This window comes from Manduca sexta, chromosome 20 (assembly GCF_014839805.1).
Source record: "Manduca sexta isolate Smith_Timp_Sample1 chromosome 20, JHU_Msex_v1.0, whole genome shotgun sequence".
Lineage (NCBI taxonomy): Eukaryota > Metazoa > Arthropoda > Insecta > Lepidoptera > Sphingidae > Manduca > Manduca sexta.
Window position 1 is genome coordinate 7,505,012 of NC_051134.1, and position 72,089 is coordinate 7,577,100.

General features: G+C 39.1%; 5 protein-coding genes across 7 annotated transcripts; 2 read left to right on the top strand and 3 right to left on the bottom strand.

Moving 5' to 3' along the window:
• The first annotated feature begins 20,244 nt into the window (after positions 1 to 20,244).
• LOC119189971 lies at positions 20,245 to 27,955 on the top strand. Its single transcript, XM_037440843.1, has 2 exons — positions 20,245 to 21,820; positions 27,622 to 27,955. Exons 1-2 carry the CDS (start codon positions 20,998 to 21,000, stop codon positions 27,654 to 27,656), a joined length of 858 nt encoding a protein of 285 aa, XP_037296740.1. The 5' UTR covers positions 20,245 to 20,997; the 3' UTR covers positions 27,657 to 27,955.
• A 2,276-nt stretch (positions 27,956 to 30,231) lies between these two features.
• On the bottom strand, positions 30,232 to 35,607 carry LOC115455422 (protein ST7 homolog). Its single transcript, XM_037440729.1, has 3 exons — positions 34,990 to 35,607; positions 31,103 to 31,669; positions 30,232 to 30,746 (listed from the first exon to the last, which is right to left on the bottom strand). Exons 1-3 carry the CDS (start codon positions 35,344 to 35,346, stop codon positions 30,291 to 30,293), a joined length of 1,380 nt encoding a protein of 459 aa, XP_037296626.1. The 5' UTR covers positions 35,347 to 35,607; the 3' UTR covers positions 30,232 to 30,290.
• Positions 35,608 to 36,671: 1,064 nt separating this feature from the next.
• Positions 36,672 to 37,035, top strand: LOC115451518 (cytochrome b-c1 complex subunit 10). The gene has a single exon (XM_030179864.2). The coding sequence runs from the start codon at positions 36,769 to 36,771 to the stop codon at positions 36,943 to 36,945; it is 177 nt and encodes a 58-aa protein (XP_030035724.2). The 5' UTR covers positions 36,672 to 36,768; the 3' UTR covers positions 36,946 to 37,035.
• A 3,887-nt stretch (positions 37,036 to 40,922) lies between these two features.
• On the bottom strand, positions 40,923 to 51,776 carry LOC115451517 (proteoglycan Cow). Of its 2 annotated transcripts, XM_030179861.2 has the most exons (10): positions 51,512 to 51,776; positions 48,734 to 48,803; positions 47,169 to 47,271; positions 45,663 to 46,062; positions 45,506 to 45,584; positions 45,307 to 45,405; positions 45,104 to 45,202; positions 43,540 to 43,689; positions 43,214 to 43,354; positions 40,923 to 42,909 (listed from the first exon to the last, which is right to left on the bottom strand). In XM_030179861.2, the coding sequence occupies exons 1-10, from the start codon at positions 51,611 to 51,613 to the stop codon at positions 42,665 to 42,667; spliced, it is 1,488 nt and encodes a 495-aa protein (XP_030035721.2). In that variant the 5' UTR covers positions 51,614 to 51,776; the 3' UTR covers positions 40,923 to 42,664. The 2 variants fall into 2 exon arrangements, with proteins under 2 accessions (XP_030035721.2, XP_030035723.2); XM_030179863.2 differs by lacking the exon at positions 43,214 to 43,354.
• Positions 51,777 to 60,532: 8,756 nt separating this feature from the next.
• Positions 60,533 to 67,114, bottom strand: LOC115451516 (inorganic pyrophosphatase). Of its 2 annotated transcripts, XM_037440680.1 has the most exons (6): positions 67,096 to 67,114; positions 66,809 to 66,994; positions 62,859 to 63,463; positions 62,663 to 62,724; positions 61,630 to 61,739; positions 60,533 to 61,371 (listed from the first exon to the last, which is right to left on the bottom strand). In XM_037440680.1, exons 1-6 carry the CDS (start codon positions 67,112 to 67,114, stop codon positions 61,340 to 61,342), a joined length of 1,014 nt encoding a protein of 337 aa, XP_037296577.1. In that variant the 3' UTR covers positions 60,533 to 61,339. The 2 variants fall into 2 exon arrangements, with proteins under 2 accessions (XP_037296577.1, XP_030035720.2); XM_030179860.2 differs by lacking the exon at positions 67,096 to 67,114 and having other exon boundaries at positions 66,809 to 67,039.
• Positions 67,115 to 72,089: the final 4,975 nt, after the last annotated feature.

The window sequence follows — 72,089 nt, forward strand, 5'->3', positions numbered from 1 at the left end:
ATATATACATATAATACACGTAATAATATTCTGGCAACCACAAGATGAAGTTGTATCGCCGCGTGATTAGTTGCGATTGTCGTGCGCACAGCGGTGACGTTAATCAGAAGCCTTGTATTACATCCTGGAAGTGGCCGCGGGGACTGACACGTTGTATTGATCACACTACCATTGAATACATAATAATTTCAGTCCTTATTTACAAAAGGGAGCGACAGTAGTCCAAAAATTCGCCTTCTACCAGTCTGCGATAGGGGAGTGAAACTGTTGTCACATAGGCCAAATATTCCTTTCCCAGTCATTCTAATATTTCATCAATTTCTCTGATTTATAAAAAGTAAGTAATAAATCTGTATCCATTAAAGTTAGTAAATATCCAACCAACAATAACAAAAGACACTAGATTATATGAGAAACAAAGCGTCACATTTTTTTTTCTAGTCTAGGGTCCGCTGCGTTACACCACACTGCGAATTAATGACGTATAGAAACGCATATTACGATTCATTATTAACAATATTTAATTTTGTTTTCAGTTTTGTAAGTTCATAAATAGGAATTAAACTTATAATATCTACAAGCCACGATTTATATAGGTATCTATAATCTACTAGATTGCATCGCTTATATAAATGTTTATGTAGAAAATCCAAGAGCCCATCCCTCTTTTAAAATAATTACAATAGCAAATTTACTGTAAGGAATTCGTGAGTATAACATAAACCATTATCATCATGTCTGTGTTCCTCGAAGCGTGAAATTTACAGTCGTCAAGGCTCATAAAGGCGACGTTTAGCGCGCGGCGTGAGGTGTCCTCTCGCAGCCCTCCGTCACTCTCGCGAGCCGGCCTCATCCCTGCCGCGGGATGTTAACATCCCCGGGGCGCACTCACGGGACACTTGCGATGAGAAATTTAAAAACGAAGACAACTGGTCGTTTCAACGGAGTGATTACAGCATTACTATAATTCATCATTTAAAAACGAAGGCGTCTTTCGTTAATTATCGATCATTCGTACAACAACGTATTTGGTATCATCTAAACGCTATAAAAATTATACACAAATAATAAAAGGCCCGAATAGTTACTGAGAAATTATAGTCGAATACAATAAGAGAGGAGTCGAATACAATATTTTCATTACCTTCAGAACGTCATAAAAATTAAAATTATTCTTAGTTGTAGTAAACTTAAAATTCTCATTATCATAATGTACACATTAAAAAACTCAAGAACAAAATAGCAACAGTTTGAATACAAAAGAAATATATGTAATGTGTACAACTGGTAGTAATTTTTTGAGTCATAAGGAAATTCTCGGCGCCAATAGTCACGCTTAATGTGTCCCAAATTCCAATTCGAGCGAAATGCGAGCTAATATAGTGTAGATCAGGCGAAGGCCGTGTCGCCTCAATATGGAAATACTTGACGAGGCAGAGCGCGGGCCCGAGCGGCGGAGAGGGCTTGAACAGCGCAGCTACTCAATTTCTCACAATACCTATGGCGGTCAAATCGAAGCTATTGTTGCATTCTTTACTTGAGATGTAAAAAAATAACTGCAGGTATATTAAATGATAACCATGCAACCGTATTGATTTCGAGGCAAGAGAATGCTAATTGATTTAAGTAAATAAAGGCCTTGGTCAAATCACTGAAACAGGACGATCACAATGACTAATGGGCCGCCCCGTCCAGCGACCCTGTCCTGCGCTGCGACGGCCGCCCGCCGCGAGCTTGTTTGTTATTGATAGTCCAGTGATCACACTGCCGTATTACCATAGTTCAGTGACTGATTAGGATTATTATACATTAATAACGACATTGATATCGTAAATACAAACATTAATTAACATAACAAAGCAATGTTAATTTTGACAATGTAAACAAACGACAATCAGACATTAGTGTTTGGCAACAGTTCAACACGTAACCCCTGATTTAGATACTTGCCGAGTACAGATGAATGGCCACGAATACGACTGCGTAAACGGCTTATTCGGATGTATTGGTTACTGATAATTCATAATCATATTCGTGCGCGAATTATTTGCCAATAGTCTAAATGAGGCATAATATTATTACACGACTAATCAGGCACCACGGGCATGCGCCGCGACAGCAGAGGCAGGCCGCTAGCTGCCGACTGTACTTCTCTGATGTCCATACACATATTAAGCACCCAGAGTTGCTCGGACTGAACAACGATTTGACTGTCAGAGTGACTCACAGCGAGTCGACTATTTAATGAGCGGTACCAAAACGATGCGACCGTCGCGCCAGTCTGGTTTGAACTAAGAGTTCGCTTACTTTACAATCTATCACGAAAATAAATTACTTAAAAGTAGCAAAAATGTACTTCCAATTAATATATTTCGAATTCGTTGCGGTGTTCATCGGCGCTGTACGACGACGGAACTATACATTTGTAGATGTGACATTAATCTATATCGTTCATATTTGATGATCGGCCATACGTTATTGGATGTTGATGGTTCACTAATACGAGTTATGTATTTAGGTCGCGCGGATCCTGGTAGCGAGCGGGGCTCATCGGCACGGTTATAAAATTTCAATTAATACTGTAATTCAATAATGAGAAATATGGCAGCTTCGACGGGAAACACCACTAATCACTTGCACCTATTTTTAAAATAAACACATACTTTATTTGTATATGAACCTAACCTGAAATTCAATATGTTTTCAGGGTGTGCGATCTTATTGGAAATTATTACATATAGTTAATGACGTTGTATAAGAACTAATAAGCTACATTAATTACTATGTATTTTAAATGAATGCTTTAGTTGTAGTTACTCGCGCGAGTGTCATTTTTTAAAAAACAAAACGAAACAACTATATCCAGCCAGATGAAAATATCGCTTTTACAAAGTGTAACGTTTTAAAAGTATGTCGAAAATTAATAAACTTTGTTATAGTGAGATAATTAAGAGCAATCTAACCCAAAATAAAACTAGAATAGTCGCTTCTCAAACTCAGTTCGCGTGCACACACGATGTGAATTATCACTTCTTTCTAAAAATAGATTACAAACCAATACTTAGATTAATCGTAGAAATGTTAATCTGAATTGTGAATATTACTTTACTGTGGTTAGAATTTGCGATCGCCTCACCCCGATAAAGTAATCAGAGTACACAGATGGCGTCTATTTAATGCCACGCACATACGTTACGAGCACCGAGCAGCGACCTCCGCACCGAAACACCGTGAAATAATACATGTGCACATACTTAAATTATATTCTCGGAATACAAGTTCAATTTATGGCCCCGCGCCGCTCGCCCCCTGAGGCTCGGTGAGTGCGCTGCCGAGCCTCTAAAATTAGGAACAAACGAGACACGCTACAAACATAAATAAGGCAATCACTTACCCATTTACCATACTTCCATTAAAGGGCGAATAAATACCGACCACTATCAACACCTGGTGACCAGAGCCCAGACCTATCCCAACTGTGAATAATTAAAGCGTAGTTCACACTAGAAACTATTGAATCAAATGTTAAACAGCAGCCGAGTCCGTCAGCACTTGCAGCAAGCTCGCGCCTTCACGTGGCGTACGCAACTCTTATTATGGACATCTACATAATATGTGCGTGTGTGCGTGATACACTGGCACGCCGCTCGGGGCGCAGTGATGAGCTCTCGGTGAGCTCGGCTATGTACATATGTCCCAGGTGCAGTACGGGTACGTAAAACGGGACACGTGCCTCTGCCAGTGGCGATGGGTCCGAATAACCCGATTCCTGCGGGCTTCTCTTTATGTAGAATTTTTGTAGAATGTATTTATTATCAGAACAAGTTGCAAACTGCATTTTTGCATATTTCAGTTTTATCTCTCTATTGGGCGCATAATTATAATAAGTCAATTGTTTTTCTACTTATTATCACTTGTAGTAAAATTGCTACGTGCTACGCAAAGTGCTACGGGTGACGACGTACTACGCGCTACGTGCAAATAATATTATTAGGCCCCGCAGCCACTTAATTCATATTAATATCATTCATATTATACTTTAAAAAAGCGGCGATAGCCTAGTTGGGTGTGGAACGGACTGCCAGACGAATGTCCGCAGGTTCAAATCCCAAGGGCACACACCTCTGACTTTTCTAAAAATCATGTGTGTTTTCTTTGTGAATTTATCGTTCGCTTTAACGGTGAAGGAAAACATCGTGAGGAAACCTGCACATCTGAGACGTTCTCTATAGGAATTTCGAAGGTGTGTGAATTCTACCAATCCGCACTAGGCCCGCGTGGTGGACTAAGGCCTAATCCCTCTCAGTAGTAGAGGAGGCCCGTGCTCAGTAGTGGGCAAGTATATAATACAGGGCTGATATTATTATTATTATTATATTATACTTGGCAACGTCATTATTGTACTATTATGTAAATTTACTGAACACTACAAACATTTTAATTGAATTAATTATTCAACAAATGTAAAGATTTCGAAAAAATATATTATGTTGAATTAGATTATCACGTAAAGAGGCAAAATGTTAAATTTGTGATAAAATCGGAATTTAACAAAGTGTTCGCAGTGAATAAAACTCAGAAAAGAGTAAATATACGCTCGAGATATTATGTCGTAGTAAAGAACTGATCCTGGAACAGAACGCTCAAAGCATGACGTCATTAATCAATAGAAGTGAAGTTTGCTACAGAGTGGAGGTGCGAAGCTCTGCGCTACAATGCCACTCTGTTCGCGCGCGCTCTAATGTAAAAGTTATCGCGCATTCGTAAGTACAAAAAGAACAGCGCTTCGCTATAAACAAGAGCAGTATAATAGTAATTAAAAAACAAAGTTAGTTGTTGCACCTCTTGACTTAACACCACGCGTTTACTGAGTTTACGGGCAGCAAACGCAAGGCGATAAGAGAGATGCAACACGGCGCGATGCGAGTGTACAGCATCGCAAGACACAGCTACAAGGCTGTAGTTCACGGACTTTAATGGAGATTAGAGCGCGACATCAAGGACGTATCGACATAAGTAATAATTTAGTAATCACTATATAGGTTTAAGATGATTTGACAAACTGTATGCCTAGCGAGCGATGACCCGGGTTTGATACAAAAGACTGAAGATTCAAATCCCGATTAAATACAAATGTTGATTTCATAATAGATAATGTCAAAATCAAAGCCTCTCTAGTATCCCAATAACCAGGACATAAACCTTGTACCTATCCTAACATTATGATCAGAGGTTTGCCTATGGCCTCTATGATTCCACCGAGGTATGTTCCTACATACATAATATGTATCTTCAATTAGGAAATGAAGTAATGTTTTATTTAGTTTGCATTCGAAAATATTCAGAGTATAATTTTCTAAGTTGGTAACGCGAGACATAGCCCATTATAACATAATATTTTAGGTCATAAAACTAAGGTCTCCACCGGCAGCGTCTTCCTCGCAATACAGCCTTAACATTAGTGTCTCCGTGAAATATGTTATAAGTGAACATATAAACAAGCACACGGCGACGCGGCGAGCTGCGAGCGCCGTAACGCGACACAATGTATAGCTATTAGCTAGCTGTGTCAGTGGATATTAGTGGCGATAAATCAAGCGCGGCGGACGCTCCAGCAGGGCGGGACTAGTCCTCGGCGCAGCTGAGCGTTAGTGCACACCTGTGACCTCACCCGCGTAAAACATAAGTCGCTGCACTACCTGTCTGATTCTTTTTAGCATCTCAACAATATGCGGTTGGAATACATGTGTGTTTAGATCTCGTCTCGCGACAAACTAAATTGGGCTACAATGATTTCACACAATGTTCTCTCAAAAAAGCGTGCAAAGTCAATTAAGTACGTGTGCACGATGGAAGTAGATAGGTACATAATGTACTAGAGTATTTTAAAATTAATAATAGTAATAAGCGATGCTTCTTCCCGTCAGACCGATTTGACTATAAATTGTAGTTAAGTACTTCAACTTCTTCGGTTTGTTTCTGCTATCGTCGGAAATACAATATGAGCTTATATACTGTAATATCATTTAACCTACGATACTAGATGTTTACTGGTTAATTATTACATCATGATTTAGTTCGGAAAATATATTCTTGAACTATTAACTCGCGTAAATGAAAGTATCACATATATAGGGAGAACTTCAATTACATTATTTCGGTCGTGTAAAAATAGAGCTACCCATATCGCCGTATTGGAACCATCCCGCCCGGAGTAATCTTCTAATAAAATCACATAAATTTCATTGCCCGTCCTAGCGCTTGAACTCCACACCATATCGCTACAAAAGCCCAAGTAACAGCTATTAGACTGCAACAAGGAGAAGGCCCTATAGTATAAGGAGCTGCAACAGCAGTGAGATTACCGACTCGACGCCGCGCTGTTACTCGAGCCAACGGACAAGAAAATAAACACGCGTGAATATGAACTATGGACCCATTGTAATGGATATGAAGATACGAGTTTAGTGCTGCTTTAACTCATCGTGGCTTCTGGAATGGATGTAAAGTACCATGGACAATACAGTAACTTACTGGACGATATGAAACGCAGTACGCAACTACGGTTCGTATCTATGACCAGTGTGACACAATTATTGTCCATAAACTGGCCACTACGGAACAAGACTGTTCCGTGTAAACTAAGTGTGTGAGTGCTAGCGAGTATGCTGAGAGCAGCAGGTGCGCCTCCGCGACACAGGCACAGCGCCGGAGCGCGCCGCCACCACGCCGCGCCGCGACACATAGCTGCTGTGATTTACAACCTGCCTACCCACGCGTGAACCCCGTGCAGACGATAAAGTATGGCAATATTTAGGCCTCTATAGAGTGTAAAATAAAACGACTTGTGAACAATTAACAAAGCTGTAATCCCATGAACACATGGGATGCGATAACGTGAGCATTATTTGGTTTTGTACACAATGGACAAACGATCGATATATTCGATTATGTAAATGGCAATTGTTTTTGTATACCTTCGTTATATAATAATACAGTAATAGTAAGCTGTAATTAAATTACCAAAGTATTAACAAGAAACCAACACTTTGAAACAGACTGAACGGTGAGCTAAAATGGTGTAAAACACTAATTAGTCTTTGAAATGACACAAATATTTTTTATTATAGAATGCGCGCGGTGCGCACGGAAACGACTCGCGAAAACAAAAACTCCCACACACTTAGTTAATTTGTTTGTAAGCTCGATAGGACTCCGTGACTAACAAACCATTTGCAAAGAGGCGGTTATCATCACAGAATAAGAGGTAATTTAATCTTGTTTTTTTTACCTTAAGCCCGTTATGATGTAATGATAACTAACAAGGACGCACAAATCACAATATTGTTATTAGACAATAGTGGTGTATGTTTTGTTACGTTTATAGATTACTGAGTTGCACTTGCGTCTTCGGCCGCGCGATATTGTTTTTCTTACATACATTAATAAAACACGACTTTTGCATTCAATTGGAAACACTAATAATGCTATTGTATAACCAAATTATAAATGTATTATAATTTAACTCCCCAATTCTAACCATTATCAGCTATGAATACAAAGTACATCGGTCGTCACGTCGCGGTCCTCCAAGCCGAGTGCGACAACACACGATGCCATCTGTTTCACATGAAAAACCCGCCCGAAGTTACTTCAGCGGCCGTCTGGTGTAATAAGCAAGCCAATAAGGAGTTCAACGAGCCGCAGTATCTCCCCGACCCCCCGCACCGGCCCCCGTCACCTTGAGCCCTGCGTGTAATGATGTGTTCCGTCACGTTCCTTCGGCTTGTTTAGCTAACTATAGTTCGCTACGAGCGTCGCCGAGATAAGCTCCACGTAGCGGCCCGTAGCGGGGAGGCACCGTAGAGACATGAAACGTGCTACGCTGTAGCGTTAATCCATCGCCCAGGTTTAATGCTTATTGGTTTTCGTAGAGGTTTACATGTGATTAAAACTACGGAATATAGAACTCGACGCGTCTTCCGCGTGTGAACTTCTGCCACGACGACCACGTCATGCAAAACATTTTATCTAAAGGTCATTGTTTTATTGCGGATCTTCATACTATCGGTTTGTGGCAAAGTTAGCGTCCCGCCGCAACCGCACCGCGTCGGTGCAGTTTAATCATGTATAGCGACGATTTTATCATAATATTATAGTCGTTACACATTTAACTACCCATGTGAGTAGAGCAAAAGCATGCTACTTTCGAACAAAAGCTTCGCAGTACTAATCAACTCTGCCAATAAATCATATTATTTACTAAATCCAAATGCAAAGTTTGTTTATTATCAATAAACAAGCTACCCGTTAAATAGATGACGACTTATTTATTGCTGTCTGTAATCAGTTCTATGGACCTGGGCACATGGTGACCAGGCTGACAGCGATGCGGGGGGGTGCGAGGAGCGAGGGACGCCCTCACTTGAGCTATGGCCCCGTTATCTGAGCGTTCCGTCACCGGCGCTATCTTCGCTCGAGCATCAGCGAGTGAAAGACTCGCATTGTCCACTTAATTACTGTATTACGTCGCGTCGACGTTAAACTAGACTGATGTGCCGTTTGTATGGGAAGGTTGAACATTTTGTGATGCGCCTTCAAACAATAAAGCTTCGTTAAACAAGAACTAGTCTTTGCGTTCCGCTACCGAACGACCAATCCAGAGCGACTTGTCGTTCCCTATAAGATAATTACAGATATTCTTGCGTACCTGCATCTGAGAGATGAAACTCGTGTCGACTATCAACAACATAACAAGTTTGGTTTCGACACAACACTTATGGAGCATGTGGAGCTCCCCTCTACAACCTGTCTGGAGAAATCAGAAACGGATGAAAACTTAAAAAAATATCATCCCCGCCGGTATTCATCTAATACAACATCTTAATACAAATCAATTATCGCGAGAAACTAATCGCTTGCAGTTGTTGGAGCTCGACACTGTATCATCGGAGCTCGCGAGTGAATACATATGCCCCGATCCGACTTTACCTTGACAAACCATAGTTCAATAACGCGATTAATATTATAGTAGCGCATTTCACGTGTTATGATGTTGTGTGATATCTCATGTATACGGTGCGGGGCAGGGGCGGGGCGGTAGTCATGTCGCGACGCGCGAGTCTCGCCGGACCTTAGTTTGAAAACTTCTAACTTGCAGAAAAATTTACGAACAAACTGATAACTTGTTTCCCTGCGCGGGACAACAGACAAAAGATTTCTTCTCTCCGCCAACCCTTCATCATCAGAACTCCTTCTACTACAAGAGAGACAACAAAACTTTTTTTTTTAATCTCATTTCTCATTCTTCCAGGTAATGTCATAAGCAAATCCCACTATAATTTTATTTGATGGCACCCAAATTCCTGTCTTGTGAGATTTATTGAAGTCCCAGTACCTACACGATAAATCAGAATGAACAGCTTGTTTCTGCGACAACACGCAAATGTTTACTTCCAGCGTGATACAGCTCAGAGCAGGAAATTTGGTGCGAGGCGTTGATGGAGAAAAATATCATGTATAACGGCTGCTGCATTCCATTTCTTTTATAGATAGTGATTGCGGCCATTACACAAAAAACACGCGGGCATCAAATCGATTCTATTATCTGGTATCTTGTGAGCCCTGATCAAAGACAATGTTCATTAAACCGAATATACCATAAGAATCAGGCAATAAATCCACTGGGAGTGCGCCGCGGCGTGTCGACGAGCGGCGCATTTAATAGATTAATGTGTGATTACGGACGGAAGGCGGAAGGTTGGAGGGCGGAGAGCGGCGGAGTTCATTACCGCTCACTATCGGAGATATCGCACGCCTTATCCCATGAGCGGTGAATAACACCGGACTGCTAGCGAGTTACGAGACGCGCTCTCAACTACTTGCAGAAAAGCCTTATCTCGACACACTTTAGGCACAGCTACTAGTCAATAACAGTTAAATACGTTACCACATAAGCTCATACATATAATCCTCATGTAATACGCGCGTATACTCATAATATGAAATTGACAAACCCGTGTTGCTGTACCGTGACTAGAGGCGTGTGCTACAAGTGAGCCACGCCTGCCAGCCCACGCACGGCGACGAGACGCACTGCCGCCTGCGATACCAAGTAATGCGATTACAGCGACCGTTCGCCGCGAGCTTCTTAAACAAATTAATATTTGTAGCGCGTGCGGCGTGTCACTCCAAGATAACAACCTTACTTCTTCTCATAATAATATCATTTACGATCACAGAAGATCCTTTTTTACGTCATAAATTCTAAATTAGGCATTATAAATTGTGCTAAACTATAATTAACTGTCGTTCATCATAATTGTAAGAGCCAGCACGTACAAATTGGATTGGATTGGTACAATTGATCAGCATTTTACGTTTGAATTGTAAGTCATCATAATATCAAAGTATTTCAATATATAAATTTTCTATCAAAATAGGACTTTTCTTATTCTAATAAACAATATAATTTTATTATAAAGATACTGTACGCACTTGACAATAATATTATCCTATTTACAGTCACCTATAAATAATTCTTTGATTCGAAATTAACCTAAAATAGATTGGAGATTGGTTCTCCGGATGACTCGCAGCCATTGTGTGTACGCCCCCGACCTTCAACAACACTGCCAGCGCTGTATCTGTGGGTGACCCCGACGTGTCCGAAGCCGCGCCGCAGTCACTGATAACGCGCAAGCAGTGCGGCGGCACAGAGACCGCTCATTTCCTGAGACCCTCATCACCGTGTCCGGGCCCGCACGCCGACACATACTTCCTCGAAAATTATTAGTTTTATGAAAGGAATAGATCATGGTCCATTAACTCGAGAAAAACCACCGGTCACATTCATACTTACTTTATTACTGGTTAACGATCGGTTTGTCATTTCGAGGCCCAACTAAAGGGTAGATATCAAGTTTTTACAATTTTGCGCGTACACATCAGTTGATACCCCATGTGTTACGTCATATTTGTGTTAAATACACACAACACTTACGTGCGTGCGTGTTTGTGTATGTACTTGTTGAATCATTGAGACTACCTGTATGAAATTTCGGTTTGATTGATGAAACATTTCACAACATTGATGAAACAAGGCAACAAAAACTAGAATCATATAGTTTTAAGGCCTTCATGATTTTGTTACTTTCTCTCGACTATGTCGCCCGGTAAGGAACAAACCAAACACCGTCGCTGACTGTTCCGCTAGTTGTGAGGGCGCGCGCGTGTTCCATTGTGATGGCCTCACAACTTCCACACAAATCACTCACAACAGTGCGCACAATAGTGCCCTCCGGCGGCTGTCCTCGCTAAGTGTTTATTGGTCCTGATAGCAAAGAAATACGCTAGATTACATGACCTGAAACATGTACTGTTGGATCTGTTTAAAGAATTTTCTTCGCTTTAAGATTCTCTAGCAGCTAACCAAACTAAGATCAAACGCAACACACATATTGATTGCGACATATCGCATACTTTCCGGTTCGTTGTTATTGTCGTTATGTAATTATTTCCTAACCAGAACTCACTAATATTATAAATGGTAAAAATGTTTAAGCGTAAAGTGTAAGCGGCGATAGACTATTTGGGTGTGGAACGGACTGCCGAGACACACAACTCTGACTTTTCTAAAATGATGTGTGTATTCTTTGTACATTATCGGTAGCTTTAACGGTGAAGAAAAACATCGTGGAGAAACCTGCATACCTGAGAAATTCTCTACAGGAATTTGGAGGGAGTGTGAAGTCTACAAAGCCGCACTAAGCCAGCGTGATGAACTAAGGTCTAATCCCTGTCGGTAGTAGAGGAGAGGAGTTGGGCACGGGCCTAGCAGTGGGCCAGTGTGTAATACAGGGCTTTAATTATCACTATTATTCTTATAAAATATTTGGATGTTTATTAAAAGATAGCTAACTTAAATTTAGCACAGCAATAGACCATCTCCAGAATTCACATAATTTAGGCTACTTTTATATCACTTATTTGTTCCAGTAAGAAAATAATATTTTAAAAAATTTGATTTTTAATAGATTGGCATATATTTTTGTTGGTATTGCGGTACATGTGGCACTATGGATTACTATAGTGACTCAGTTCGCCTAGCATAATGAGGCTTGCGAAATATTTACCCTGGAAAATGCACAATAAGACTTTTATGCCGGGAAAGAACTTACGCGGACGAACACCTAGTATCCAATAACAGCGACGGCCAGCAGTAATCGTGCAGTAATCGTTTACTAAAACTATCATCGACAGTTAAATAAATCGGACGACTGACCTCACAATGGTCAACAACATTGCAATGCGCACCGTTGGAGCGTTCGAACTAGACACCGCGGCAGTGAAGGTAATGAGACACGCGGCGCCTTTGCGCGTCGACACTTCACGCCGGACAAATTAGCCGCCGCGCCGGAGAGCGCCACGAGACAAGTTAATCGCCGCACGACCTCCATAACACGCGGGCTTTATACAGGGAACACAATTACTGGAGATATGACGACGGCACTGCTCCTTCAGCGTCATACATTAATTGTTTGTATAATAAATTATGATAAAAACTTGGCGCACATTAAAATAAGGCAATAGAATATGCTTACAGTCTCCCTTTATCGTAAAGGATTGCAGTAATGGGATTATCTACAAGACGTTCCGCATTTTTAGTCGTTTTGAGACAATTTCGGAATAATAATTAGATTCATTAACATTATTCCGAACTAAAATCACGTCCCACCAGTCCAGTATTGTACGCTACACATCTGTGTGTCGTGAGTATTGAGTCGGAGGTTTTAAGTTAATAATTTGAATATTTCGATAATACCTTGATGCGTAAACCAGGTTACATGCCATTAATGTCCACAGCATATCGATTCTCAAAGACACAGTCATACGTGTATACCTAGTCTTGCCATAAATATTGTAATAAAGAAAAAAGAAAATTGTTAACTGCAAATAACATTTATTACTTTTACAGTGTGTCAGTTTAATACATAAATATAAAACAATTAAAAATATAAAAAGCTTATTCGAAGTGGTCTCCATTGGCTGCAATACAGTCCTTTAAACGATGAGGCCAGTTATCAATAGAAGCACGCACTCTTTCCATGGGAAAATTCTTCACTGCCAATCGTATAGATTGTTTTAGGGACTCCAAATTATCATGGCGTTTAGAGCAAGCTGTACTCTCTAAAACTGACCACAAATCATAATCCAGCGGATTAAGATCGGGACTAGACGACGGCCAGTCTTCAGCTCTGATGAAGTCCGAAACGTTCGATTCCAACCAAGACTGCGTGGACCGAGCTTTATGACCCGGCGCCGAGTCTTGCTGGAAGGACCATACTTGGTTATTGAACATGGTGATGTTAAGGGGCTTAACTACCTTCTCAAGAATGGTATCTTGATACACTTGTGCCGATGTTTTGATACCTTTTTCACAAAAATATGGCTCAGTCACTCCTTCATAGCTAACACCCCACCAAACCATCACTGAAGTCGGATAATGTCCACGTTGCACTCTGTCGACTAATTGGGAAGCTTCCTTAGAGCTTTGAGCATAAATACGGTCATTTTGTTTGTTAAAATGTTGCTCAATTGTAAAAATTTTCTCATCCGTAAACAAAATTTTTCTGTGACCTCCCTTTGCGTACCGCTTCAGTAGTTGTTTCGATTTTACCACCCTATTCTTCTTTAAATTATCAGTTAAGAAATGGCCAGTGCGTCTCTTATAGGCTGCAAGTCCTAAGTCATCTTTTAAAATACGCGACATGGTTCTAGGTGCTATCTTCATTTCCCGAGATAAAATCTTTTGCTTTCGGACAGGATTTCTTCGAATTCTTTCCCTTACTGCTTTGACCACCTTTTTCGTACGAACACTACGTGGACGGCCAGATCTTTTTCTGTCACAAACAGAGGAGGTCTCATTGTACCTATTAATAGCCCGGTACACAAACATTTTACTAATACCAAGTGTATGGAGAGTTTTAAAAATTGCATTTGGCTCCATACCTACTTTGTGTAATGCTATCACAGCGATTCGGTTCTCTTTATCACCCCACACCATTTTAATATCGCAAAATATTTTACAATGTATTGGCGCCAAAATGAGAAAACACAATGAACAATCGTATAAAAATGACAGATTCGAAATTCAAATGTAATATTTTTTTATAATTAAGTGTAACAGTATTTATGGCCAGACTAAGTATTTAGCGGAGAAGAGTTGAATACTCACCCTGGCGGGCCTGGTAACGGGCGGTTGCGGGCGCTCGCGCAGTGCGGCAGGCAGCGCAGCTCGCGCGCGCCCGGAGGCGCCCGGCGCGCCAGGCGTGCGACTGCGCCGCGGCGCCGCCACTGCACAGACCATACGTTCCTTATAGTGGGTTCATATATGTATGAATTGTTATACTATCCTTTTTGATGTGAAATATACATTGCGGCGGGTCAGACCGGCTTTAGCCGTGGCGATGAACACTATTATTTTCTTTAATAAATGCGCGCTTTGTAGAACTGGCTTCATGTAAGTCGTATACCTATTTACGTACGGTGTGTACGGTATCGTTCTAAAAAAATAATTACCACGCATATAGAATAAAATCTGAATTTTTGATCCCATACTAGGTATACTTCTAATAATATAGTCGGAAAATCTGTCGCATTAAATTTATAAATTATATTTTTATTTGTTAATATGTAGTGCGAAACAATACAAACTGCTAATTGTGATGTGGTCCAATCATACATTTATCTGGGAGCCTTGATTTCGAACAATGGCGGATGTATAGACGAAGTGAAGAGGCGTATGGCGATTTCTAGATCTGCAATGGACAAGTTAAAGAAGATTTGGAAGAATCGCAACATTTATAAAGCCACAAAAATCCGGCTAGTACGGGCACTTGTATTCCCCATATTTTTGTACGCTACAGAAACATGGACCTTGCGAGAAGTAGAGAAGAAGAAGATAGACGCCTTAGAGATGTGGTGCTGGAGGAGACTGCTCGGAGTATCTTGGACTGAATTCCGTACCAACGAGTCTATACTTCGAGAACTCGGCATTAAGCAGCGTTTATCATCTTTGGTACAGTCTCGCATTCTCACATTTTTTGGTCACGTATGCCGCCGAGGCGAAGTAGCTATAGAGCGACTTGTGGTTCAGGGAAAGGTTGAGGGTACCAGGCCACGTGGAAGATCGTCAATGAAGTGGACGGATCAAATAAAAGCGGCGATTAATGGCTCATCACTACACGAATGCACGAGGAAGGCGGCCTACAGAGAGGAGTGGCGACGTGTTGTGAAGCTTGCCACCATCACTTGAGGTGATGACCACGACCGCTCTGTCAAGAGTGACAGCGACGAAGAAGAAGAAGAAGTGCTAAACAATTCCACACCAATTATAATTATCAAATATAGCTTTTGCCCGCGGCTCCGCCCGCGTTATAAAGTTTTTCAGGCTAAAGTTTTCCGTTATAAAAGTAGTAGTTTCCCGGGAGCCTCTCAAACTGTCTCCATACCAAATTTCATCTTAATACGTTGGGTAGTTTTTGAGTTTAACACGTTCAGGCAGACAGATGCAGCGGGGGACTTTGTTTTATAATATATTTTTTAGAACTTTTTAAGAGGAATAATCCCGTCATACATCATTGTTGCATAACTTTAATCGTTTACGCAGCGCACGCAACGGAAGCTCTCAAAACTAATAATTTTTTCCCGTTTTTTCAACATGTTTCATTACTGCTCCGCTCCGATTGGTCATAGCGTGATGATATATAGCCTATAGCACTCCAGGAACAAAGGGCTATCCAACACAAAAAGATTTTTTCAGTTCAAACACGGTAGTTCCTGAGATTAGCCATTACTGCTCCGCTCCTATTAGTCATAGCGTGATGATATATAGCCTATAGCACTCCAGGAACAAAGTGCTATCCAACACAAAAATATTTTTTTCAGTTCGATCTGATAGTTCCTGAGATTAACCATTACTGCTCCGCTCCGATTGGTCATACGTGATGATATATAGCCTATAGCACTCCACGAACAAAGAACTATCCAACACAAAAATATTTTTTCTGTTTGAACCGGTAGTTCCTGAGATTAGCCATTACTGCTCCGCTCCTATTAGTCATAGCGTGATGATATATAGCCTATAGCACTACACTAATAAAGAGCTATCCAACACAAAAAGAATTTTTCAGTTCGAACCGGTAGTTCCTGAGATTAGTCATTACTGCTCCGCTCCTATTGGTCATAGCGTGATGATATATAGCCTATACAACTACACTAATAAAGAGCTATCCAACACAAAAAGAATTTTTCAGTTCGAACCGGTAGTTCCTGAGATTAGTCATTACTGCTCCGCTCCTATTGGTCATAGCGTGATGATATATAGCCTATAGCACTCCACGAACAAAGGGCTATCCAACGCAAAAAAAATTTTTCAGTTCAAACACGGTAGTTCCTGAGATTAGCCATTACTGCTCCGCTCCTATTAGTCATAGCGTGATGATATATAGCCTATAGCACTCCAGGAACAAAGTGCTATCCAACACAAAAATATTTTTTTCAGTTCGATCTGATAGTTCCTGAGATTAGCCATTACTGCTCCGATCCGATTGGTCATAGCGTGATGATATATACCCCATAGTACTCCACGAACAAAGAACTATCCAACACAAAAATATTTTTTCAGTTTGAACCGGTAGTTCCTGAGATTAGTCATTACTGCTCCGCTCCTATTGGTCATAGCGTGATGATATATAGCCTATAGCACTCCACGAACAAAGAACTATCCAACACAAAAATATTTTTTCTGTTATGAACCGGTAGTTCCTGAGATTAGCCATTACTGCTCCGCTCCTATTAGTCATAGCGTGATGATATATAGCCTATAGCACTACACTAATAAAGAGCTATCCAACACAAAAAGAATTTTTCAGTTCGAACCGGTAGTTCCTGAGATTAGTCATTACTGCTCCGCTCCTATTGGTCATAGCGTGATGATATATAGCCTATAGCACTACACTAATAAAGAGCTATCCAACACAAAAAGAATTTTTCAGTTCGAACCGGTAGTTCCTGAGATTAGTCATTACTGCTCCGCTCCTATTGGTCATAGCGTGATGATATATAGCCTATAGCACTCCACGAACAAAGGGCTATCCAACACAAAAAGAATTTTTCAGTTTGGACCGGTAGTTCCTGAGATTAGCCATTACTGCCCCGCTCCTATTGGGTATAGCGTGATGATATATAGCCTATAGCACTCCACGAACAAACGGCTATCCATAGCAAAAAGAATTTTTCAATTTGGACTGGTAGTTCCTGAGATTAGCGCGTTCAAACAAACAAACAAACAAACTCTTCAGCTTTATATAATAGTACTAGCTTTTGCTCGCGGCTCCGCCCGCGTTATAAAGTTTTTCAGGCTAAAGTTTTCCGTTATAAAAATAGTAGTTTCCCGGGAGCCTATGTTCTTCCCAGGGTCTCAAACTGTCTCCATACCAAATTTCATCTTAATACGTTAGGTAGTTTTTGAGTTTAACACGTTAAGGCAGACAGATGCAGCGGGGGACTTTGTTATATTATTTAGAACTTTTTAAGTGAAACAATCCCGTCATACATCATTGTTGCATAACTTTAACCGTTTACGCAGCGCAGGCAACGGAAGCTCTCAAAACTCATAATTTTCCCCGTTTTTGCAACATGTTTCATTACTGCTCCGCTCCTATTGGTTATAGCATGATGATATATAGCCTATAGCACTCCAGGAACAAAGGGCTATCCAACACAAAAAGATTTTTTCAGTTCAAACCGGTAGTTCCTGAGATTAGCCATTACTGCTCCGCTCCTATTGGTCATAGCGAGATGATATATAGCTTATAGCGGTACACAAATAAAGGGCTATCCAACACAAAACGAATTTTTCAGTTGAAACCGGTAGTTCCTGAGATTAGCCATTACTGCTCCGCTCCTATTGGTCATAGCGTGATGATATATAACTTTGAGCACTCCACAAACAAAAGGACTATTCAACACAAAAATATTTTTTCAGTTCGAATCGGTAGTTTCTGAGATTAGCTATTACTGCTCCGCTCCTATTGAATATAGCGTGATGATATATAGCCTAAAGCTCTCCACGAACAAAGGGCTATCCAACGCAAAAAGAATTTTTCAGTTTGGACCGGTAGTTCCTGAGATTAGCCATTACTGCCCCGCTCCTATTGGGTATAGCGTGATGATATATAGCCTATAGCACTCCACGAATAAAGGGCTATCCAACGCAAAAAGAATTTTTCAGTTTGGACCGGTAGTTCCTGAGATTAGCCATTACTGCCCCGCTCCTATTGGGTATAGCGTGATGATATATAGCCTATAGCACTCCACGAACAAAGGGCTATCCAACGCAAAAAGAATTTTTCAGTTTGGACCGGTAGTTCCTGAGATTAGCGCGTTCAAACAAACAAACAAACAAACAAACAAACAAACAAACAAACTCTTCAGCTTTATATAATAGTATAGATAGATAGATGTTATATTGATTGACGAATAGTACATTATATATCGATGGTTATAATATTCAACTCAATGTCTTGAGCGAATGATACGAAGTAACTGAGTCACGGGTATAACAACCATATTGGCGCCCAACACGTGGCCGCGACGGATGAATTTGAATCTAATTTAGAGAAATATTACCACACGAGCATGCGATGGCTCTATAATCTGGTATCTAAGGCTGTTGAACAAGTTGACGGGCAAGAGAGCCTTTAATTAACACAAAACTAAAGCTGAGTAGATAAAGTATACCATACCGTGGCGAGTGTCCGGCGGCGGTGGGTCGGGTGTGCGCGCGCGTCTCTGAGGCGCGGGGGGTGCGGAGGGTGCAGGGGCGACGGGCGGTAGGGCCAGCAACTGCCGGTACAACTCGAGCTCGTGGTAGAACTCGAGCGAGTCGGGCGAGCCGTCGGTGGCGGGCTCGCATGGCGCCGCGTCTTCGCCTACCTCTGCCGTCAACCCGTTGAGCACGAGGCGGCGCGCCGCCATCGCGCCGGCGGCGTGTGCGCCTGCGCCCGCGCATCCGCGCGCCCCCGCCCGCACCGCGCCGACGCCCCTCCGCTCCGCCCCGCAGCACCACCAGACACACACCGCGTCACCACCGCGCACACAACGCACACAACTCACAACACACACTACTATAATATATCGCTGGACACCTAGTTGCTTAACAGTAAAGGGCTTTTGCAAAGGTAACAATTACTTAAGTATACAAATTTATCTGTAAATGAGTTGCCCTCTCAATGCATACTATTTTACAACTTGAAAGTGTTTACGAAATTATAAGATCATTGAAATGTGTGTAAAAAGGTATAAAGTAAGTTTTGGCGCGCTAACTTTAAGTTATAATAATATAATATCATTAATTGTTGTTCCTACCACGGCAACATTTATCGTACAAGCGATTTAAAACTTGTGTAGTTACACAATGAGAGCTAAATGAGAGTTGGCGGGAGATTTCGACGAGATCGCGTTCGCACGTCGCGAGCGCGGCACGCGAAGTGCTGTGGGTAGAGAGCGGGCGGTGCGCCGCGGCGAGCGCGCGCCTCTCACTGCCGCCGAGCGCCGTCCGTCGGCCGCCGCACCAACATCTCTCGCACAGCATCGCCGCCGATTCTTTTCTCACTAATGTACGAGTTGTCACGTGCCGCCCTCTTCAAAAACAAATCAACATTCAACTGCAGACGCGCGTATTCGCCTTATTGGTTTTACTGGAGTATGTAAGCGGGTAGTGAAATCTGGTTTCACAACAGTCGGTCAGTAATTAAGTATACCTAACTAAAACCTGTTTTTTTTTATTTATATCTATATCAAGTTAATGTAAATATAATATTGATATTATATTGTTACATTTTATTATATAAATTTAATATCACTTACAATTATTATGTCAGGGCGCCGTAAGACGATTTCGGGGTTCAAAAAATAAACGCCTCAACTTGACAATGCTACATCAGGGGCGGCGCACGCGGTCCCGGCGATTACGGCGCTGTCGATACACGATACGCATATAAAAAGAGCTCGAGTCATTCCGTTCCATTTTCGTTCCATTTCATTCACGTCATTAACACTAAACACACGCGTTCGGAGTCTAATAAGGAGTTACATGTGCGTTGAAGTGTGTGTATGCTCCCTAAGTTTATTACTTGTTATGAACACTCCTTTATGTAACGTTTAATGCTAGGTAAGTAGTTTTACTTCAATCTGCATTGATTGCATTATTGTATGTTTTTTATATTTTAATTATTATTCAATATACTACATTCATTATGATCGGTTGTCTCATTTAAGAAGTCTCTAGGACCCCCAACATTTCATGGCGACCCTGCCTTAAGAGTCTGCCAAGGGGCAAAATAAAGTTTTGTTGTTGTGTGAAGAATCCAAAATGTGTCGCTCTACAGTCGAGAAAGAAGAGGTTTTCCTAAACCAGAATGCGGCAGGTGGAAACAATGACGCCCTGCTAAAGGACATCGGAGGACACTTGGAGCGAATGAGCATCATTACCATCATCATCCTCGTCGCAATTTCTGTCTTGGTAATATACTTTCTTTTAAAATACTACCGAAGCTGCCATCGCCATTGGATAAATGAAGAAATCGGTCTAAGCGCCATACAACGCATAAGGGCATCCGTGCGAGGACGGGTAATGTCTGACGGAACATCTGCTAACTGACCAGCCAACATTTTAACATCAACTAGTACCTATTTAATTCGGCAATTAATTGTGAATATCAGTGATGAAAATTATATGTTTTAGCATAAAAACTTAAAAGACATAAAACAGTGCACAAAGTCTCAGTGAATATGATACCTAGCAAGTAAACTGCAACGTGTGAAATATTTCTGTGCCGTTTCGCAATAATTATGGTTATTTGATTCTTTTGTTTTTAACATGAAGTAATTGACTAATGTTTTGATAATTTTAAGTGATGTTTAATTTAGATTATGACTGATGTTTTAATAGAGAAATATGAGGCTCTGGTAGATATTAGAAAATACTTAATTAAGAAGGGACAGGCTAGATATAAGGGTACTGTTATTAAGACAAAGTTAGATGAAGCGAACTATATCTTTGAGGAATGTACGAAAATTTTGTTACTGTTAGATAAGGGTAAAGATAAGAAGTTAGTACCCGCGGCATTAGATATTTTTCAGAATATTAAGAATATTTTTGAGGAAATAAATAGTTTGTGTATTTTCCCAAAAAATAAATCTGTAAAAATGGAATTTGATTTAAAAGTGGCTTGTAATTTGCTTCCGGCAATGGACGGTATTGAGGCGACAACCAAACGTTTGATAGACTCGTTGGAGATGTATGCGGATATGTTGGATGAGAAAGGTAAGACCCTACTTGTAACATTTGTTCTTAAAAGTAGATTATCAGAAAATGCGAAATTACGAATTACAGGTAATTATAAGAGCATTGAGGAGTTAATTAAAGATATGAGATGCCATTTACTGACAAAAAAATCGTTTATGGCTATACAGACAAAGCTACTACATTTACAACAAGGTTCGACTTCTATTGAAGAGTATGGTACCGAAATAGAAAGATTGTTTACTGAACTCACTCTATCACAATCGGAAGGTAATTCAGACACAGCTGGGATTTTAAAACCTTTAAATGAAAAGCTTGCCATTAAACAATTTTCAGAAGGACTACGCAGTTCAAAGTTGAGTACAATCATCTCCGCTCGCAACTATAGCAGCCTAAAAGATGCCATCCAAGCTGCGAAAGAAGAAGATACTACATCCCAGTCACTGTCAGGTAACGTCATGCATGTATTTAAACGTGGACAAGGGTTTAATAATAATAATTCAAGGCGGTATCATAATTTCAGTAATAATCGTGGTCAATATAATAACAATTACAGTCGTGGTCAGTATGGTATTTGTGATTATCAGAGAAACAAATTGCGTGCAAATTATAGAGGACATACAGGAAACCGGTACAATAACCGTGTTTCATCGAACTATAATAGGGGTCAACGAGGTAGTAGAGCTCCGAGATATTTTAGGAACAGTAACAAAAATGTATTTTCAGCGGAACAGAAAAATGCCAATCAGCACACCGATACTAGACATGACAAAGAATTAGAAGCTTCTAGTAGCCAGTTTTTTCGATCTTAAGCATTGTATATTATCAAATCTGGGCAATGCAAAATATATAAATTTTAATGTTAATAACATTAAATATTATTGGCTCGTAGATACAGGTGCTACGTTATCAATTATTAAAAGTGAAGCCTTACCAAGTAGTATCATTGTGCAAAGAGATGAAACTTTGATTAATGGAATCGGTGGTCAAAAACGTTCTCAAGGTTCAGTAAATTTAACGTTAAAGCAAAATTGTGCAACGTTTATGCATACATTTCATATATTTGATTCCTTACCATTGAAGGCAGATGGAATAGTAGGTCTAGATTTTTTAAATAAATTTCAAGCTAATATTAATTTACATACTAATACTTTGACATTATATAATCATGGAGAGACATATTATTTTAATTTTATTGATGAGCATAGTAGATTGTGTAATGAGCTGACAATACCCGCCCGTTCTGAGTCGATTCATTATATATACGTAAATAAAAACGAGAAAGATGATGTAATCGTCTGTGGAAGAGAGTTAGCGAAGGATATTTTTCTTGCAAATGCAATAGTAAGAGTGAAAAATAACAGAATCCCTATTAAAATTCTTAACACTAGTGAAAAAGATATAAACATACCGACTTTCGTACCTGAATTACAATGTTTAAATGATTACAATATTTGTCAATTTAATAATAGTATAATCGACGTTTTTAGAATTCAAACACTACTATCTCAGCTTAAATTGGATTATTTAAATGAGGAAGAGAGACAGTCTATTGAAGCGATTTGCGCAAAATATTCTGATGTTTTTTATATTGACGGTGATAAGTTATCAACTACAAACATCTATGAGCAGTCTATTACTGTTAAACCAAACTTTACACCAGTATATGTTAAACAATATAGATTACCACAGTCATTAAAACCAGAGATAGCTAAACAGGTTAATAAAATGATAGATGATGACATTATAGAAGAATCAAACAGTGAATGGTCAAGTCCAATTTTATTAGTGCCAAAAAAGAGTAAAGAAGGAACTGAAAAGAAATGGCGATTAGTGGTAGATTATAGAAAGGTGAATGAGACAATTTGTGACGATAAATTTCCTTTGCCAAATATAAATGAAATTTTAGACTCTCTGTCTGGGGCTGTGTATTTCACTCACCTTGACCTTCATCAAGGTTATTATCAAGTACAATTAGAACCTAACAGTCGTAAATTAACAGCGTTTACCACTGGAACAGGTCAATTTCAAATGAAACGTTTACCTATGGGGCTCAAGATAAGTCCAAGTGCATTTAGCCGCATGATGTCAGTAGCAATGTCTGGTTTGACTTATGAAAAATGCTTAATATATCAAGATGATCTCATTGTTTTCGGTAGAAATCTGCATATGCATAATCATAATTTAATAAGTATAATGGAGAGGTTAAGGAAAGTAAATTTAAAATTAAACCCGCTAAAATGCGAATTTTTAAAGAAAGAAATTCTTTATCTGGGTCACGTTGTTTCAGAAAAGGGTGTTTTACCCGATCCAGAAAAAACAAATGTATTAATAAATTACCCTACGCCAAAAAACGCCGAAGAAGTTAAGCGATTTGTAGCTTTTTGCAACTATTACCGGAAATTCATAAAATCATTTTCAGAAATAGCTATACCATTAAATAAATTATGTAGGAAAAATGAACCATTTATTTGGACTGACGAATGCCAACATGCCTTTGAATATCTTAAGAGTGTCTTAATTTCTTCACCAATATTACAATATCCCGATTTTTCGAGTAATAATGAATTTATAGTACAGACAGATGCTTCAGTTACAGCGATAGGCGCTGTGCTGTGCAATAAAGACTTAAGACCTATAGCGTATGCAAGTAGGCCTTTAAACAAAGCAGAGAAGAATTATCCTACTATACAAAAAGAGCTTTTGGCAATAGTTTGGTCTGTAAAATATTTTAGACCATATCTATATGGAAGAGAATTCACAATAATGACAGATCACAAACCTTTAGTTTATCTTTTTGGTATGAAAGATCCTTCAAGTAGGCTTCTTAAATTTCGGTTAATATTAGAAGAATTTAATTTCAAAATTGTTTATGTACGAGGAAAAGAAAATGTTGTTGCAGATGCTTTGTCTAGAATATGTATAACATCAGAAGAATTAAAAGATATGCAAGCACAAGTTGTAGCTATTATGACTAGGGCGCAAAAACGGAAAATAGATGAGTTGAATAAAAATAAGGATGATAATGAGAAAACGGAGTTTAGTAAATCCCCTGACTATTGGTCTGGCCAACCAAGAGTTGTGGATATGTTAAGAAAACCGTTTGGCTCAGTAGAAATGAGATTTAGTAAAGGTAGTGAACTAAAAGGATTGAGAGATAATGACATGATAACTGACGTATTTGAATGTTTTGAATTTTCAACGGAAAGAAAGATAATTTACATCAATCTTGATTTCAAGGCACATTTTACGCGAGCCGAATTTGTGCAGAAATTAAGTTTATTTTGTGATAAGTTACGAATTGATGAAGTGTGTATGATTAAAACTGATAATAATATAGATTTTATTAAAAGCGTTTGTGATGAAATATCGAATTTAGAAAAATGGTCCGGACCACGCATTTGTATTCTAAGAGGAGTAAAAAGGATTAGTGATGACAAAGAAAAACGTATTATTATGAATGATTTTCACATACTACCAACTAGCGGACACGCTGGGGTGCGTAGAATGGTAAATACCATTAAAAAGAGATATTATTGGCCAAGTATAGAAAAAGACGTCCAAGGATTTGTAAAAAAGTGTACGAAGTGTCAAAAATCAAAGCACTTTCGTTATATAAAAGAACCGATGGAAATAACTACAACGGCTTCCTCGGCTTTTCAAAAAATTTATTTAGATGTAGTGGGACCTTTATGTAGAGACATCGATGGTAATTGTTATACCTAGTCTTGCCATAAATATTGTAATAAAGAAAAAAGAAAATTGTTAACTGCAAATAACATTTATTACTTTTACAGTGTGTCAGTTTAATACATAAATATAAAACAATTAAAAATATAAAAAGCTTATTCGAAGTGGTCTCCATTGGCTGCAATACAGTCCTTTAAACGATGAGGCCAGTTATCAATAGAAGCACGCACTCTTTCCATGGGAAAATTCTTCACTGCCAATCGTATAGATTGTTTTAGGGACTCAAATTATCATGGCGTTTAGAGCAAGCTGTACTCTCTAAAACTGACCACAAATCATAATCCAGCGGATTAAGATCGGGACTAGACGACGGCCAGTCTTCAGCTCTGATGAAGTCCGAAACGTTCGATTCCAACCAAGACTGCGTGGACCGAGCTTTATGACCCGGCGCCGAGTCTTGCTGGAAGGACCATACTTGGTTATTGAACATGGTGATGTTAAGGGGCTTAACTACCTTCTCAAGAATGGTATCTTGATACACTTGTGCCGATGTTTTGATACCTTTTTCACAAAAATATGGCTCAGTCACTCCTTCATAGTTAACACCCCACCAAACCATCACTGAAGTCGGATAATGTCCACGTTGCACTCTGTCGACTAATTGGGAAGCTTCCTTAGAGCTTTGAGCATAAATACGGTCATTTTGTTTGTTAAAATGTTGCTCAATTGTAAAAATTTTCTCATCCGTAAACAAAATTTTTCTGTGACCTCCCTTTGCGTACCGCTTCAGTAGTTGTTTCGATTTTACCACCCTATTCTTCTTTAAATTATCAGTTAAGAAATGGCCAGTGCGTCTCTTATAGGCTGCAAGTCCTAAGTCATCTTTTAAAATACGCGACATGGTTCTAGGTGCTATCTTCATTTCCCGAGATAAAATCTTTTGCTTTCGGACAGGATTTCTTCGAATTCTTTCCCTTACTGCTTTGACCACCTTTTTCGTACGAACACTACGTGGACGGCCAGATCTTTTTCTGTCACAAACAGAGGAGGTCTCATTGTACCTATTAATAGCCCGGTACACAAACATTTTACTAATACCAAGTGTATGGAGAGTTTTAAAAATTGCATTTGGCTCCATACCTACTTTGTGTAATGCTATCACAGCGATTCGGTTCTCTTTATCACCCCACACCATTTTAATATCGCAAAATATTTTACAATGTATTGGCGCCAAAATGAGAAAACACAATGAACAATCGTATAAAAATGACAGATTCGAAATTCAAATGTAATATTTTTTTATAATTAAGTGTAACAGTATTTATGGCCAGACTAAGTATATTGACTATTCAGTGCGAACTGTCTAAATTTGTACTAGCTATTCCCCTTAAAAATAAAGAGACCATGTCCATAGCTGATGCGTTCGTAAGACATTTTATTTTAATATTTGGCATTCCTGAAACCATAGCTACAGATCGAGGAACAGAATTTATCTCCGCAACCATGGAACAGGTTTGTAAGCTTCTTAATATAAAAAAAATATCTTCAACAGCCTACCATCACCAATCGATAGGAGCTCTTGAAAATGCGCACAAAACTCTGAGTGCATTTTTAAGGATTCAGTGCGAAAAAAATATAGACACATGGAACTATTGGCTACCGTATTGGTGTTTTAGTTTCAACAATACGGTCCATTCGGAAACAAATTATACGCCATTTGAACTAGTTTTTGGGAAACTCTGTCGAGTACCTAGTACAATTTCTGAGCCTGTAGAACCCTTATACAATAATGATAATTATTCATTACAGTTAAAATATCGCTTACAAGCAGCCCATGCCGATGCAAAGAACAATTTACTTAATAAAAAATATAAAAGAAAAGAATTGTACGATAGGACAATGAATCCGATTAAATATCAAACAGATGATTTAGTTTTGGTAAAAAATGAGACAGGTAGCAAACTAGATGTAATTTATGAGGGTCCCTACATAGTTATAGAAGATTTAGGTTGTAATCTTAGGATAAATAAAAATAATAAAATAGAATTAATTCATAAGAATAGAACTAGGCCGTACTACCAATAAATTTATGTCTTGTATGGACATCATTTAAGTTTTATTGATTATATATAATTAAGTAAGACAGATATAAGTTGAGTATATAAGTTAAACAGACATTGCAATGTTCTAATATATATATTTTTCTATAGTGAATATGTAATAAGTATGTAATAGAGGTAGTTTAAAGGAAAAAAAAAAAAAAAAATTACACCATTCATTTTTTTTTTTTCCTTGCCTTGGGAGGTGAAGTGTGTGTATGCTCCCTAAGTTTATTACTTGTTATGAACACTCCTTTATGTAACGTTTAATGCTAAGTAAGTAGTTTTACTTCAATCTGCATTGATTGCATTATTGTATGTTTTTTATATTTTAATTATTATTCAATATACTACATTCATTATGATCGGTTGTCTCATTTAAGAAGTCTCTAGGACCCCCAACATTTCAGCGTAAAACCGACATTGCGTCAAATTCAAGCGAATTTCTGTATTTTTCAACAGCCAGTGCAACAGCTACGGCGGCGGCGCGTAACTAGTTCGGCGCGGTGCGCCCGTGATTGACGAGGTAGGCGTGAGGGAGAACGGTGCGGATAAGGAACTAAGGAATAGAGATTATGCTGCCAACCAATAATTGCGTTTCAATATTGCTAAAAATGTGAAGTCACTATGGCGGAACTCAGCCCCGGATCTTTAATTTTTTGGAGACGAGGCAAAATCTGGAAAATGCATTGCAAAAAATTTTTTTGCTGTGCCTTTATTTTCTGCCGTTTCTGTGTTCCTTAGCTCTCTGTATAATTTAAAATATCTTATCTAAGTTCATTTTTTTATCTATGCTGTACGCTCCTGCTCCTGTAGTTGTGAGAGCTTGGTTTTACACTTATGTCAAATGTGCTATCCTATTTAAATTGCTCTTTGTCGTTGGCGTTTTTTTAATGCACTTTGGGTTGAAAGTTATTTTAATAAACTTATGTTAATATTATATAGTTAATACCTTTGTTTAATGTTAATTGTTTATTTATGAGTTCCTATTGGGTTTAAGTTGTTATAAAATTTTAATTTTATTCCTCCTAAGTATTAATGTTTGTTAGTCACATTATATTTACTTTGTGAACGTTGTGTATACCTGAAGTGGCATGCATATCAGCCAATTGTCAACACGCAATACTTTTTTATTTTAGATTTAAGGATATGTATGCTGTTGGTGTACCTTATTAAATAAATAAATAAATATTTTCACTCCTACCCACTCGACATTGGCAAAATCACTGATGAAACGGTGGAGCCATTTTTAAAAGAAGAAGAATTTGGAGCTACAAGGAAAACTAATATTGAGATTATTAGCGCATAAACGCATTCAAAAGTAAATTCCAACTTATGATAGATCAATTGAGAAGAAAGCATCTGAAAGTTTTCCGTCTTTGAAATCTAGGATTCCTCAGTTGAATTATGATATTTATGAGGGAGAATACAAAAAAAAATGCGATTTCGACACGTTTTAATGATTTTAATACTTAAATTAGAAAATATCGCATCAATTGCGAGTTATCCTTATTCGTGTAAAAACATTGAGGAATCTGCTCACTGCTACTGAAATAGCATAAAATGAAATCATCTTAATATGTTGAAAATGAGGTAATCCAGTTTATATCAGATATACAATATACATCTTATGGCCACAGCGTCAGATACAAATAGGCTTTTATCTTTACTATTATATAAACTGTCCAAACTGAAAAAATCTTTTTGCGCTGGATAGCCCTTTATTCGCAGAGTGCTATAGGTTATATATCATCACGCTATACTCAATAGGAGCGGAGCAGTAATGGCTAATCTCAGGAACTACCAGTCCAAACTGATTTTTTTTGCGTTGGATAGCCCTTTGTTCGTGGAGTGCTATAGGCTATATATCATCACGCTATACCCAATAGGAGCGGAGCAGTAATGAAACAAGTTGCAAAAACGAAAAATTATTAGTTTTCCGAGCTTCCGTTGCGTGCGCTGCGTAAACGGTTAAAGTTATGCAACAATGATGTATGACGGGATTGGTCCTCTTAAAAAGTTCTAACAAATATATTGTAAAACAAAGTCCCCGCTGCATCTGTCTGCCTGAACGTGTTAAACGCAAAAACTACCCAATGTATTAAGATGAAATTTGGTATGGAGACAGTTTGAGACCCTGGGAAGAACATAGGCTCCCGGGAAACTACTACTTTTATAACGGACAACTTTAGCCTGAAAAACTTTATAACACGGGCGGAGCCGCGGGCAAAAGCTAGTAATATATAAAGATAAATATCCCAATCTAAAGCGAATCGCTCTTTACTTGCCGGCAATGTTTAGATCAACTTGCTTGTGCGAGTCTGCGTTTTTCGAAATGAAGATAATTATGCAAAATATCGCAATCGAGTAACTGATGAATATAATATGTCAACATGCTTGCGAGTATTAGTATTCTGTAATTACGCACCATCTTATAAAATTGAAGCAAAAGCTATACGGTGCCACGCTGCAACATCTGAAATCGTTGTTTAGTTAAATTTAGATAAGAAACTAAAAACAAGTTTGTTTTGTCAGGAATAATATACCCGCAATTTCAAATAAATGAGATTTTTATTGACTTTAGCAGACCTATATCTACCTGGATGAAAAAAATGCATATTGTAGAAAAACTAATTTCTGTCGTTCCTATTAATCGTACGTGGGTTCAGCGCCATGAAATTGTATGTCCCTTCTGCCTATACAGCTCCAAATTTAACCAGCTTAACCCCGACCACAAGCGCATGTTTTTGGGTTCTCGATAGACCCCGGTGTGTCAAGGTCATTTGTCCGTTGTGCAATTAGCTACGTGTGCAGTTTTAATGATGCCGGTCCTTAGAACTGGGTATAATTTTATTTGCCTTTTTTTCGAAATGTTTATTGAAATTTGGTCCTCAAAACTAGATATTTCTCAGTATTTTTTTACTATTTTTAATTTATAATTCGTACACATCTTATACTACTCGAGCCTCATGCTATCAACAAGACTCATGTAGTGTGAGCTCGTCTACTGTGGATGGTATTTACCATAATATTATAATTAGTTTGGGTTGCAGTACAAGAAAAACTTTCATATCGATCACAATTGCTCTTTATTATACGTAAAATAAACAGTGGAGTGTGGTCGGTGCGGTTCAGACGGCGGCCAACAGCGAGTGCAGTCGCCTGGGGTCGAGCAGCGCATGCGCGGTGGCGGGCCAGCGGTGCGCCGCGAGCGCCAGCAGCGCCGTGAGCGCGCACAGCGCCGCCGCCAGCGGCACGAGCGCCGCGCGCCGCCGCGGCCACAGCGACGCCGCGTGGTGCGGCGCCAGCAGCTCGCGGTCCGCGCACAGCGCGCACCCGCCCGCGCCGCCCGCGCCCGCCGCGCCGCCGCCGCCCGCCGCGCCCGCGCGCTCCGCCGCCTGCCACGCCGCCGCCAGCAGGCGCAGCGCCCCCTCGGCCGCGCGCCAGTGCCGCAGGTGGCAGAACGCGTACGCGACCGCCTCGCTGTCGCCGCGCCGCAGCACGTGCTCCGGCGGCAGCGTCAGCGCGCGCAGCTCCAGCAGGTACTCCGGCACGTGCGGGTTGAACTCGATGGCGCGACGGATCGTCTACGCGAGACACATTCACCACAACGTTACATGGGCCATGAGCATTGAGCACGGTTATCGGAATTGAGCTTGGGCGTCGCCAAGGGAGAGCAAGAAATGACGGCTGCGCCACAGCCTAGTTTCAACTAGGGTCAAATTAATCGAAATAGCTATATTAAAAATTCCGTTTGCCCCCCTGCAACAAAATTTCCGTACATCGTCCCCCGCTCTCCCTAAGTAAAAAAACTGGCTACACCCATAGAAATGGGACATATTTTACAAAGTTATTAAATATTTATAAAAGACTAGAGAAATCCAAAAACTAACGTAATCAGCGCTGGAATATTATCATTTTGTCGAGTTATCGATGCGCTTACCTCGAGCGCGGCGAGTTCGGCGGCGGAGCGCGCGGCCGCGGTGCAGGCGGAGCGCGCGCGCAGCAGCGCCGCCGTGTACAGCAGCGTGGCCGAGGGCGGCGCGCCCGCGTCCTCGCACCGCGCCACCACCGCCGCCGCGTCCGCGTACAGGCGCTGCTCCAGCAGCACCTCGATGAGGTTCTCGTGCGGCGCGAGCGCGTGCAGCGCGGGCGGCGCGTCGCGCGTGAGCTCGCGGAACAGGCGCGCCGCGTCGCGCAGGCGGCCCAGGCGGCGCGCGCACATGGCGGCGCGGCGCTTGACGTGCGCGAGCACGGCGGCGTCGCAGCGCGCGGCGGCGGCACACGCGGCGCCGGCGGCGGCGTGCGCGCGCCACGAGGCCTCGGCAGCGCGCCAGGCGCGGCGCAGCACGCGCTCGGCCTCCTGCACGGTGGGCGCGTCCTCCTCGGCGAGCAGCAGCAGCGCGGCGGCGCAGTCGGGGTCGCGGGCGAGCGCGGCGCGGGCGGCGCCGACGCGCGCGGCGGGTTCCCGCTCGCGCCAGGCGCGGTTCATCTCGCGCTCGGCGGGCCCCTGCGAAGTGCGAACCACTGCTCTCACTCACTCGCATGCCACATGCCAATCCACGCTGCGCGGTTCCACTCCAACTGAAGCGAAAATTTATTATCTATTTGAATTGTCCTAAATTATCTGGTACCAGGTTTTTCAAATAAACACACCTCCCATGGAAAACTACGTAGCATATCATTTATAAAACTGGTCGATGCTTCCAACTAAGAATACGTAAGTGAAACCGTTTTTTATCTAGTAACAGCTCTTGATGATTGGAATGCATGCCAAATTCTATGTATTACACTTCAATGATTAAATGATTAAAAAGGCTTTCGGTACATAATAATTCGTTAAATTTCATACAAACACTAAAATGAAAATCACTAATTGCAACATTGTAACGAAAATAAACTATATTGTACAAGAACCAAGATATGCAATATAAACAAATATTTTTTGTAATACATATAAATACAAATTAATCACCGAAATGTATGTACGCGCTTAACTTCCAAACTGCACCAAATTTATCCATCTTTCTTTTATATTTTCATTATTGTCAGGAAAAGGTTTGTTTGAAAAATAAAGTAATAGGCAATAGCAAATCTTTAAATACCTTAGAAAAGTGAGTGTGCGAATGAGACAGAAGACTGAGAGATACTTAAAATATTATTATACTAATACATAATATTTACTTATTATAATCAATACATATTATAAAACAAAGTCCCCTTTTCAGTCAGTCTGTATGGTATCGATTTTCTCACAATCTATAGCACGAATTTTTATGAAATTTGGTATGAAGATAGTTGGGGGACCTTGAGGAAGTTATAAGCTACTTGCTACACCGGGAACATATCTAGCGGCACTTTTATCCCGAAAAACTTCTTCACTCGGACAAAGCCGCGAGCAAAAACTATTTTTTTTTATATATTAAAGAGAATTACTGTTATAATTCAAGACAATATTTAAATTAAAACATCTTGCCTTTTAATTATTTATTAACTAGAGTGAGTTATTACCACAAAATTTATTTTATTTATTAAATTTTGATGAAGGCTTACAGACTAATAAACAAAATAAATATATACTAAACAAATGCTAATCTGGGCAATGGGCATACATGGCATAATACAAAAAAAAAACTAATTGAGCACCAAATGATTAATTTCCAGACTGTATGTAATGAATAATTTCTAACATAACATTGGTACTCTTCAATATATTTCAATAGAACGTTAAAAATATCTGGGTATATAAAATTGAATCTGTTTTCTTTTGTCACACCATAACTGGAGAATGACTTAACTGATTTTATTCACCTTAAAAAAGTTCTTTTATACTTTGGGTCTTACTTAAAGAAAATTGGAAAATTTCAGATATCTTAATTAATATATTAACTTCGCGCATTTGATGAATGCGAACTTAGCAGTCAACTGGTTTTTTTGGATAATAATATCAGCCCTGTATTATATACTTGCCCACTGCTGAGCACGGGCCTCCTCTAATACTGAGAGGGATTAGGCCTTAGTCCACCACGCTGGCCTAGTGCGGATTGGTAGACTTCACACACCTTCGAAATTCTTATAGAGAACTTCTCAGATGTGCCGGTTTCCTCACGATGTTTTCCTTCACCGTTAAAGCGAACGATAAATTCACAAAGAATACACACGTGATTTTTTAGAAAAGTCAGAGGTGTGTGCCCTTGGGATTTGAACCTGCGGACATTCGTCTCGGCAGACCGTTCCATACCCAACTAGGCTATCGTCGCTTTTTTTTGGATACTTATTAAAAAATATTATGTAATTCTGTATGTGGGTACTTATTATATTAGGAATTTGTTAACTGCAAAACACCGAGATGCCAGTATCCTGCATATTATATGTAAGAAATAAGATCCTGCCACTTTTCTGTCTCTTTTGGTGCAGAATTATCAGCCCTAGATCCAACAGTATTTGCTAGATTAATTTAGGATACCATATAGCAAAGGGCATGTTGGATTTGGACATGTTTTGTTTTATTTAAACATTTTCAACTGAATGCTGACCATAGTAATTAAAGTCTTTAATTATTTTTTTATGTATGGGCATGGCAAAATGACCTAGAGCACCTTACAGTAAGTGGCATAGTGTCCATATAAAACACCTGTCATCTGACAGAATATGATTATTCATGCCCAGGTGAGACATTTATGCCAGCCTATTCAGATCCAGTTTTAAACAGGCAGATCCTGTAACATGACACAGTTGCATGGGCCTGTATGGTTAATTTTATTTTATTTATTTTTATTGAATTGCCAGTGTCTAATACATTAAGAACAAGAGAAAGCAAACACTCAAATCAAACTACCCAGTTACAGACAAACACAATTAACATAAAATATTACATCGGACATAATGTACACTAAAGGTTTACAGAGTATTATTTAAGTATGCCGAAAATAAAGGAGATACAAAATCTATAAAAAAAGAAAATCAAATAAAAAATACACACAAGAAAAGCTGATTATTGCTTGAGCTCATTTAAACCAACAGTATCATATAAAGAATTATGTAAGTCAGGATTCATAAAACAGAGATTTGCATAGATTGAATAATTTGCATTATTTAATTTTCATAAATTGCAACTTAATTATTCAGTACTCCTTATAAAAGTTATGTTGATTATTTCATTGCTTTACACATTTTAAAAATCGAAATGATTCAATTGTGCTTTAACACGTGCACATGCAATCACAGATAACAGGCAGTAGGTCTCTAATATGCAAGAAACCATCAGGCTCAGTTCCACTCATTTCTACCGCCAGCATCACTGTGCATGCACTGGTGTATTCTGGTTTGAAAGACATTTTAGCCAGAGCAAATACTAGGCATTAGATGAGTTAACATCTTATGTCTTAAGGTGACAAGCACAGTGAAGTGCCACACAGTACTTTGTAATTTAAGTTCTACATGCTGTTGCTGCTGTTTATATGCATTTGTATCACTTATCAACAGGCAAGCAGCATGCTTATCTTGACATACACTTCAATAAAAAACCAAAAAAGAAAATATATTTAAATAGCTACCACAATATTATGAAAATAAAAGAAGCATATTGGTCTTAATACTAATGCATAATAGTAGTTTATTTAATTAACTAAACAAACTAAATTAAAGGGAAATGGGTTTTGCTGGCACTAATCATAGATGAATTACACATGTAACATAGTTTTCTGTTTATATTCTTATGCTCAACCTATCATTTCTCCTATCCTGGTCTACATAGAAAATGGGAATAGCATCAGTAATAAATGTCAATGAAGAAGTGACATGTACAGGTTGATCAATGTTATTGCTTACCTCCCCTGCACCACCAAACCAAGCCTGGTGGTCCTGCGCCGACAGGTTCATGTCGTAGTAGGTGAGGGGCGCGCGCCGCGCTGCGCTCCACAGCCGCCCATACTCAGCGCCGCGCAGCAGTGCCATCGGATTGCGCCACACCTTACACTCGCCTGCCGCCGCCTCCGCCTCACCGCCACCCAACCATGGACCCAGATGCGCCAGCGACACCTGCTCGATGAATGATGTTCCATATTTGCGGAAGTACCACCACTCGAAGATCAAGATCAACCCCGATATTAGCGAAGACGTGCCCGTCAGCGCTACATAGAATTTAGGCGTCAATGCGCCCAGGAATGCACCGGAATCCCACATCATGCTCTCACACGCCTTCGGAAACGTCACACCACAAATTCACACCTGGCTGCACTATACTTGTTGTTATTTACAATTTACAACAAGCAAAACTGTAAAAGGCAAAAGCCGAATACTATTTAGTTACTGTTAGTAGCTCATACAATTGTCAACCAGACTGTCAACTCCTAAATGTCAAGTATATTTTTTTTATTATTTTACAGCTCTAGATCTAGATAATTTTGATCCATTGTACCCGTTTTCCCTCAAATACTATAGGGTAGGTTCCTGTATTTGATTTAGTTTCTGTAAGTTGATAATAGAAGAAAGTGTGGACAGGACGTTCAGTTTCGGCCTTATTGGTGTCGGCACTAACGAATGGACTTCTAAAGTTGGGAGCGGCAAGATGAAATTTGCTTATAATTGTGGTAATCAAAAATTAATCGAATAAAGTCATTTAAAAAACGGTCAAGTTTGTTAAGCAAATCGACATTCAGATTTTTTGGTTACATACCACGCAGTCAAGACCGAGGGAAACTTGCGAACGGTTTACTTGGGAAAGAAGTGTTGAGTAAGGAGAAAGAACCATCTTAAGATGGGCGGAGAGGAAAGGGCCAGTGAGTGTTCGCGGACCCTTATCAATTATATATTAGTCTATGACCCTTATAGCCCTCAACATAAATTTGGCAACCATGAGGTATACACATTCCACTTCCATTGATTAGGGCTTGCCAATTAAAAGTATTGTTTATATTATGTAAACCAAGGTTTTTTTACAATGCTACACAAAGAGATAATCGAACCGTCATCGAACAATTGTAGTGAATTGAAAGTTATGGCTGTATATCCAATCCACGAACTAACCACGGGCTGCCCAAAATTATAGCTTGACATTTCTTATAAGTCACACTTAGCCTCAAAAATCGGACGATTCTTTTATGTTGTTTTCTAAATTTCAATATTTCGGTTCCAAGTACGATAAAAACCTGCTGAAGATTTGCTGGTAATCTTCTTCTCCACTATCCTTCTTACAATTCCAACATAATTTACTCGTCCTTCACTGTCCCATCTATACTACTATGAAATACGCTTCCCTGAGAAATCATGACATCCCCGATTTCCTTTAAAAAAAGTACGAATGCTTTTCGCTACCAGTATAGCAGAATCATTATTTAAAAGAAAATCCTATAACTCGTAAAATGTTCTAAGCACCCATCATAATTTATAGAAATATCCCATCATAATTTCCGGAAAGAAAAATCCCAGATATCAATATTTATTTTACTATGGGCAATTCTACTTATTTTTGTATATTTGTAACATTGATGACATTTGTAAGTTGACACATGACATAAGCCTTTGGACAATTATTGCTATTGTAAGATTTACGTAACTGCTCAGAGGACATACCTGAAAAAGCGGAGTTTAGTTAATTAGAGGCACAAAATGCTGGGTCGCTTGGGCAAAAGGCATATGGAGATTGCAGCGTCTTTCGCGTCGACGGCGGTAGGATACGGCGGCGCCGCGTTCCTCACGATGCTCTACTTCACCGACTGGAAGGTGTTCGTCGCCAATATTCCTTATTACCGTGGCAAGTTCAAAGAAATCGAAGAAGAAAAGTAAAATGGACCTCATCACATATTTATTCTTTTAAAGTGTGGTTTCGTTTACTTTTGTTTAAGTATGTATTATAAGTCATAGTTGAAGTGAGCACAAATGTATTTTATTTTTGAAACCCCCTATAATAATTTATACTTCTTGCCAAACGCCATTTTTCTAATTGTATATAATTTGATTTTAAATATGAAGTACATATAAAAAAGGCGTAAAATTACATGAAGTTCCTATATTAGTGCACCAATTTATAATAGAGTGGTTGTTAATGTCTTATAACATTTGTTACATTTATTTCTATTACAAATGGTAAAATGATCAATTATAAGGACATAATTAATATTAATTAAACAAGTACACTTTCCTTTTAGTAATAATTTTAACCCTAAAACTACTTTTAGTAAGATTCACAAAAATCTAACCTTACTATTACAGCAAAAAAATGCCTGCACATGATTATTCTCAAGACATTACCAAGCTCCTGATATGAATAATAGTTTGTTTTTTTATTGTGATATAAAAATCATTTATCACCTCTTACACACTTATACCAGACACACTACAATAACACAGAAGTTCCAAGACCATTGTATGAAGTTATGTACCAATGTAGGGGTTTTATGGCAATGCAATAAAAAGCAACTCTTATGACTATCAGTCTCTTACTTGAAGAGTTTTACTGGTGGTAGAAAATATTTTATATCCGCCCAGATAGCAACCAACGTTCACAAAGTGTTACCTGCCATAGTAGCCTGCGTAAGTGTGTTGGGATCCAGAAACACCTGTGTAGGTGTAGATGCAGTTCCAACAGGCCGACATAATTGTGTATACTGCTAAATAAATAAATAAAATTAAAATCAGTTTATAAGCTTATTATCTACTCGCATCTATTATTATAAAAAACAGTAAAATTTTAGAAATAAAAAGGAACAAGGAAATGGCTCAGCTGAGACAGTAGTTCCGAGCAGTGCTGGATTTCAGTCTCTCCTAAACTTTCTTAGGTGTTATGCAGAATATTTATAATGGTAGCCTATGAAGTGACAATTAATCTTTTATTTGGATAAGGTAAGAAAAGTTATATAAATTTACATAAATAATAAGTACTTAAATATCAACAAAAAGAAACGAGAGGTAATCATCTCTCGTCAGTTAACATTATATTGGACCCCACTCCACTTAACATCAAGTGCAGTAGGGCCGCTTTGCCATTCCCATAATGTATAAAAAAAAATCATCTCTTGAATTCGGTTAAAAATCAAAAGAAAATAAAAATAAACCATCTTCAAAAGCCAAGAAATAATTTAACATATGTATATAGTCCTTACTAATTTTGGAATTGGTGACTTAGAAAATTGCTAGCTATTCTAGTTACATACATGAACAAACATATAGAAACAATATGCAAAGTTCAATTTTAATTAGTCACCAACTCTAAAATTAGTAACCAGTATATAAGTACTTGTATGTGAAATTATTTTTAGATTTTTGGTGGTAGTGGTTTGAAGGCGCTTTAATTTTCGTATAAATGTTTGTCCATTTCTTGGTTTAACTCAGTTGTTCACCAGGAAGTTCTTTTTTAAAAATCACATCACAGTTTTTTTTTAATAAATAAGTATATTTCTTTGTTGCGGTAGATACTGATGATAAGTCTCTCATACAGAGTTTGGCCAATTTATATCCCCCGCCCTCTGTAGGTAAGTTTATGCATGTTAAGTATATGTTGTTTTCTAAAATACTTAATAATTTTCCATTTGTTTGTATTATGGAAGTCTAAAGTTAAATAAACGGATGATTAATTAAATAAAGTGAGCGTCCTCTAAAATCCGCCGCCCCTAGGAGGCTGCCGCCCATAGGCCGCGGCCTGTACTTACGGCCTTTTACAAATCCAGGACTGCTCTCATATGTGGAAGTCCACCTGGGTGGGTACCAACGCAGTGTCTATTTCTGTCGCCAAGCAGTAGTGTGTAGTCACCGTTGTGATCCGGTTTAAAGGACGCTGTAGCTAGTGTAACAACTGGACATAATAAGACTAACATCTCATGTCTCAGGATGGCGAGCACAGTGGAATACCGAACAAAATTTTGGAATTCAAGGAATGGATGGTGTTTATTCTATTTATGGTCGTATCACTTACCATCGGGCGAACGGCAGGCTCATTTGAAGTAGTATTACCTACGCGTAATACGTACCTAATAATTTTATTTTAGAAGTAAGACTAAACTACTTATAGTTTTTTTTTTGTAATAAACTGACATATATCGTTAACAGTGCGTTATATTAAATGGGGTAAAAATTTGTATCCTCGGCTGAGATCCTCGGGTTCCCTTTTGACAAATTTCCCCTTTCGACGCTGAGGTATACAATAGGGTATTATCTAAGATGTTTGTAAAACGTCACTGGGTATACTCTTTTTTGAAAAAAGCCTCTAATTAATCTTAAGGTGATAAAAAACCACTAGAAATTTTATAAAAAAAAATCAATCAATAAGTGCCATTAAATACATTTAAATATTACATTTTATTTTTTTCTTGCGTAAATAAACGATACCTAACGCTAGAGGCCACGTTGCTGAAGTCATCTCGACAGTAAACATCAAGTGTGCATAGGCATTAGGCACAGAGTTTAACGGAAGAGGATATTATTACAATTAAAATAAGCTACTATCCTTATCATTAGTGTGTTGTTCCTGAATCTAATAATACTAGTGCAAAAACGTCGAAATAATTGTGGATTCAAGTGCCAACTGATATAACTATGAGGAAAACTTGGTCACAACTTGCGAGAAGAGATCCAAATTTTTTGTTCGAAAAATTGGTATCTATACTATTATATAAAGCTAAAGAGTTTGTTTGTTTGTTTGTTTGGATGCGCTAATCTCAGGAACTACCGGTTCGAAATGAAAAAATATTTTTGTGTTAGATAGCTCTTTGTTCATGGAGTGCTATAGGTTATATATCATCCCGCTATACCCAATAGGAGCGGAGCAGTATTGGCTAATCTCAGGAACTACCGGTTCGAACTGAAAAATTCTTTTTGTGTTGAATAGCTCTTTGTTCGTGGAGTGCTATAGGCTATATATCATCACGCTATGACCAATAGGAGCGGAGCAGTAATGGCAAATCTCAGGAACTATCAGATCGAACTGAATTTTTTTTTTTATGTTGGATAGCACTTTGTTTTTGGAGTGCTATAGGCTATATATCATTAAGCTATGACCAATAGGAGCGAAGCAGTAATGAAACATGTTGCAAAAACGGGAAAAATGTATTAGTTTTGAGAGCTTCCGTTGCGTGCCCTGCGTAAACGGTTAAAGTTATGCAATAATGATGTATGACGGGATTGTTCCTCTTAAAAAGTTGTACAAAAATATATTATAAAACAAAGTCCCCCGCTGCATCCGACTGCCTGATCGTGTTAAACTCAAAAACTTCCCAACGTATTAAGATGAAATTTGGTATGGAGACACTTTGAGACCCTGGGAAGAACATAGGTTCCCGGGTAAATATATAGCGTGACTTTTATAACGGAATACTTTAGCTCGAAAAACTTTATAACGCGGGCGGAGCCGCGGGCAAAAACTAGTATTTCCATAATTTAGAAATAGTGAACGCGTGTTGACACTTCAAGCAGTTTATTGCTTTGATGACGTCATGTCATGGCGGCACTCGTTTCGCATATTTGTAAAACTGATAAAAAAAGTCAAAACTTTGAATTGAATTTAAAAATTTAATTTATAATTTTATGAACTAAAGCTACTAAGTATTTTCCGGTTGCTTTTTGATTAAATTATCTTAATTATGTATTTTTGGATTTTTTCTCACGTACACTAAAATACCCTATTTAACGGTAAATAGGTATTATGTATCTATTGCACTCAGAGGAATTGAGTTGAATTTTATTTAATATTTAAATTTACGTAGGTAGATACACATTTTTATGTGTGTATATTGTGTAATAAACTAAATAGTTTTAAATAAAACATCAAGTCATATACATACAGGCTTTATTGTAAAATTCTGTGAAATTTAAAAAAGTGCAAATAATTATCTAACAGTGTGTCGGTCTCTACAAGTACCTGTATGGCATACAACGTCCGGTAAATAGTTACTTATCATACAAACGACGCAGCACAATTACATAATATGACTCAGGAGCCGGTGGACGGGGCCGGCCACTAGTGTACACACGCGGCGACGGGGAGCACTGAGATGTGAGATGACATGTGCGCGCTCGTCTGCTCGGCCCGATGTTACAAGTGTTGCACCGAGGACAGGCTCAGGCAGAGACATAACTGTACCAGCAACAGCTATTAAATCTAATTATTTAACTAGTAATATCGAACATTCATAAGCTTATTCACTATTAAATATATGTATTAGAAAAAACATTACACTACATACAGAACTAGTCAAGGCTCCATTCTTGTAACATGAGTATTTTAGGACATTAACGCCTCCTTTTACTTTCAATTTATATTTAGGCCTTCTTGTTAAAAGATAAATAAGAGTAGCAGCCGGAGGATAAAACAGCGCAAGTACCTGCGAACCGCGGCGGTCACGTGACGCTCACGTCGATGGAAAATATTCGTAATAAATGCTTGGGAGTTACCCACTGTAACAGCATAATAATGTCACTCACATAAGTAGCCTGAACAAATTCAAAACTTCATATCAACTGTACCTGAGTACACTTTTGAATTCTTAAAAATATAATTTATCTTCACAAAAACGAACTACTTACTTCTCACTAAGAAAAAATATTTCAATTAAGCTTAACGTAAATAGCCTATTTAAAGTTTTTAATTTGTTCATCCCCTCTAGGCTTAACTGTACTAGTTAAATATTGTAGTCGGAGAAAACAGCATTACCACATCAAGATTGAAACCAATGTACTTACTCATAATAAAATTCACAAATCGAGCATATAGAGACCACGGAGTATAGCATAGGTTAAGTATAAGAAATATTATGTACGTGTATTGTTTTTAACGGTGGTCGTGACGCGGCGTGCGTCACGACCACCGCGCTGCGCCTGCGCGAGCGCTCACCATAATTATAATTAGCTGTTCTACGCTCGCGCAAACAGGCAACTCAGCACGGCGCAGCCGCCGAGTGGCGAGCAGGTCAGCGGTCACCGAGTATTCAGTAATGGAGACTCAGGAACAAATTTATTGCGATTTTAATACTAAGTTAACATCTGCTGGATTGCAGGCCGTCGAAAGCTCTGATGCAAAATGAGTCGATGAGAACATTGTCAGCCAATGAGGTCAGGCAATTGATGCGTATACTCATTTAAGTATATTGCTTTTACTAGGTACGTATTATGTGCTTCTAACAATATTCTAGTTGCATGTGATTCCTATAGTTATATGCTATATAAACAGTAGGTATACGTTAGTACCAGCTATTACAAGAACACCAGGTCGAGATAGTTTTGGACTAACGTCCGGAATATATGTAGGATTTGTCAGAAAAGTCAAGTTGTTTGCCGCTAAACTATTATTCGTGAGAGGCGCCAAATAACTACAAAATACTGTACCTATATTTTGTAAGTAAAGTGTACGGACAACAGCAACGCAGCGGATCCACCGAGCCTGGCCAGGAACCCGCGCGATTTTTGTGTGCTCCTCGTTCAATCGCGAGGGATTACGTGCATTACTAATGGGTCCTGCCTTCCTAAGCAAATACCTACTACATTTTAATATTCTCTCTGAACGCATAAAATAAATCTACTGCAAGATATCGGCCGTAAAATATTCTCCACCGCAGTGGGCGCCGCCGGCAGGTTGCTGGCGCGGGACGTGGTGGCGGGCGAGGCGGCGCGCGTTAGTATCGCAGCTCGCGGTCGCCGCTGGCGCCGTCCTCGTCGTCGTCGGGCGCGCCGCCCGCACCCCCCCGCCCCCCGCACCACCCGCACCCTCACCGCCTGCACTCTCATCGTGCTCGCGCTCGCGCCCCAGGCTGGGCTTCTCGCCTACACCACAATAATACCGACGTATTAAATATTAATAAGTACTTACGTAATAATTATGAGTTACATATTATTATTATGTACATAGCACATTCGGTCTATTTTGTTGTTACACAATGTAATATCTAGTACCAGTTGCCACAGTCACAGTCGCCAATTATAACAGTACCTAGGTACAACACCTACCTACTTATTATCACTATGATTAAGAACACAATAAGTACTTAAGTATCTCTATCTATATGTTTGGCGTGACGTTGTTTGAGAGATGCTGAGACATTTCCGGTAGGTGTTATTCGGAGCTCACCCGGGCAGGCGGGCGAGCCCTTGGCGCGCGAGCCGGGCACCTCCACGCCGTGCGGGTCCACGCACCAGCACACGCCCAGCGCCGCGTGGCACTGCCGCGGCCGGTAGAACCCGCGCGCGTCGCACGCCGGCACGTACGCACCTGCCGAACGTCAACGATCCCCGAGGTGCACAATGTTCACAACAACGGGACACGAGGGGCTCAGTGATGCTCGTGCACCCTTCTCCTGCCGCTGTTATTATTTAACCACGAAACTTTGATTCCGTAGCACAGTGTACCCACGGTAGGCAATAAATTAGTCGAGAAGTCTATAGGATTAGACTGACCGGGGTGCGGGTCGGGGTGCGCCCGCGCTAGCGCGGTGCAGGGCCGCGCGGCGCGACGCAGACACGCGCACCACGCGGCGCGCGACACTCCGGCGCCGCCGCCACACGACGACAGGAACGGCCGCAAGCACCGCTCGCGCTCGTCGTGACCTGCCGATAGCACCAGGACTCATGGTGAGCACATGCCGTGAGTACGATGCCTGCCCGCGCGTTAGCTTAGGAGGATAGTATAATATAATAGGTAAGTACTCATTGTAAGATACACGGTTGAAGCAACCTACATTGCATAGCGCTGTGTTAATGCTTTACACCACAACAATTAATTTAATTAATTTTACCAATCAGTCAACATTCGATTGTCAACCAGTTCGAGTGTTCTAATTACCATTAAAATTTTACCATTTAGACCTAAGATGTTTTTATTGTATTATATTTGTAAAACGTCATTGATTTAGACTAGTACAGTGTACATAAAAAATATTTTACCCGAGATTTAGTCTTTTATATTTACGAACCAAACGTATATCCTCGTACGGTCACAAAACCCCGAACACTCTTATTGCCAAATACCTACTACGTAAACTAAATTATTAGCATAAAAATATACGGTTTTTAAAACGAGCTTTGCTAACAAATCTATACTATTATATAAAGCTGAAGAGTTTGTTTGTTTGTTTGTTTGTTTGTTTGAACGCGCTAATCTCAGGAACTAACAGTCCAAACTGAAAAATTCTTTTTGCGTTGAATAGCCCTTTGTTCGTGGAGTGCTATAGGCTATATATCATCACGCTATACCCAATAGGAGCGGAGCAGTAATGGCTAATCTCAGGAACTACCGGTCCAAACTGAAAAAATATTTTTGCGTTGGATAGCCCTTTGTTCGTGGAGTGCTATAGGCTATATATCATTACGCTATACCCAATAGGAGCGGAGCAGTAATGGCTAATCTCAGGTACTACCGGTCCAAACTGAAAAATTCTTTTGCGTCAGATAGCCCTTTGTTCGTCGATTGCTATAGGCTATATATCATCACGCTATACCCAATAGGAGTGGAGCAGTTATGGCTAATCTCAGGAACTACCGATTCGAACTGAAAAATTATTTTTGTGTTGAATAGCCCTTTGTTTGTGGAGTGCTTTTAAGTTATATATCATCACGCTATGACCAATAGGAGCGGAGCAGAAATGAAACATGTTGCAAATACGGGGACAATTTATTAGTTTTGAGAGCTTCCGTTGCGTGCGCTGCGTAAACGGTTAAAGTTATGCAACAATGATGTATGACGGGATTGTTCCTCTTAAAATGTTCTAAAAAAATATATTATAAAACAAAGTCCCCCGCTGCATCCGTCGGCCTGAACGTCTTAAACTCAGAAACTACCCAACGTATTAAGATGAAATTTGGTATGGAGACAGTTTGTAACCTTGGGAAGAACATAGGCTCCCGGGAAACTACTATTTTTATAATGGAAAACTAGCCTGAAAAACTTTATAACGCGGGCGGAGCCGCGAGCAAAAGCTAGTTATTAATATAATGCTGCGCGACTGATGCGCGCCACACTTACGGAGCGAGTAGAGGTTGGTCGCGGAGAGCGACCCGTCGCCGTCCGTGTCCAGGTGGACGAACATCCAACGCACTTCCGGCTTGCAATCTTCAGGAAACCCTGTAATCAGATAACAGAGATCATTATATTTAAGTAGGTATTCATTTAGGTATGGTGAGACACTTAGGAAGTGAATATCTAGAGTTTGGGAGTAGGTAACGAACCGTCTTCTGGGGGAGCCATCTCTCCAGCTTCGTCCATCAAAACGGAAAACCAGTCGAGTAGTCTGTTCGCCATCTTATCCAATGCGCAACCCTCGGGACCTGAGAAGGCGATCAGTAAGTTAAATAATTAAGTAACTACTTAATTAATAATACAATCTTATAAACATCGCAACGCAGCAGCAGTGCGAGGCAAAACTACCTTGCGAAAATCTTCTCCGCGCTGATCTCTCCGGCAGCACTTCATTATGGGACGATTCAGATTTTCTACGTCGCCATTCCTGCAATTAGGAGTGTTAACTTGCGTACAAAATTTGAGACAGTACTAGTTTGGCGTCGTGATGAAGCGGTGCACGTACGTCGTCATAGTGATAGTCGAGTCGTGGCGAGGGTGGCCGTACGCGTGCGCGGTGCGGGCGGCGGGGCGCGGGCGGCGGCGGCGCGGCGGCGGGCGGCGGCGCGGCGCACGGACAGAAGCCGCGGCACGCGAGCGTCACGGGGCGGCGCGCGCGGTGCACGCAGTTGTGCAGGTCGAGGCGGCACAGCGACGAGTAGGTGCGGTTGTCGGAGCCGCACAGGAACTGGCCGCGGCTGCGCGCCCCGCACCCCACGCAGCGGTCGGGGCGCGGCTCGGCGGGCAGCTCGGCGGGCGGCTCGGCGGGAGGCTCGCGCGCGCCGCTGTCGTAGAACACGTCCTCTTCGTCGTCGTCGCGCGCGGGCGCCTCCCACGCCGACGTCGACGCCGTCACTATCACATCGCTGAACAATACGTTTCAAATTTGTTCATTACGTACATTTTACAGGTACCTAAGTGAGTAGATTATTCTCACCTGTTATCCAGTTAATTTTTTATAGGGTCGGCGTACGACTATGAATCTTAGATGCTTAATACATCATGCCCAGAAATTTCATTTAGACTATATCTATAGCTTAGGTTCCTATAACGTACCTACATTTGAGTCGACGCGATGTATAAATGGGATTCGAATATCTCAATTTCATAATGTTTATAAAATACTAGCTTTTGGTGACGGCTTCACCCGCATGAAACACTTTTCCAAAATAAAAGTCTCAGGAAGGGGCCGTTCAAGTACTACTTACGTAACGCAATTTTAGAAGATTTTTAGCCCTCCACCCCCCATGTAACGCGCCGTAACGTTTTCGTGTACACCCCCCCCCCCCCTCCAAAAGTTACGTAACTCTAAAGAGACATTTTTTTTTCTAATATTCCCAATTAAGTATGTCATGCAAAGTACCGGAAAGTCGCTAAAATACCTTTGTTATTGTTTTAAAATAAAAAAACAATGTGACATAGCGCGTTGTTCGAACCCCCCCTTCCGCTCCTGTAACACATCGTAACGTTCTATGAGACCCCCCCCCCCTCCTCCCAAATTACGTTACGTAATACTTAAACGGCCCCAAAGTAGCCCAAGTCCATCGCAGGGTCTCAAACTATCTCCATACATCTAAAGCCACTGCATAATTTTTAAGTTTCTCGCGTTGAGATATGCACATTGCACTTAGATGCGGCAGCGAACTTTGTTTTAAAATAAGTATATTTTTTACATATTATTAAGACAAACAATTCCTTCATGCATGATTGTTGCGTAACTTTAACCGTTTACGCAGTGTACGCAACGGAAGCTCTCGAAAGGAATATATTTTCCCTGTTCTTGAGCCATTTTTCGTTGACGCTCTGCACCTATTGGTCAAACCGTGATGTTATGTAGCATAGGCTTCCTTGATATATGGGCTATCCCACACAAAAATATTTTTTGTTTAATTTGAACGAGTAGTTCCTGAGATTAGCGCGTTCATACAAACAAACAAGCTCTTCAGCTTTATATTAGTGTAGGTTATATTACCCTTTCCGAAGAATATCCTTCTTACTGGCGCAGAGAGCTGTGAAGGCGTCACGAAGCACGCACACCTCGCGCTTCTTACACACGAGCGAACGGCACAGCGAGTCTGCAACACAACGCACCGCCTGATCAACACATCGCACGGCCGCGCCGCGCTTCACAAACACATACAAACTACTGCTCACTACAGCAACGCTAATATATTATACTTATGTATGTATATTGAGGCGTTATGAGTTTATATAATCGGAAGGGAATCAAAACCTAAAGGGAATTATTTCCAGTAGAATGTTTTATAGCACATAATATAAAGGAAAAATTCGCAAAACCTTAATTTTTCTGTTTCATCACATATTTTTGCACCAGATTTCTAAATAGTGCCTAAATAACTTTGATAAAAAAATTTGCCATCATTCATCAGCAGATTTTTGCAAGGCTGCTGCAAGGCTAGTGTAGGTATTTCAGTTATATTATAAAATAAATTATATGTGTTAATATAAAATAAAGGATTACTGAAACGATAAAGAGACCTTTGTCTTTAATTTATGCTCCTCCAGCTTTCCATATTGTAATGTTATAGATTTCATTTTGCAATAAAAATACCATAACTATGACTCGATTGTCGTGATGGGTGAACTTTTACTTATATACCTATAGGTTTGTACGGAACCTTCGGTGTGCGAGTCCGACTCGCACTTGGCCGGTTTTTTTTAAGAGGTATGAATTTCGCCGTGTCAGCTAGTAGGAATATAGATAATTATGTGATTTACGAGTACCAAAATTGCTCAATTTCGGTAACGCCCCTGCTTACACATCGCTGCTTGTACGCGACTTCTTGGCCAAAAAAAAACACACTAATGATACCGCAGTCACCGTATTCCCCAGGTCTGGCCCCCTGTGACTTTTTCTTGTTCCCGAAACTGAAGGGGCCCATGAAAAGACGACGCTACGCCACGATTGACGAGATAAAGACGGCATCGCAGAAGGAGCTGAATAAGATACAAAAAAAAAGATTTTTTGAAGTGCTTCGAAGATTGGAAAAAACGTTGGCATAAATGTATAATATCCCAGGGGGTTTACTTTGAAGGGGAGAAAATAGATATTCATGAATAAATAAATAATTTTTGAAAATGCACAAAATCCGCGATACTTTTTGAACACACTACGTACGTATAACGCTTGTAATCGGATGTAAGACCTTTTGGGATCGGATCAGGAATATTTTATAAATGAAACTGCAACGGCCACGGTAAAGAGCGTAATGTCTTTTGAAAATTGAATTATTAATTGATACCTATGTGATTAATAAACCACTACTAAAATTCCAATAGATTGAAAAAAAATATATTGCTATTACAATTCGTAAGAAACAATGTCTGTTTGCAAATTATAATTTTATATTAGATCTAATTATGCTACACTAAACAGAGATACTGCCACAGCGCTCGTTATGAGTTGAATCACTGTTGCCATAACAATCTATACAGATTTAGAGTAGGCCAAAATCTGTAAAGGCATACGTTATATTATAATGCTCAGTCCTAAACGTTAAGGAGATGCGCACTCACTGTGTGGTTCATACACGTAGCGCCGCGGCGCTCGCACCGCGCCCGCGCCGCCGCCTGCGCCGCCCGCCTCCTGCAACACCACACCAAACTCGTCACTCTCAATCTCACTGGTGACTGCTCACACCACTACACGGTCACAGCCATAGACGAAGTATTTCTTTTTGAGATCTGCCGTGGTTACCCTGCTAACGGTGTACAAGCGATCCCCCGGCTGAGCAACCACGGCAGTCCCTGTGAGGATGTGGTGGGCCCTACCGTTATCGCCGGGGGTGCCAACGGACGGTACGCTGGAAACCACGTCTTTTCGGTCACAGGGCCCGGGAGGAACAAGGTAGGGGACAGAGAGAAGGAAGAGAAAAGGAAGGAGAAGGAGTTTTCTTAGGATGGTTGGAAGGGAAAGGGAGGAGAAGTAGACGGAGTATTAGATCTGGAATTTCGAAGACGCAGCAAAGAATAAAACATCAAATAAGATTTTAATACCTAACTCTTTTAGGTTCAGTGTAGTTTTATGGTGATCGCACATTCTAAACATTGTTTTTGACGTTAAACTTCCAACATACACGAATGAACTCCTCAAATTCAATTTTACTTTTTACTTGGACGACATGCGGCTAAATCGGTCAATAAATTATCGAGTTCTGACTCCTCTGAGCCTCTGAGGTAACAAACATTAAAAAATGCATACACAAAATATTTGCGTTACCACTAGGGATTGGCGAATCGATAATCATAATATTATATTGATGATTAAATGATCATCAGAATTTAAAATAAAAAAAACGCTTTTGTAATAACTCTGTCGCAATAATGTTATTACGATAATGTGACAAAAATCGAACATGATCACGGTATTACTTATAGTACTTAATAGGAAAACATTAAGTATTATATTTTTTACAACTTAATATCACATAGCCAGTAGATACAAATTTGTTTTTTTAATTTAAACCGTTTTGCGGCACGTCAGACGTTCTTTAAACCGGAGGTCAATTTATGCTGTACTTTGAAAGGTTGTGACTTGTGACATAAAGAAAAATAAACCGATACACATCCCCCGAACAGGCTACGTGCGAAGCATGTAGTCCGGCTTCCTTTTGTATCTATCTGTTTCCTTACCCTATAAGTATGTAAACTCAAATATTTTTCAGTTACTTATTAGATTTTGGATATACTAAGTAATTAATGCTTTTAATGAGATAGGCTAACGAACATTTGAGCAAACAGAAAATAACAAAGTTTATTGATTTATTTACGTGCTCTTGCCTATGCCTTGCATTTACCAGATTTTTTCCGAATATATTTAATGTATAGATACGGTAAATCGACGACTTTATGACTACTCTAGATATACATTCAAATTATAATTTATGACTACTCTAGATATACATTCAAATTATAATTTATGACTACTCTAGATATACATTCAAATTATAATTTATGACTACTCTAGATATACATTCAAATTATAATTTATGACTACTCTAGATATACATTCAAATTATAATTTATCCCATTTTCGGGGCGCAATAGCCTAATTTTATACAAGTCAAGGAATTTTTCAGTCGTAGTAAGAGATTTATGGGGCTTAGGGATAAAATCAAACTTACACGAAGACTAGGCGGTAATAAGGTACTTTCTCCGCGAAACCAGAAAAAATAAAGGTTGGATCGGTGTACACTAGGAATCATTGTACAAATATGAATCTCTTCTCCGCAGATTTTGAGGTTTGAATTTTTTGTTTAGTTATAGTATAAAAAAAAGGATTTTGGCGAAACTTGAGAGTGATGAATTTGTAATCAGAGGGCATAATCCTACTAATTGCAACTGTTGACCTCAAAATCCAGTTACAAGATGTTCTATTATTCATAGAAAAGATCGTTCTGTGACGATATAAAACGTAGATCCAGGTTAAAAGATCGTATAGAATAAAGCCTAAATTTACTTATGTTGACACCAATTTTACCCAATTAAATACACAAAAAGGTAAGTATTTGTTAAATAATGTTTCCTAACATATATTTTTTTAAATGTTTTAAAGGATTTTCCTGTAAAATCTAGTATAAAATCAAAATTGTGAGTGGAGACACTGGTCAGACTCAGAACCCGTTGATCGTAACGTAATTCATAACCTATCAGTTTACTCAGTCATTGAAAAAGCGATCGAAAGGCTTCAGTCAGAATATACTTACCTACTGACTACGACGGCGTCAGACTATTAGGCAGTAGGCAATAATAGCCTTACCTGGATACTGTGTCTAGTGCGTATTGCAAGTAAGTGTTTTCGCATATTTTATGCATGCCCACGATATTACATCCGAATTAAATAACAACTATTAATGTAATGCTGCGTACAGGCAAAATGTTATAGCTAAATAAACAAATGATTAAGGAACCCAGGCCCATTACGTTTCTCAACATTACTCAGGTAGTTAAGTATATTGTGTTTTCAAAGACTAAATACCCTAGCTACGTAGAACTTAAACCATGTTCAAATTTTATAAATATCACAACAGACTTACTTAGGTGTGTACTCGGGCCGATATAGGCCATGGCTAATGTCAATTCAAGTGTTCTGTACTGACTGGTGATGACAATGGCATGAGATTTAAGTGCCAATTTTAAAGACTGATAAGGTATATTCGCGTATCATATTCGGGCGGCAAAACAGGCGCGTTCTATCTACAGCGACGCACGTGAACCTCTATCGATTTATCGTGTGTAAGTGGAACATTAAGCTGAGAGAGCGAGCGCGGTGTCGCGTGTCGTGCGCGGTCTCACCACATCCTCGTCGAACTCGAAGTCCTGGTCGGTGCGGCGAGCCGCGGCCCCGGCCAGCGCCACCAGCGCCGCCGTCACCACCGCCCACGCCACCCAGCGCATGGCGCCGCTCGAGTCGCCGCGCTAACCGAATGCACCGAGTGTCGCCTCGCAGCCTGCACGCGCACAGGGACAGAAGGGTCGTCGCCGTCGTCTACCGCACAGCCTCGCGCGTCGCGCACTGCCGCGGTGCGGCGGCGGCGAGGCGGCGTGCGGCGGGCGCGGGCCGCGAGCTGGCCGGCGCGGCGCCCTCCCGGCGAGCCTTCCGCCCCGCGCCCGTCGCCTCTCGCGCCCGCACCCGCAAACTCGTATTGCAAAGCAAAGTCGCTTTCGTTTTTCGACCCACGTCATGTTATCCAGCGCGTTCCCGGCGCTAAAGCCTGCTAGAATCTATTTCTACAAGGATGCCCTGAGCCGGTATCAACTACTTATAACTACGTTACCTAAGTTTTTTACTTAATTGAAAGTGTCCACATACTTAATAACTAGGTACTTACCACGCATTAATACAAGGTACTTAAATAGTTACAAAATATCTATGTAATGATAATATACTTAACGTACTTACTTACCTACTTATGATAACAGGGTTTCTTCTAATTGTCACCGTCTCGACTTGATGGATATGTGTGGCGCTTTAGATATTAAACTTACTGAAGAACTGAAGCTGGAGCTTGAAGTTGACTCACAATAAATCACTGGCATTAAGTAAGTACTTACTTACTTACCTACCTATAAGTAAATGACTTATTACTTATAAGTAAGTACTTACTTACTTACCTACCTATAAGTAAATGACTTATTACTTATAAGTAAGTACTTACTTAATTAAAAATATGAATCATAATCATCTAAGTAGGTAAGTAAATAAGTACTTACTTACATATCAGTAAGTAAGTACTTATATTGACCAGTGTTTTTGTATCGGTACTTAAGTACTTAGGTACACATTTGTTCACTTGGCTTAGCTGGCAAATTAAAAGGCACCAACACCAAAAAAAAATATGTGCACATACATACTTACTTAAACATAAAAACACGAATTGAAAAGAAGCATACCTATTGCTTGTGTGTGTAAAGTTTAATTATTTTTTGGGTTGTAAGTACTTAGGTAAGGGGTTTTTGAAGTCGATTCTGTTTTGTTAACTAACTTAGTTCTAAAATAAAACATCTAATTAAACCCAATACAAGATGACTAATTCTCATCCTGATGCATTTTGAGGAATTCCCTGCTGCATCTTCGAAGTTCAAGGTCAAACGTCAATGTTTAAATATAATATGCTGGTTTGTTGAAACTAACTATATCGAACCGAATAAATAGAGAATCATCTAAATCCTATTAGATTTTAATGATTTCCCTTCTGCATCATTGAAGTTCAAAGTCCTATATTTACCAAGGACATTAAAATGCGACCATTCCGAAGCATACGTATTCGAACTCGAAAAGAATCATTCAAATGGGACCAAAAATTCGAAACAATTCTGAAAAATCGTAATCCAAATTAAAAATAGATATTTCTGCTTTGGAATCGATTTACAAATAAGACAGATAGGTAGGTGTGCTAAGGTAAGTATTCCTTTCTTACTAAGGTAATTTACAGGGACGAACTAGCGTAAAAATGATTATAATTCATAGGTATATACACAGCTCCGCAGCCGTGAATTGTGTGAATTGTCGACAACGCCAGAGTAGTCAAGAATTCAAGAATGATCATGACCACATGCAAGGTCTTTGCTATTTATTACTTACTATGACCATTTGTTATGTGATGTTAAATTGATTTCAGAGGGTCAGAAAACCAAACAACCGCAGAGGTACTTACCTACGTATTTCGTTATGAAACGTTGCGAGATCGTTTCGCAAATAAAAAAGTAGGTCGGCCATTGACGACACCCTACGTCACCTACATGTGCCTATTTAAACGAGTGTATAAAGGCTCTAAGAGCAGCCGCTCTGTACCCGAGAATCATAATGTCAAGACGGGATTTTGCTCTAAATGCGCATCGTAAGTAGGTATTATACTAAGTATGTGTTAGGGCAGGAATGGCAAACCTATAATGGTTGACATGTCATTATTTATAAAAAAAGAATACTTAAGGTCAGTAGGGGAAAGTGCGCCATAAAATTTTCATAGCTGGATTCAATGCAAAATAATTTCTTTTTGTGCTGACTTAAGAATGTAATTTTATTAATTTAAGAATATTTGGTATTTTGTGATAACGACCTACAGTCATTCAAGGCAATCAGACAATAAATTAATATTATTTTGCTCAAAATAAAAAAAAATGGTAGTAGGCGCACTTGCCTCCGGAAATGGGGTAAGTGCGCCTGTGTAAAAAAAACGCCAATATGAAACATTATAAAGAAAACACTCACTTTAGTCCATAGAGAAATAAGTTTTACCCGCATTGCTCTTAGATAAATTTTAATCACTCAATATTATAACAAACTATGGCTGTTAAATCAAATTCGGGGCAAGTGCGCCATATATTTGTACATCAGGGCTTCAAAACATTTTACACATTTTTTTGCTATATTTAAAAAAATAATAAAAAAAGGTAGCCTTAATATGAAATCCATTTTATTTCTAAAAACTAAAAAAATAAACATAAAAATGTAGGTATTAAAAATTTTAATGCGTTATAACTCAATTACTTAGAATATGGCCTTATGACATTTGATATGTTTTAGCTGCATTAGAATCAGATAACGTGCCTGATCGAACAGTTGCAACCTCTTCACGTAAAGTTACTCTAGACCAAAATATTTCAGTTTTTCTTTTGTAAAAACGAACGATCTAAAACAAACAAATATACGACGAATTAACTCATAGGCCCTTTTATTTAAGTCGGCTTAAAACAAAATACCTTGAGTACTTTAATAATAATAATTCATATTAGTAAAATATATTCTCAAAAAAGGTTGGTGATATATGGTTCAGGGGCAAGTGCGCCATACTACTAGTAACTGTGGCGCACTTGCCTTACTCGACAATTATGAGGTACATTTTTTCGCATTGCTAAAAAATCCTTTATTTTAGTATATATAAATAAAATTCAGGTAGGAAGTTAAAATAAAAGGTTTAAACTATCTACTCACTTTACTGGCTTACAGAAATATGTTACATATCTTGAAATATTTGATGTTATCTTTCACGTGCTCATCTCTGTTTACAGGTCTAAATGACACTTAAAATAAAATGGCGAATAAATCGTATTAAAATGAACAGAGCCATTTGTGTTTTTTAGTGGAACCGTATTTCAGTTAATAGCATTGATATAAGATTGCGGTAATTGTATAACATCAATAGTTCTCGATTTTTTTAGGGCAGGTGCACTTGCCCCGTCAGCGCACTTGCCCCACCTGACCTTATGCTTTTAGACCCCAACTATGTCTTTGTTTTTCTTTTTTTTTATCGGGGCTTAGCGAAGGGGCTCCACTGCACCTGATGCCCAAAGAAATACATAATATACTTAATACAAAATTTAGCATTATTATTACTCACGTGGCCGAATAATTTGGTCACGTGCCACCACTGACACGCGTTCCAGTGGTTCGCCATCTCTGGGCTCGGGAGTATGTATGATGCGCTGAGGTAAAATCGGACGCTTTTTTAGCTTGTTTTTTTATAATTTATATTATTGTTAAGTGTATTTTAGGAAGGTTCATTCGGCTAAGATCAGATACGGGGTAAGAAGGTATACTTACTTAACAAAAATATACGACGAAACGATGTTTTTAGTATAAGCTAAAAACATAGTTTCTATAATTATACTGCAGTTGATACTACGACCTAGGGCTACCATCACCTAAATTGCTGACGCCGCGCCAGATGAACACGGCAAAAATCCCGGGTATTTGAACGAAATATGGGTTTTTCCCCGGACATACCTGAAAAAATATTTTTTGCAATACGCGGGGGCACAGGTGGAAGCGTTCGATTGTCGAATATTTTGCCGTTGCTTTTTGAATGCGGGTTATTATGTATGATATTTTTTTTGCCAGTGAATTAATTTAAAACAGAAATTAGGCAATTTCTTGAACAGCGAAATACATATTGTAATACTTGTACTGTTTATTGGCACCGTAAACATAACTTACACGTCAGAATCTCTTATGTGTACTAGTGGCACGTAGGGAATAAGATGCATTCGCAGGAAATGTTGTCAGGAAACAAAAATAATACTTAACACAATAGCAAGTTACTTATACGATGTTACACCTACTTAACTTACAAGACGAACGCCCGCAGGTTGTAATCCCAATGGCACGCACATCTGACTTTTATAGTTATGCGTGTATTCTTTGTTAATTATAGCTTCCTTTAACGGTGAAGGAAATCTCATAGGTACCTGAGAAGTTCTCCATTAGAATTTTCAGGGTAAGTATGTGAAATCTAACACTAGGCCAGCGTGGTGGACTAAGGTCTAATCTCTCTCAGTAGCAGAGATCTGTGCCCAGCAGTTGCCAGTGTAGGTATAATAATATATTACAGGGTTGATATTATTAAATATTACTTACCTACAATATTAAAAAAGTGCTGACAGTGTTGACTGTTGAGTGTACATTGTGGAGATGCGATGCAGAGAAGGCGCCGCGACGGCTGGCGAGGCGGCGACAATCCTCTGCGTGCACAGTAGGTACATCGATCGCGCTCGGAAAGCGGCCACCACAGCCGAGAGCTCACACCACGGAACACAAACACCGAGCGTCGAGACCACGTCACGCGCACAGCTCTCGCACTCTAACCATCGAGTCTGACATTAACTTTTATCAGACAAAGCCATTAAAAGCTATAATACTTACCTATTATTATATCTACTTCTTCTATTATTATACTAGCGGCCCGCCCCGGCTTCGCACGGGTGCAATGCTGATACTAAATACACTAGAGAAAAACTGTGAACGTTGTATATAAAAACACAGCGGCCCGCTCTGGCTTCGCACGGGTATAACATATCAAAATAACAGTATTTCTCCACTATTTAATGGATGTTATTATTATACATATAAACCTTCCTACTGAATCACTCTATCTATTAAAAAAACGCATCAAAATCCGTTGCGTAGTTTTAAAGATTTAAGCATACATAGGGACAGAGAAAGCGACTTTGTTTTATACTATGTAGTAATTTGCAGGGTCCTAGAGTAAAGTTGGGGTATCCTACCCCAACTTTACTGGAGAAAGAAGTGTGGGGGAAGGAACCAATTTAGCTCATAGTGATTAGTAAGCAATTATTTTATAATGGAAAATATAAAACTAATTAGTTTTCCGACCCAAGGATTAATTCAGGGAAGTGAAACTTCAGGTTCACTAACGACAAATATTTTATAACTCAGACTCTCGAAAATACTCGTCCTGTTTTGCAATATGGCACAAACTCAGGAAGCTGGGAAGGATGGCAGCTGTAAGTATTTACAATTATTTGACGTGGAGACACTTTCGTGTTTCTTTTCAACTGAGTAAGTTCTCCACCTGTGCCACGCTCGAGTAGAGGCGCGAGGCGCCGTGCTGCGGCCGCTGCGAGTACAATCCAACGGAAGTGAGCCGACATCGCGTCGCCGCGCTGTTCGCACTGTGCCACCGACACGCGAGTCGATTAACGGAACCATCATATTTCGGTTTAGGGAATGCAATATCGCGAGATTTTAGACCTAACTCCGATCTCGCGGACAACGAATCCAGTTTCGCAAGATCTCGTAAAACACGGGATCTCGAGAATTAAGTATATTTTACGGAAAACATATGCAAAAGCTACTAAATCCATTTACGAATTGTAATCAACATATAAGATAAAAATAAAACATGCATGTAATTTGGCATATTTATTATCCGTTTTATTTCGGAATAAAAACAGTACTCAAGTAAATCTATAAGTATAATTTACTATCAAATTATAATTATTTTTTATTGGCCATCCTGAGACATGAGATGTTAAGTCTCATTATGTCCAATAGTTACACTGGCTACAATGTCCTAACCGGAACACAACAGTGACTACACACTGCTGCTCGGCGGCAGAAATTGACATTGCGGTGGTATCTGCCCAGGCGAACTCTTACATATAAGAGACCTACCACCAGTATTTCATCTGACGGTCCAAAATATGTTGCAATGGTCAATCTCGCAATCTCGTAAAAAAAATTACAAGACTCAGTCTTGTAAAATATGGCCGAGATCTCGCGAAAACGAGATTGCATTCCCTATTCTGGATCGTATAATAACAATGTACGACGGGTAGAAATAGCGTGTAAGTGCCATTTTACAAATTGGTAAGTAGCTTCGCACGGATAGCAGAGCATATTATAAGAGATACCTATGCCTATATATTTTTTTAATCTGTTGTAGAAAAAAATAATTAAGTATGTATTTAATATGTATTTATATTAATATGTGTAAACCTTCCGCTTACATCACTTCGTCCATTAGTGAAAACCGTATGAAAATCTACTTATTCGGTAGTTTTTGAGTTTACCGCGTTTAGAGAGACAGACGCGGCGGAGGGACTCTGTTTCATATGTAAATATATAATAGCTTTTGCTCGCGGATTCGACGCCATGAATGGTTTCTGAAATAAAAGCCGCGCTATAGCTACAAATATTTTGCCGGGACAAAAAGTAGCCAATATCCTTCCCGAGGCTTTAAACTGTCTCATACTAAGTATTACATTTCATATACTTTTTTTTAAGCTGACACTAAGTTTGTTAGCGTGGCAAGACCGTATCCCATTCGCGGAGCCTTGGGATATTGGCACGGGAACCTATAAGGGCCCCTTTGGACTAGTCACTAACAATGCCGAACTTCCTAGTGTATGGATATGGTGGGTTCCTAGTTCTAAAAAAAAACCCATAGGTACTTATATTTTATCGAAATCAGTTTGCTAATTTTGTAGTTTGCCGAATTTAGACAGACAGACGCAGCGGGTGGGTGTTTATGAATATTATATTTTATTTTATTGATTTACAGCTAAACTACTTGGACTTACAGCCAATGACTAAATATAAAGAGGACAGGCCTCAAAAGTTAGCTATATGAATAAGTTATATTTATGTTAGGGAAATCGACGCAGAATTGTCAATATATATGTCTATCTCTTTTACTCAAAGCTTATTTGGAACGCAACAAAAAAAGACAAAAATAATTGCTTTCTTCGCATATGGCACTATTTCGTTTACTTCAACACACTGGGACCGCCTTGCGGCAGAAACGCTCATTTTATGCGGGCCAGTCAGCAAGTACATGTAGTGTCAGACGATGTAAACAAATCTTCATAAATATTGAATTTAAAGTAATATAATCATATTCTCAATTGTTCAGTGTGTTTATTAGTGTATTTGTTAAGTTTCGAAAATGACTCAGTGTTGTGTGAAAGGATGCAAATCGAATTCGCGCAAGAAAGACCCCGAAATATCTTTTCATAGGTTAGTAACTGTTTTTACCGAAAATTAGCAAATATCTTTGTATACTTATTTACTTTTTGGATGTGTTTTTATCAATTAAAATGATATGTGGATCTGGTTTGTTAAGCTTTGGACCCTTTTAGGCGTGATTTATACACATTAAAATCATTATGTTTGTTTACACACGAGCTTAGGGATGGGTGGGTGGATTTGTTTAGAAATTATTGATATCGATATTTTAACAGACGCCCGTTTATCAGTTACGGTTTTTGTCTTTGAAAGAATGTTAGAGCACACATCAATATTGTATTATTCAGAACGACAAACTAAGTGAAATTAGAATATTTTTTAAGATAACCAAAAAATTTAAAAACCAAGGCAAAATGAATTGAGAATATTGAGCGACGTGATTGGAATCCTACACCAAATACATATTTCTTTACATTTTGAAAAGATATGCATAAACCACACGTTTAATTAACGCGAGTAAAGATAACTGTTTTCCAACAATATTCCCGATAAGTAAAATAGTAATGATTATTATACTTCACCTAATAGTAATATTACTTTAATATATTGCTATGAATAAAATTAGAATTGTTACATAAAAGAATAGATAAACATAAAAGAAACAACATAAAGATGAAATGTAAGATATATTTTTACAATTGGCGGTCTTATGGTTCGAGCAACCTTTGCATGCACGGAAATAGATACATAATCATATTGTTGTTATTGCAAATAATTATTATAATTGATTATCTTAACCACCATTTTTACGGTCATTGATTTTAGTTTGCTGAACCATAGTTATGTTTCTCGATCAAAGAGCATAATAATAAAATAAAATAAAACCAACCAAATAATTGCTGGCTACGCTATCTTATTCCATTTATCATGTATTAAATAAATATCTTAATCTGTAACTTAAATTTTTAGCAAGGAATAGTGCAACATACAAATATAGATCAAACACAACTGGATGTTTGACACAACAGGTACTGCTTTGTTTAACAATTGTTACTTATAAATCAGTTTCAGTTTGTTTGTTTACATTATGGTTTGTTATATTTATATTATGGTAGTTCCTAACCCCTTTCGTATTTGATCTTTTTGGGGCTTGTTTGTCTCTCTTAATTCTTCGATGTCGATACAAAATTTTCGGTACTAGCATATCACTATTGTAAGGGGCGGAGTCGGCACCATTTTATGCATTAAATGTGCCGCATGTCACGTGACCATATCACCCATCCTCTATACTTCTTTTATCATTGCTTACAGCTAAGTAAGTATAGTACATTAGTGATAAGAAAAAAAAAATATATAATAGAACTAATTACAAGTTTCCATGTGTAGGTAAATAGGATTAGAATAATAAGAAGAAAATGGTAGACGGTAAGTTCTTGCTACATGTTAGACGGGTTACACCCGGACACTTTAAAAACTCCTGCCAGACGGCCCCCGGACGTTCTTCGAACTAGGATAAATCGGGGAATTTAGGACGGATGGCAGTCCTGGCGGAACACAACCAAGCCCCGGGTCGGGCAGGGACACCGGTCCCAGGGGAGAAACAAACAACATCACATGCCAACATCAACTTTAATCAAGTATAAATATTAATCATCTTAAGCTTACAACGTAATGGCAGACAATCACTCTACCGTGCGTGGCCCCGGCGTCGCTTCCCCCGCCTGCCTCAAACTTACGTTTTAAATCATTACACTGAGTATGAGTATTGACGCACCGGGGCTTCATCCCCACTGCGCAGAGTAGACAGCGGGGGGAGGGAGCGGCGCCACACAAACCCACGAACACAACCTGCGTCACACATGCGACATCGCTCGCAGCAACAAGCGACACAAATGCATCGCGGGGTTGTCACTTACGACCAGTGTAAACCACACTAAGTATTATGGGGAAATTCGTACTTTAAACTTAAAAATGCATCTCTGAATTTTTTAAACCATTTGCCATCGGAATGATTGGAATATTAGCCGGCTAACATCACAGGCACATGACATTACGCGTGTCACGGAAAAATAACCTTATTATGTAATAAATATTATTATTCATTACATAAAATAACCTTATGGTTATATTCCCGTGACACGTGTAATGTCATGTAACTGTCATGTAGTTGTCATGTTAGCCGGCTAACATGTCAAGCATTAAGTAGTTTAATGTACACGACGAGGCATAGTCGCGGCTATCGCGCGCATACAAGCGCTTTGATGATTGAACGTGGAAAATATGGTAAAGTATCATCAGAGCGCGTTAGAACTGTCATCCCTCCTTAATATTTTCCTCTTCCTGCGTGTGATCTGGGAGACAAATGTGGAGGTGGGGGAGACGGGAGAGAGGAAGTGGGCTTGTTGCTTGCTTAGTTCTTACAGGCTTGATAAGAAGTGCCACTTGTCCACTGAAACAATACAATAAAACTCGTCAGAATATGTACTTATAGCAGTGGCGAAAGGTGCAATTTTCCGTGAGGGAACCCGAATGAATGAATGAATATTATATGAGGTCTACAAAACGTTATGATGACTATTAGATTCTACAAAAATTGTACATAAAAGGTAGCCGACAGGAATCCGTTTAAATGCTTATGAAATATGAATACGGCGTTATAATGTTATATTTCGACACATTACAGTATCAGTAATATTGTGCCACTCACCGTCGGCGGGCAGCGGCTGCGGCAGGCCGCGCGCCGGCGCCGCGCCGAGCAGCGCGCCCGCCGCCGCGCGCTCCACCCGCGCCGCGCTCGCCTCCACCGACACGTTCATCCTGCGCCACACCGCAACGCATTAATACTTCTGAGGTGTCTAATACTAGCTATTGCCCGCAGCTCCGCCCGCCGAGCTAAACTTTTCTGTTTTAAACGTCATACTATATATTTTTCCGGGATAGAAAGTTGTCAATGTTCTTCCCTGGGTCTCAAACTATCTCTGTACCAAATTTCATCTAAATCCGTTGGGTAGTTTTTGAGTTAACCGCGATAGACAGGCATACAGATGCGGCGGGGGACTTTTTTTATATTTCTAATAAATTTTTAAGAGGAACAAGTCTGTCATACGTATTTCTTTCGTAGCTTTAACCGTTTACTCAGCGCGCGCAACGGACGGAAGGTCTCAAGAGAAATATTTTTCCCCTTTTTGCAACATTTTTTATTGATGCTCCGCTCCTCTTGGTCATAGTGTGATGATATACATTATACATCCTATATATATTTTTTTAGATATAATTTTTTTTTCATCTTCTAGCACGAGTCATCAACATATAATTTTTGTTAGGAAATTCGTACTTTAGTCTTTCTACAATTTAAATAAATAAGAACCAGTTTCTATTAAAATAAAAGAGACGAAGGTTGGTGGTGCAAAACCCAAGGCACCTCTCACTTTTCGAAGTAACATAATAATATTATTGTTGATCAATAATAGCTCGCTTGAATGATGAAAGACATTGAAACACTATTTAGTATAATTTTTAATTTTATAAACTTAAATAGTATAACAGTGCGAAAAATGTGTAATGTTAATTGCGGACGACGACTGGGCACCTTCTTTAAGGAACAGACAACCTTCCTTAATACGCCGACTACAGTTTGTTTTGTGCAGTGTTCATGGCGTAACGCGACGCGGCTAAAATCATCAAGTGTCAACTGTAAACCCTTTCACATTTAGTATTGTCATTGAACGTTGCCCACTTACTTGTTAATGTCGTTGGAGTCGGGCACTTCGCCCATGATCAGCGCGCGCCAGAACTCGTGAACCTGACACATGAGAACAACACACGATTAATAATATACACCACTCTCCATACAAATTGATCACATACTTCAGCACGAGCATTTGGAGTCAGTACAGTTCTTCATTGAAGCGGCTGTACATCAAGTTGAGCACCCACCTCGTCGACGACCTCGTACGCGAAGTCGGCGTCCTTGGCCTCGCCGTCGAAGGCGAACTTGTTGGGCGGCTTGCCGTCGGGCACCTTGTAGAGGCGAAACCACTCGACGGTGGCGCGCAGCAGGCCCGGCAGCAGCTTCTCCACGTCGGCCACGCCGTTGAGCCGCGGCGCCAGCGGGTCCCGCGCGTCCACCGCCAGCAGCTTCCAGTCCGTCTCGTCCTCGTCGATGAGCGCCAGCGCGCCGAGCAGCTTGACCTGCAGCACGTCGCCGCGCGCCGCCACGCGCTGCCCGATCTCGATCACGTCCACGGGGTCGTTGTCGCCGCGCGCGCCGGTGCGTCCGTCCACGTGACGCGGGTTCTCCCACGTCTGCGGCAAGGCGCCGTAGTTCCAGATGTAGCCGCGATGCGGGAACACGTTGCTCACGTACCGCAGCGCGCCCTTCTTCACGTCCTGCTTGATCGGATTCAGCGGCTCGCTGAGGCTGATCTCCATCTTGGCGTTGGTCCAGCGCGGTACTTCCACCACCATGTTCACCAATTTCTGCGACTTGTCCGCCCATAGAGGGATGTCGTGCAGCGGCGATATGGGCCCGCTCTCATCCTCTGCACAAAATGCACAAGAATACTCTTTTAAATTATGAAGTGTGTGTATGCTCCCTAAGTTTATTACTTGTTATGTACACTCCTTTATGTAACGTTTTAATGCTAAGTAAGTAGTTTTACTTTAATCTGCATTGATTGCATTATCGTATGTTTTTTATATTTTAATTATTATTCAATATATTCCTTTCATTATGATCGGTTGTCTCATTTAAGAAATCTCTAGGACCCCCAGCATTTCAATTAAATAAAACAATAGTTAGCAGTCGGCGAAAGATGTACGTAGTGTAAATAGTCCATCCAATAACTGAGACAATAATTTATGAATACTGCGCAGATAAAATACGCTACCTACTCAACTTGATGAAAATAGGTAGCACAATATTATGTGTTTTGACATGCTTAATCTTCATTGTAGATTTACAAGTATCTAAAAGGTTTTCTTTTCGAATAAGTAATACAATCTCTTGGCCTAGTCAGATTTATTTTAAGTTCAATCAATTTTATGTCAGCAGTAAGTACCTACTTGCTATTTGACCAACGTTACACTAAAAGAATACGCAATGCTCCATTTTACAACATTTTATGAATTTGAAAGGACTTGATGGACAAAAAAAAATTAATTGTGGCCAGTTTAAAATAGAGATGGGCAATTAATTATTATCATAAATATCAGATACACACGCGGTGTACGTGTCGACGTGTGTATATAACTGTATAAGCAGTCAAGGCCGCCGAGTGGAGCGTATCCGGAAGCGCCGCGACGCGCGCGGGCGCGCCATCATGACGTCAGCGCGATTAATGACCATAATGCAGTTATCGCTTGTTATCAAGTTATCAGCCACCAACAAGTCGACATTACTTCGAATACCCGCGAAAAACATTGGAAGTTTGCACGTGCGCCGCTCAGTACTCCTCATGCCGTTATATTTCCTGCCTACTACTTACTACTCATTCATTGGTCACTGGGCCAATGTTCACCCTCCATGAAATACAATATGTTTACTTAAATAAATAAAATACTTTATTTATCATGTAGGTGAACAAAGTTGCAATTATGATACATTAAAACAATTTATAAGAATTATTATTATTATTGCTAAATAACATCAAATATCACTTATATAACTACAGATATTATGAATAAGCTAGTGGTCCACAGAGATGTACAAGATACCATTCTATAAAATACCTGAAGTATAAGTTACAAGATACTTGCAAATAAAGAATCTCAGATATCAATAAATGAATATTCTGGATTTGATATTTGATTCTGATGGTATTTGAAATACTAGATACAAAAATACCTATTTATGAAATACTTTTTGGAAGAAAAAATATTAGGTCTCATTATCATCTTCCTTAAAAAGAATGAGTTGCTCCACAGAGTCTGAACTTGGGGAACATGTAATACTTTAAAAACACTATAACATAGTCTTTTGACCATAGACATGGGTGCAGACAGGGGGGCCACTGACTTGTTTAAAAGTAAAACAATGTGTTTAAAAGTAGTCAGATTGAGCAATTAATCTAGGTATTCATCAATTGCAGGAACACATTGGATGCAGGCCGCTTTCAACAGGTCTATCTGGAAATCTTTGGGGAGGCCTATGTTCAGCAGAGGCTGATGATGATATTGATTCACAATTATGTAGTTTTACTTTATGTTTTAGAATAATGATGTTGATAATACTTTACATAATAACCATTGTAAAACATAATTTTATTTATCTACAAAATACATATTATCTATATCTATACTTATAATAAATCTGTAGAGGTCAATTCTGTACATGAAATATATTTCCAAAATAACTATCAGGGGGTGATTAGGGATCGATACTGATGCCAAAAATGCAATTAGTAAAATGTTTGTCTGTCTGTCTGTCTGTATAACCATTATAGAAACAAAAACTACTCGACGGATTTTAACGAAACTTGGTACAATTATTTGTCATACTCCTGTGCTGGTTATAGTATACTTTTCATCACGCTACAATTAATAGGAGCAGAACAGTGAAGGGAAATGTTGGGAAAACGGGAGAAGTTACTCCATTTTTTAAGCTTCCGTCACGTGTGCAACCTTAATGGTTAAAGCTACACAGAAATCATGTATGACGGAAATGTTCTCCTTAAAATTATGTAAAAAATATCACACGACAGCATATGTCTATCTTTTATGGTTGACTCACAATTACACGTGTAACTCCCGATAGCTTAGCAGTTCAAAGCTTTCTCATTATATTTGTCTACTCTTACGTTTATAACACTCTGAGTCATCCCTAATTAATAAAGTTAACATTATTAAATATTCCATAAAAAAGAATCATAGAAATCGGTATAGAAACACCAATGTTATACATGAAATACGCTAATAATAAGTCATCACGCGTGAATACTGCATCATGCTATAAGGATTATTTTTGTACATATATAAGGTCGCGAATGCACACGCAGGCGGCTTATCTTGGCACCTAGAGGCAAGCAAATCACCTAGCGAGTAGCTTCGTAAAACGAACATTCTCGAGCGTTCGCAACCGGCTCCATTTTTGAAGTCCGAAATCCACACGGGCGAAGCTGCGGGCGGAAGCTAGTATAAAATAATCTGCATCTACAATATTTTAGATACAATTATTTTCTCATTCCTTTCATTTTATTAAATTGAGCCATGTATGTTATTGTGTGGTCTGTTAGCTCCACACAGAGCAGCTCTCCCTCGGGCTGTTACAACTGCTACAGACTTCTATAGAGTTGTTTTACATTATTTAAACATAATGGATTATGTTAATAAATAAAATAATATATAAATAAATAAAATTAAATATATATTCTATGTGAAATAATGCAAACATAATTTATGCATTTGTTACTTAATATTAATAAAATATGTTGTGTCCTTTATTCGTATATGTGGCAACAGCACTGCATGACAGCACTTTCTAATGTTGGCTCAAGGTAACTTCCCATTCAATCAACTGCATACTGCTGCTTTTACTGTTACTACATGCATGTTACAATTAGGGAGCAACACCTCTACATAAACTTTCTAACATTACCTATGCGGCTAACCCTGCAATCCATCGTGATGGCGTTCAATTCGGGTGCATTGCTAACTAATATTTCATAGCACCGGAGCGAGGTTTCGGTCCCTACTTGTGAGGTAGCTCATTATTGACAGATGCAAATTACGATAGACAGCAACATGAAATGCTGTTCCAGGTCGAAGTTCACACACATTTTGGACGATAACAGCACACCCCAGAACGAACCAGAACACACGCGGCGCTGGGTATTAACAAAATAGTCGGGCCCGTGGGCTACCGCAGTATTGTAGACACGAATACTCACTGAAATAGACACGATAATCAGGGGCATAAGGCGAGCCTCTCTCTTCGGCGATATACATTTTTGCGCCTGAGTTATGACGAGCCAAATGCTTCGTTTCGAAGGTAGAATAATAACGCGTACGTACACTCGCGACCGCCACGCACGATCGAATTACTATCGACCGGCAAACCGGAACCCACACACCAGCTGCAAAACGTGACAATGACATTTTACTTGCTGCCAGTCAGATGTCACTGCTGTGTTGCCATCTTAAATAAAAGTAGCGACGATGTATATTTATAAAGTACCTAAAATGCCACTTCCCATGTCTACATATTTATGAGCAATACCAAAGGTAAGGCCACGTTAGTCACAAAATTCAAGATAACTGTACCTTTAAATAAATTACAGAGATATCAAATACTTAAACTATCATATACCTGAAGACGTATACTTATCTGCCAATATGATTAGATTATGATAAAAAATATTTTGTACTAAGTCATTTCGATTTCGCCATAATTTAAAGAGAAAAATGAGATAGCTTTTATAATAATAGAGCTTACAAAAAAGAATGTCTAAACTCTACACCTTATACATATAACCCAGCCATATTAGGGTTTCACCTCGGAATGAAAGATAATAAGCTGGAAATTGGTAAAAACCTTTGTTTTGTCGCCCTAAATATTGTCTCAAAAGTCACAAATGCTATCGTGTCCGCGTCTTAAGATATTGAAGGTCAAAGATCACAAAAAACGTTTTTTCGCGAATATCTCGGTTCCTATTGCTTAAATGATATTTTCACCTATCATCAAAGTTGTAGAGTATAAAATTCTCTACAACTTTTGTCTAAACTTTTTTTTTATACGATCAACCGTTTTTGAGGTAGAGCGCGAAGAGTGCGCAGCGTACAGTCATATATGAGCTAATGCAGGGTCAAGCGTGAGTTTCGGTTATCAGTACGTTGTATAAAGTCAATTATTGACAAAAAAATTATAATTTTTAAGCAATTTGATTTGCTCGTTATTTTAATTGGACGTACTCAATCACATCAACAAGAAATTTATTTTAAAAAAGTTGGCAAAGGCAATGTTAAGACACAAATATACTCTTCTAAAAGACCAATATCCTCGTATTAAAAAACACCTTTTATTTTTACACGACTTTAGTGGCTGTGACACGACTTCTGCACTATTTAAAAAAGGAAAAAAAAAAACTTTTACTAGAGCATTGGAGAAAATTACCAATTTGGATAAACTGGTGGAAGTATTTCAACAAGAAAACTGCCCCGTACAAACTTTATTTGAAAATGGAGTACGCATCTTTTTGGCATTATATAATGCTCCAAAATCTGAGGACAACCTTGATTATTTCCGCTACACGCAATTCATCAAATTAACAAAACTAAATAAACCCGTACAATTGTCAACACTTCCACCAACAAGTGTAGCAGCCCGTCAACATATCAATCGTGTCTACTACCAGATTCAAACGTGGCTAGGGAAGAACTTAGAACCTCAAGAATGGGGCTGGAAGCTTGAAAATGAAATCCTGGAGCCCATAACAACGTTATTACCTCCAGCACCAGCCGAACTACTAAACACAATATTTTGCAATTGCAAAAATGGTTGTGGTTCCCGCTGTGAATGCAGAAAATCAGAGCTACTATGTTCTTTAGCTTGTGGCCAGTGCAATGGACAAGCTTGCCTCAACGCTCCACTATATCCAAGTAATCCCGATGAAAAAAGCACATACGATCCTGAAATTCTAGAAGGTTTGGAAATGAATATGACCGATAATGAGGATGATGACAATGAATTGAATATTTATAATAATCCTACCTACACGGGGCGGCAGAAGTAAAGTGGCCTACACTCATAAAAAATACAAATCCGGCACTGTACCTCTCAAAACAAGAACAAGCACTGCACCTATTGCAATGACATTATTATATTTTCTTATTTATTATTACTTTACGATTTAGAGTGAGTAGGCGGGGTGTGTTTCTAAAACACTTATTTGAGTATACGACTAAAATTGCGCCAACTCAAGTTAGCGTATTATCTTCCGGAAAGCTAAAAGTTTTGAAATAAACGTATTAAAATATTTCCGTACAACTTTGATCAATAAGTATATTTATATTACTTCTATATCAGTAGAATATACTTAGGTCAATGCTTCTTTACTATTATATTAAGTTGAAAAGTTTGTTTGAACGCGTTTATCTCAGCAACTACTGGTCCAAATTGAAAAAATATTTTAGTGTTGGGGAGCTCATTTTCGAGGAACATCATGCTATGACCAATTTGAGCGGAGCATTCATAAAAAATATTGTAAAATCTGGGGAAAAATTATTCCTTTTGAGAGTTTCTGCTACGTGCGCTGCGTAAACGGATTAAGTCACGCAACAAAAATAAATGACGGAATTGTTCCTCTTAAAAAGTTCTAAAAATATAAAACAAATTCCTCCGACGCATTAGTCTGCCTGCCTGTACGCGATAAACTTTGAAACTACTCAACGGATTTCTGTGAAATTTGGTATAGAAATAATTTGAAACCCTGGGAAGGACATAGGCTACTTGCTATCCCAGGATTTTTTTTGAGGCGGACGAAGTCGCGAGCAAAAGCTAGTACTATATACGTTAACATTTTATTACTTGCAATTATCTGTAGTATTAACATGATACTTAATTATGGATTTAAAAAAATAGTGTTGTTTAAATGCTTGAAATAGTATTTACTTCTAGAAATAGATAGCGTCAAAAGCAATTGTCGTTTTATTGTTTTGTGTAAAACATGAACTAAGGTTAAAATTTTAACTAATGTAAAGTATTTCTAAGAACTAAATTAGTAAAAATAAGTTATTTAACTTTTTACTCACGCAATATTATGGTTCAGAAAGTAAGTAAGTTTCTACGCGTAAATCTATACATACGTAACCAATCAACTCGTTTAAAACTTTGATGTGAGCTGTGTGGGCACGTTGACAGTGTACAATTTATACAACAAACCCTTGTGCCACACTTTGTCGAATGCTTTCTCAACATCGAAGAAGAGAGCACCGGTATAGAGATTATACCTACTTGAAAATAGAATAGACATGCTCCGTGATGCGGAGTATCTGATGCACGCAATTGCGCCTATTTCGGAAACCAAACTGCTCCGGAAGGAGCAGATAGTGAGAATAAACTACTACTTTGAGACGGTCGAGGACGATCCGCTCATAAAGTTTCCCTAACGTACTGAGTATCGCATTTTATATGAAAACTTAAGACTTCTTTTTTCAATGTTTATTTACATTTAATTCCAATATACAGGAAGCCGATTTGATTAGTTTATGAAACGAAACTGGACATAACACGAAGTTCATAAAACATAATGAAAATAGTTTCAGACTTGTGCCTTTAGCCGTCACCGAAATAAAGTGATTAGTATTTACCCAAACGCCAGCAATACCTTAAAGTAACGTGGCCGACAGACCTCCCGTGATCCAACCCGAGTCACACGTGCGCATGCGAAATAAAATGGGTACATCCGTATCAAACAAAAATGTGCCATATTCTTGCTGCTGGTTGAAGGAGAGGGTTTTAACATTGGTTAAGATGGGAATAAACTAGAATTAGTTCCCTCAACGGTTTTTCTCGAGGTTTCAATCGACAGTAAATTGCAATGGGGACCACACATTCAAGGAATTTATAGTAAATTGAGCTCTACTTGTTTGCTATTAGGAAGATAAGGCAATTAACTGACGTGGCTATGGCGAAGGTATTTTGCTTACTTCCACAGCATTATGTCTTATTGTATTCTTCTGTGGACCTTTATTGCTGATCTGCAGACCATTTTTATCTTGCAGAAACGAGCGATTAGAGCTATTTACAACCTTCGCTCTCGTGATTCTCTTAGGAACATGTTTAAGGAGGTAAATATACTGACCTTACCTACCGAAAATATTTTTCAGAATATAAGTAATGTACGTTCCTAAAAACCTTAATAGTTTTATTAAGAACAGTAACTTGCATAGTCTAAACACTAGAAATAAAAATAAACTACTTACTTGCCCCAAATCATAGGCTCTATAAAACCAATAAATGATTCTTAGTCAATAGCATTAATTATTATAATAAAAATTACCAATTTAACCGAACAAAAATTCAAGTGTTACCTCAAGCGTGAATTGATGTGTAAAGGGTACTATACTGTAACTGATTACCTTAATGATAAGATGGTTTGGAAAGTTTGTCCTGCACACAATGACCCACCATGTTAACACATATTAGTAACTAGCTTCCGCCCGCAGCTTCGCCCGCGTGGATTTCGGACTTCAAAAATGGAGGAGGTGCTCAATTTGTCGGGATGTTTTTTTTTTTATTATTATTTTTTTTAATGTATGGTTGTATGCAGGTGGTCCGATTGTCCGGTCAGGGTCTGACGATGGGATCCTGGTGAAATCGAAAGAACCATATAGCATAATTCAGTATTCACGCGTGATGGCTTATTATTAGCGTATTTCATGTATAACTTTGGTGTTTCTATACCGATTTCTATGATTATTTTTTATGGAATATTTAATAATGTTAACTTTTTTAATTAGGGATGATTGAGAGTGTTATAAACGTAAGAGTAGACAAATATAATGAGAAAACTTCGAACTGCTAAGCTATCGGGAGTTACACGTGTTATTGTGAGTCAACCATAAAAGATAGACATATGCTGTCGTGTGATATTTTTTTACATAATTTTAAGGAGAACATTTCCGTCATACATGATTTCTGTGTAGCTTTAACCATTAAGGTTGCACACGTGACGGAAGCTTAAAAAATGGATTAACTTCTCCCGTTTTCCCAACATTTCCCTTCACTGCTCTGCTCCTATTAATTGTAGCGTGATGAAAAGTATACTATAACCAGCTCAGGAGTATGAAAAATAATTGTACCAAGTTTCGTTAAAATCCGTCAAGTAGTTTTTGTTTTTATAACGGTTATATAGACAGACAGACAAAAATTTTACCAATTGCATTTTTGGCATCAGTATCGATCCCTAATCACCCCCTGATAGTTATTATTTTGGAAATATATTTCATGTACAGAATTGACCTCTCTACAGATTTATTATAAGTATAGATTAACTGGCTAAAATGTTTCATATATTTCTTATTTATAATAATGACATTTTAATGATTCCTATTTGACATAATCGTATATATCATTGTGTAATGTTATTTTTGAAAGACGACATACCGATCTGTTGTGTTTGCCTGTATAATATCCTCAGATAATATCATTACTAATTTTTTTTTTCTTGA

Coding starts and splice junctions, on each gene's coding strand:
- LOC119189971 (XM_037440843.1), top strand. CDS start 20,998: ATGACTGATGTTTTAATAGAGAAATATGAGGCTCTGGTAGATATTAGA. Junction 21,821..27,621: donor TACATCCCAGTCACTGTCAG/GTAACGTCATGC, acceptor ATTTTTCAACAG/CCAGTGCAACAGCTACGGCG.
- LOC115455422 (XM_037440729.1), bottom strand. CDS start 35,346: ATGATGTGGGATTCCGGTGCATTCCTGGGCGCATTGACGCCTAAATTC. Junction 31,670..34,989: donor GGTTTGGTGGTGCAGGGGAG/GTAAGCAATAAC, acceptor CGCACTTCGCAG/GGGCCCGCCGAGCGCGAGAT. Junction 30,747..31,102: donor CCGAACTCGCCGCGCTCGAG/GTAAGCGCATCG, acceptor TGTCTCGCGTAG/ACGATCCGTCGCGCCATCGA.
- LOC115451518 (XM_030179864.2), top strand. CDS start 36,769: ATGCTGGGTCGCTTGGGCAAAAGGCATATGGAGATTGCAGCGTCTTTC.
- LOC115451517 (XM_030179861.2), bottom strand. CDS start 51,613: ATGCGCTGGGTGGCGTGGGCGGTGGTGACGGCGGCGCTGGTGGCGCTG. Junction 48,804..51,511: donor TCGAGTTCGACGAGGATGTG/GTGAGACCGCGC, acceptor GTGGTGTTGCAG/GAGGCGGGCGGCGCAGGCGG. Junction 43,355..43,539: donor GCACCCCGACCCGCACCCCG/GTCAGTCTAATC, acceptor GACGTTCGGCAG/GTGCGTACGTGCCGGCGTGC.
- LOC115451516 (XM_030179860.2), bottom strand. CDS start 67,016: ATGTCATTGTCACGTTTTGCAGCTGGTGTGTGGGTTCCGGTTTGCCGG. Junction 62,725..62,858: donor CGTACGAGGTCGTCGACGAG/GTGGGTGCTCAA, acceptor CTCATGTGTCAG/GTTCACGAGTTCTGGCGCGC. Junction 61,372..61,629: donor GCAGCCGCTGCCCGCCGACG/GTGAGTGGCACA, acceptor GTATTGTTTCAG/TGGACAAGTGGCACTTCTTA.